The sequence below is a fragment of the Nuphar pumila genome, chromosome 5 (assembly GCF_984573655.1).
Source record: "Nuphar pumila chromosome 5, dmNupPumi1.hap1.1, whole genome shotgun sequence".
NCBI lineage: Eukaryota > Viridiplantae > Streptophyta > Magnoliopsida > Nymphaeales > Nymphaeaceae > Nuphar > Nuphar pumila.
In genome coordinates, this window is record NC_143253.1 from 50,028,514 (window position 1) to 50,100,602 (window position 72,089).

Consider the following 72,089-nt stretch of genomic DNA (forward strand, 5'->3'; position numbering starts at 1 on the left):
AAAGCATACACATCAATGTCTTTCGAGCCCTTACACACCACATGCTTACGAGAATATTAGATATACCTCATGAGTGTTTATAGTTAACTAATATATATATATATATATATGTGTGTGTGTGTGTGTGTTCTTTGATATATAGAATTAGAACCAATTTGAAACCTATATCTTATTTGCCGAATCATTTTTCAAAAAGATTAAAAGTGTCTCAGACCGAGCCAGAATAAGGCATGTGCAGTGCGGAGCTCTATTGAGTGAAGAATGCATTGAATGTAGGAACGTGAGGTATGCATTGGCTTGATGGGTGACGTACGGTGATAACACGGTATGTGATAGGCAATGGTATCATCATTAGTGCATCGATGTGGCGGCACAGACGTGAAGCGTTGTTTGGTTAAGCAGTATTAGTGAATCAAAGGATATTAACTTTGAAGATTTAGTTAATGATCTTTCGACTTAGCAGAGTTTCTCATGCGTAGTGTTTGGATGAACGGGTGTGTGTGTGTTAGGGTTAATTCCCCCAAGAATCACCTTAGGTGATTCCAACCGAGTATGGTAACCTTGGGCTAGGTGAGTGAATGCTTAGGCGTCAGTGAATGAGTCTAGGTGGTGCTCTTCACTATAGTGTTTAATCATAAACTGGTTTTTTGGACTGAGAGCTGCAAGGTTTTGTTCCTTCAGTAGGGAGGTTTTGTTGTAACGTGCGCATAGAGTCGCAATACGCTCCATAGCACACAAGGCTAAGGCAAGTTTGTACCCTTTTCTTTAGTGTTAGCAAGTATGGGATGGATATGCACGAAGTGGCATGAACAAAATAGAATACGCATTTGAAGATGTGCTTAGTCAGCTTTCACCAGGCAGTTGCACACGAGGTAGTGTGCATGGTCAATGAAATGATTCAACACATGAAAAAGTATTGGTGTGTGGCCTTTGGCAATTAGGTTGGCCAGACTGGCGCATCGCAGGTTTGCAAAAAATTTCATGTCCGTGATAAATTGACATCAGAACAAAAAGATTTACGGAGACCTTGTTGTTCGTTGAGTGTGACACTGAAGAAGACAGTGATGATTTATCCTTGTTACGCAAATTTGCTCAGCTAAAGTATTATTGACCGAGCACAAAAGCAAGATGTTGGCAGGGTGGTATGGGTCATCTTGTCGATGGTAATCAAAAGTGTAAGGTTGTTGTTTAGTTGGTTAAGATAACATGGTTAAGCCAAAGATTTCTACCAGTTATGTGTTAGGCTCGCAGGTGGAGCGTGGTGTTTGTTTTGTGTATGCAGATAATGCACATTGGATTCAGCTGAATGAATTTGCACCGTTAGGTATGGAAGACTCAATTGAATTTCTATATTTTATCCCAAAATTGTGGGTTAGCTGAGTGCCTATCTTAAGCAGAATGCTTGTTATTTTGGTCCCTTGAGTTGGCAGTTCTTATATAGATTGTGTGTGCAGAAAAAATTATTATTTTTGGCTCATCGATTTGGTTCCTACAGGAATGTTTTGCTAGCTCCGAATGAGAGTTACACTGTGCTGACTTCGGATGAGAGTTGCAGCATTGGATTGTATTGCCCCTTATGTGAACGAGTACCTAGGAAAATGCTTTAAAAAACCACTTTGAGGTGATACACAAGTAGGCATCCCATACTTGAGGACTAATTTGGACTGTTGCAAAATTGTATGTTGGTGCCTTAAGGGAGTTGATATCACTGTGGCATGTGTTGTTTGTCATCCTTCTCTGCAAAGACCACAAAAGGCTTGAAATTGCCCTTACTAAAGTCAGAAGACACCCCAGCCATGAGCATGAAGATGACATGTTTATCGTGTGAGTGAGAATGATCCACTTGTGTATGAGACTGTATTAGGATCCCATGAGTGAATAATGCTCGATGTTAAAGAAGTGAAAGATCGTTGTCTAAGTGATTAGAGTTGCATTAAGGAATGGGACCTAGTGTGTTAAATGTTGCGACGATGGAAGATGAAAACCATAACAAGTTAAGTAGGGTGAATAAAAGTAGACCAAAGATAAGTTTCAAGAGAAACTAGCATATCAGTTAAGGTTGTGTTCTTACCTGCATTGGCATTGTCGAGGACGACAATGGTTTAGGTGGGGGAGAATGTCTTAAATCGAGCTTTTGAAATGGGGCATGTGCAGTGCAGAGCTCTACTGAGTGAAGAATGCATTGAGTATAGGAACGTGCAGTATGCATTGGCATGATCGATGATGTACGGCGATAGCACAACACATGATAGGCAATTGTATCGTCGTTAGTGTATCATTGTGTTTAGGCACAGACGTGGAGTGTTGTTTGGTTAAGCAATGTCAGCACATCAGAGGATGTTGCCTTTGGAGATTTAGTTAATAACCTCTCGACTTGGAGGAGTTTTTCACGTATAGCGTTTGGATGCACGGGGGTGCGTGTGAGTTAGGGCTAATACCCTCAAAGATCGCTTTAGATGATTACAACTGAGTATGGTGACTCGGGGCTATACGAGTGAATGCCTAGGCACCAGTAAATGAGTCTATGTGGTGCTCTTCATTATGGTGTTCAATCATCAACTCGTTTTCAGACTGGAGGCCACAAGGTTTTGTTCTTTTAGTGGAGAGGTTTTGTTGTAGCGTTCTCATAGAGTCGCAATACGCTTCATGGCACACAAGGCTAAGGCAAGTTTGTACCATTTTCAAAAGTGTTAGATAGTATAGGATGGCTATGTATGAAGTAACATGAACCAGATAGAATACGCATTTGGAGATAAGCTTGATCAGTTTTATCTTGGCAATTATGCATGAGGTAGTGTGTAGAGCCAATGAAATGATTCAACACATGAAAAAGTGTTGGTGTGCGGCCTTTGGCTATTAGGCTGGCCAGACTGGGCAGTCTAGCACATCGTGGGTTTGCAAAAAATTCTATGCCCGTGACACAAAGAATGGACCAATTAATACTCATGTTGAATTAGGCTAAATAAGTTCATTTAAATTTCAAAAGCCATAATAAATAAAGAAATAAATAAAATACAAAGGTTAAAAAAGAGTGTTGATTCAACCACAATTTAGCTTGAGATCCTGAAGCGAATTGTTTTGGAGCTGATTTTTGGCCGATTAGATTCGATTGCGAAAGACAATGGACTAATGGATGATCGGGTTTACGTTAGCTTTGGGTGGTCTTTAGGCACATTTGGCTGGACGACACATCAAGTTTCAATTGATTTTTTTTATAGTCCAAGAGAAAAAAAAACCCTATCACCAACCGCACATTGCCTAGCCTCCGGTTGATAAAAGCCTTGAGGTCCAACACCACCACCACACACACACACACACACTCACCTACGAGTACATCCAGCTTCAGCCTTGCGGCAAAGGATGCCACCCATGGATTTCGAACTTGTGACATCCCGTCAACTTGGTGACATTCACAAGTAGCCCTTACCAATTGAGCAGAGCCCTTGTGGTTTTTTTGACTGACCTTGCTCTTGCCTGCAAAGACAAGGTTCCTTTAATTTTGTCAAAGAATAATGAGTCCCTTCAACAACATGCCAGACCCATGGATAGGACACATCAGAAGGTGAATTAATAGGGGCTTTATGTAGCACCTATGTGACAAATATAGAATATTTTCTGAAACTATCAGGAGAAAATATGATATTTTGGCAGAGATTTTAGATGTTTAATAGATCACAATATATCGAAAACTGAGTAGATCATGAAAAAACATGATATTTCTAAAAGACTTTAGTTTCATTCTAAAATTTGTTCTTTCAGATGTCAATCTTATTTTCAAATTTATTTAATTTCCTGTGCATGGGAAAGTAAAAAAGTCTCAAAATCACCTCATAAAGAGGCGTATAACTCTCTCATATCCCCAAAATTTCAAGATCCATCATATCAACTCTTGAGACTTATTCACCAAGGAAAGATTCGCTCACCCGCATGGACCAGAATAGGGATGTTAACATTGTGGGTCAGGATTTGACATTCAAGCAACCTGAATCCACTTAGTTTGCATTGGTATGCCCACAACATAGCTAGTTAGATTGATCAATGGATCTGGTTAATGGGTCACCAAATCCAAATCCCTAAGAAAAATGAGAACATCCAACTATCACAATAATACACACTTTGTTCCATCAACTTTAACATAAAAGCTTTACCTGTTAAGCATATGGAACTGATATGTTCCGGATCATACCTGGAATGAAGTCCAAAAAAAATAACAAATATCAATGATACTTTGAACGATTTAATCCCTATATTTCTAAGGGCGATACATTTTTGAAATCAATGATGCTATTTTCAAAAGTTGGCCTACTTTGAAGATTTTGTGATTTTATCATAATGTTCATTACAATTTACATATTCTGATATTTTCTAATTCAATTTTTTAATTTTTAGTGCTACATTTTCCCTCTGGGACAACATCCATCTATCAAAATTTCTGAGATTGGTCTGAACCCCATGATCAATAAACACTATACGTAGCTAGTCCAAATTCAGGTATACCATGTCAGAGCTGGATCCAGACCCATATTATGATTCGAGTGGCTTAGAACATGGTCCATGTGCTCAACTCATCCGGTCCCCAATCTGTTCACCCACCGACTCGACTGATCAACCACTCGTGAGCTCATCCACCATCGCTGCACTCATACACACGTACGACACGTGCGACGACTCGTGCCTTAGGATTAACTTTTTTGATTTTTGTTTTTTTATAGAGAAAGATTCTTAACTTTTTTGTTGGTATATAAACGAGGAAAAAAATAGAAAATCCCAGAGAGAGAGAGAGTAGGTACCTCCCATGTGGGAGTTTGGGCCACCCCACCTCGCCGGACGGTGGTTTCTCGTCGCCGGAAAACGGCACCCCAAGGATGGCCGATGCATGCATACGCTTTCATTAGGATTGTCTCCCTAATATATTGGAGGCAAGCATCTCCTCACCCCGTTTACATAAATTAGGAGGCATCAATTTTCCTACCATCCGTGGCCCATCTTTTTATTTTCTTGCTCCTCGTAACACGAGAGAGAGAGAGAGAGAGATGATCATGACAGGCTCGCTGCTGAGCACCAACATGAGGTAAAAGCGGTTTTCTGACGAGCGAATTCTGCTTGGGAGGTATTCCGTCGGAGCAATTTGGCGTTTGGGGTCTTTCATGGATGGTCGATGCAGCAACCGATTCATGTAATACCACTGGGTGCTGCTGCTTCCCTGTAGTAAGGTGGTTTTCCGGCAAAGGGAGTTGACCATAGCTGGTATTTCGTTGCTGGGGTTTTGCATGGTTGGTGGACTCAACAACTGGGTCGATCGTGGGGACCATAGTCAGGACTGCTCTCTTTTTGCTTAAAGCGGTTTTCCGGTGCCGGAATTCAAAAGCATTTAAGGCAAGTGGTGTGGTTACAGGGTAGCAGGCGTTTGTGTTTTTGCCACAACTGGAAGATTCTTGAAAGGTACGCCCTTCTTCTTTTACCGTTTTATTTTCTGCTTATTTTAATATTTTGTTTCTCTATACTCCTTGCTTGATTCTTGGTAGTCAGTACTTGTAAGATTTATTTTATTTTTTTCAAATTTCCCTTTCTCTTACAAATCTCGCAGTCTTATTGTGTGTTGGGGTACCATGGCATGGACATCTCAAAGGAACTGGCATTCATGATGCACATTTCCTTGTTGGATATAATATGGATTTGGACATGGATATGGCAATATGCCATCATATGCATAGCCACTTATATCATCGACATTTTGAAAAATCGTGAATTTAACATGATATTTTCAACAACGACTAGTTTTTTGTTAAAAGATAATTTAAAAAGGCAACCTATTTTGAAAATGATTGTGTTGTTACTGTAATGTGCAACCACCAGCAGAATCATACTGGCCATCCATCGTGGCCTTGATAGACGGCCAGCACCAAAAATGCAAAAAATGCTGAAAAACAGTATTTTTTTGCTTTTTAAAAATCGGTAAAACACTAAAAAAGACACAGATGTTCTTTTTAAAAAGCCTTTTAACGACCTTTAGCGGCGCTATGAAAGCCTAAAGCTTAAAATTTGGAAAAACACACTTTTTAGCAAGTTTTTTTCGTATTTTTTATGTTTGCACCATGATTGTGCTGGTAGTTGTGCACCTTTTATATATATATATATATATATATATATATATGAAAACTGTTGGTGATACACTATAGTATTAAAGGGCATTCATAAGACTAAACATTTTATGGGCTGTGATAAGACGGAATATGGGTAGAGGGCATCACACCTTTTTAAGATGTTATTCACTTCACCAATAAGATTTTTCATCCCGGAGATTTTCCCTTGAGGCTTTGAATTAGATTTGTTAAATATGCATTTAAGATTGGACTCTGCTGATAAATATGACAATGCCAATCCTCAAAAGTCTAAGAGTCAAAAAGGTCCCATCTTTAATGAGGATTTGGATATATATGAAAAGTAGGGCTAATTTAACTTTTTAGGAAAAAGATATCTTTTGTTCTAAATACTGCTAGATATTGGTCTTCCCATTAGCTAGGGCATTCATATCTACGGATATCAAATGTTTGGCCGATGGGTGTTTTCATCCACTCACTTATCCTCCAAGAGTGATATTATAATTTGAAATTTGGTGTATTGTGCTTCACCATACAATATGCCAGATCATCTTACCATCCAAGAAACCAAGATAAGTTGGAAAGCCGATAGTGGTGTTAAAAAAAAATCCAAGCCCAGGGTTCATCTAGCTAAATATAAGAGGCTTTGGAGTTTGGAGAAGTGACTAGGGATGGCAGTGGACCGGGGGACAACAGAGCCCCGCCCGAACTCGCCCCGTTTGGACCGGGGATGAAGGGCGTGAAATGGGATGGAGGTGGGGATGAAGGTTAAAATTTATACTGGTGCGGGGATGGAGGTAGGGATGGACTTACGCTTTCTCCCGCCCCGCCCCACTTCACCCTGTTCTCAACCCTTCAATGAATGACTATAGACTAAGGAAAAATGGGGCCCCACACCGCCTCGCCTCCGTTTGGATTGGGGATGGAGGTTCAGATTTTGAAACGGGGCAGGGGTGGAAACCTTGTCCCCCACCCCCGCCCGGATCCACTGCCATCCCTAGAAGTGATCACGAATATTGAAGCTTGGCGACTCCTTGGGGTCGAGGGGTAAACCCTTGGAGTTTTATGCCCACATGGACAGAGACCGTACGGCTGGCTGAGTCAGCACGGCTAGGTCTCTGTGCTTGGGGCGGTTTCTCAATAAAAAAATAAAAAAATTGAAAACAATTTGTTTAAAGATGGCCCTTTACTCAGTGCAAAATATAAAAGGCGCAAGGTGTGCACTTTTGTGAATTTTATCATCATAAGTAGTATACGGTTTGTCTTTGAAAAAAAGTACATTAATGTCTAGATTTGTTTAAGATATGCACGTGTGCATAAGATTTAATGACAACTCTTTTCTTTGAAAAAAAAAATAATAAATGCTGAGATTGGATCAGGTCAGGACACCCTGACGATACCCGCGGTGCATTAGATGTTGTTCATTCATGTGATGAATGGCAGTCGAAAGCATCATCTTTTCTGCTTTGATTTCAGCCATTCATTCGCTGCCATTCATCTAAAATATAAGTGACACTAAAAAAAATTGTGGGACCCATCCATGAAGCAAGCTATCAAGTCAATGACGCGCGCTAATATCATTGTACATACAATCTAGCAGAGCACATTATATGTTGCACTTTTTTTCTCATTTTTTTATCTAACATTACAAATATGACCTTTAGGATCATGTGTTTGCAACATATAAGTATAGGTGTTTTAAGATATTCAAAACTCAATGATCTATGCACAATATTTCAATATTTGATGATGCCAAGATGCAATCTTTAGTAAACAAACCATGTTGAACCCATCAATAACGTCAGATTCAGTGAATGCAACTTTCCAACTAGATTGTACTTAGCAATATATATATATATATATATATATATATATATATATATATATATATATATATATATATATATATATATTAATTAGTTAGTGTTAGCTGCCTGGGCAACTACGGACGGTTCGCCCTAGGGGTGGCAAAACCTGACCCGACCCGTCAACCGGCCTCTTAGGCCGGTTGCTTAAACTAACCTGTTTAATAAATGGGTCGAACCGCCTAACCCGTTTATTAAACGGGTCGGGTTCGTGTTAGGGGTATGCCAACCCGGCTGACCCGTTTAATAAACGGGTTAGGCGGACGGGTCAACCCTCCAACCCGACCCACCAACCCATTTACCCGGCCCAACCTTTTTATTAAACGGGTTGGCGGGTCGTGTTGGGTTACCCGTTTAATAAACGAGTCGGGTTCATGTTTGCCACAGCCGACCCGTTTAATAAACGGGTCAGGTTTGGGTTGAGGTATACTGACCCGCCAACTCGCTGGGTCGACCCGCCAACCCGATTGCCACCCTTAGTTCGGCCACAGTCGAAAAAATGTGCACGTGCAAACCTGGACGCACCTAAGTTTCGACTAGACCCATTTAGTTCCAGTTGGGGCGCAAGAACCTGTCTTCCTTGGGTTAGCGGTTGGCCCAGCTGTCTGATTCTTTCAATGTCTTGTGAATGACCATGGAAAGACTAGGACTACTGGACTCACAAATTGGGTTTCTGCAGTAGTTGGACTGACTCCAAACAGAAATCTAAGTTTGTGGACGTCATTGTTGTGGTCTCTTAGCTTAGCTGGACTTGGCTTGGAACCAGTACATAATAGACTCGGGCCAGTTGCAATATATTCACTCGAAGGTTGTGTAGAGCCACTTAATGGATCGGTGTTCTTGATTCATGACCGATCCGTTAAGTGGCCTATCAAGATGGTGTGTTCGTTGAGGGCGTTTGATACCATGGATACGTTTTTCCACAGGGAGAAATTTATCCAGGAAAAAAGTCCCACTTGACTTTTTCCCTCTGCTTTTTGAGGATGTTCACCCCCAAAAAGGGCGAAAGGAAGGAGCCCCGGGGACAGGGTCCTAGCCTCAGAGTTTTACGCTGCCGGCACTACGGCCGTAGGTATGGAAGGATGAGCCAGCACGACCAAGTCTTTGTGCCCTGAATGAATTTGGATGGATGCATTGGACAAGGCTGATCTCAGGGAGGCTAGGTGGGTCGGGACCGACACTGACACAAACTGGAGACAATATTTCCAATTTTGTCTTTTCTTATTGCATAAAAAAAGAACACGACAATATTTGCAAATATTTTTAAGTAGGCCACTAGGTCTTGGATTTTAAGTAATTTAATTGATTAAAATTATTTTTGGTAGTATTTTAATATATACAAATATATTTTTGATTGAAAATATTATTCAAAATATTAAATATTATTAAAAATAGCAAAATGTTCTCACTGCATGTCATAATACGTCACGTGGCGCTTTAACATGTCCCTATGACATACTAATTGTGAAAGACCGAATCCATGGGACTTTTTTCCAAGCCTTTCCTAAATCCATAGTTACAAAAGTCTAAAAAATGAGAAATAACGACCGCAAAAATCTCGTGAGGACTTGTTAATTTTTTATGTTCTCAAGGTTTTTATCAGTGACATATGAACCAACATAAATGAATAAACAAGTTATAAATAAAAATATGCTGAAAGAACAAAAACCAAAACAATACATAAAATAAAACAATATGTTTTTTCTCACAAAACAAAACGATCATTAAAAATGTAAATATCATGATAAAATGTGTGATATTTTCTTTAAAATGATATGGTCATGGTATTTTGAACGTTTAAATTGGTGACCGAAATAGCGTTTTTTTAGCGATATTTTTCAGCATATTGCTGATAACTGTCACTGTGCATGTTTTTTTTTGGAGTCCTGATCCAACACAAGAGTGTAATCTCTCTCTCTCTCTCTGAGTGGAAACTGTTGTATAGATATGTCCTTCCTTCCGGATAAGGAATCCATACTTTGGTCCAGGATGGATCTACTCACCTCCTTTAGATTGTACTTTGATTATTTTCTTAGCAAGTCGAATGCTGTCATGTTTGACATTGCTCTTAATTCCTTTGTTCCTTTCCCCATATTGTTTTTGTATATAGTTTATTCTGGTTAACTGATGCAGATGAATCGTTACTTGTTGCTGGTTTTACAGTAAACGATTAATTTTGTGTCAGGATACATATTTAGGAATTGATGAAGTGGATATACAACTGAACATAAGTCTCACGGTTATGATCCTCCAACTCTAGTAGTTCAATCATTTACAACCTGAACAAAGGCAATATGTTTGGTCTGCATGCAGAGGCAGAATCCATGGATATGATTTCAGCATGATCCAGCCTAAGAAACCTAATATTTCGATTTGAAGTGCTCTGCAGACATTGACAAGAAGGCAGCAATGAAGTTTATGAAAATTGGAACAAGGCCAGATGCCTTCTTCACTAAAGATGCTACCAGGTATGTTTTGGCATATGTTTTTGTGGAAATTGTGTCTATAGTCACTAGAGTATGACAACTACTGTATGAACTGAGCTTTCCTACACTTTTTTTTGCAAATCCAACCATGAAGATGTGTTTGGCATAGTGAATTTACTAGGAATCAACTGTTGGATCGTGTTTATATATATATATATATATATATATATATATATATATATATAGAGAGAGAGAGAGAGAGAGGGGGGGGGGATGCATGGTCCACCCCTTATCCTGGCCTTCAAATCTGTCTGCTATAGTTGAAAACATATGATCAGACTCTTGCATCAAAGTTCTTTTTATATAAAAATTTCATAAATTTCAGAATAGTTGATTTTTTTATCCTTGTAAAATCATATCTACACATTAAAAAAGTCTAAGGGCCTATTCATACCTTTTCAACATCCATATGGTTGGATTTACCAAAAAACATTTCTAACATACTGATTTTGAAGAGGAGGACAAGGGGTGAACCATTTAGTGGGTGGATCATCCGCCTTCTCATATATATATATATATATATATATATATATATATATATATATATATATATATATATGTTAGATTTGGTTCATCTAACTGTACTTTACTCCCTAGTATCAATCTGGCTAGACCAATGTGTTCAACATGGTTGTTATTTGGAATAACACATTGGATCAAGTGTTTTGGACATAAAATATAATTTTTAATCATGAAATTCTGCTGCATTTTGGACTTTGAATTTTTATAGCTCTCAAAAATCTCACTTACACAACACAATCGGATGATCCAAAACATGTTTTTGACTACGTAATCCATGCAGATCCTATCCAGAGGGCTTGATCCACACAAAAAAAAAAAATGTTTCAAAACTGGTGGCAAGTATTAATAGGGGTGTCAACTGGTCAGGTTTGGTTCGGACCCAGGTGGAACCAGACTTGGACCCATTTTCGGGTATGGTATCGGGTCTGGACCCAAGTCTAATTGGATCCACTATAAGAAAAACCATACCCAGTAAAACCATATTTTTACCATTTTTATATTGAAAAATTGTGGGTCTTAATCGGAACTTGGGTCGGGTTGGGGTCTGGTATAAAATTTCACAAACTATACCTGGGTCCATGTATTAATTGGACCTTCGGGTCCAGACATGGGTCTTCTTATTTATCAACATACCTGGACCCTATAGGGTTTGGTTTGGGTTGGGTCCGGATAAACTAGACCAGTTGACACCCCTAAGTATTAACCTCCATGTGTGTGTGTGTGTGTGTGTGTGTGTTGCATCTAATGGTTTAAATGAATTATGGACCCACACAAATCCAAATTCAAGCATTCATAACCAACCACGTTTGTGCTATTCACAATACTAAATTACAAGTCATTAGCTCATTAAAGACTTGATGATTTCTTATTTAATGATTTGAACTCACACTACAAAAAAGGCTACCTTTACTGGTGCGAAAATCATGCCAGGACATGGAAAGATCCAATAAAGATCTTTATTGGGACTGGTGTTACATCAGTAAGTGTGTCATAGTTGGTCTTGTCGATATAGCCTTTACTGGCACAAAATGTTTGCGCGAGTAAACATTGTCTTTATTGGCACAAAATTTATGCCAATAAAAATCTCTTTACTAGTACTAATTTGGCACTAGTAAAGAGATTTTTTCATAATTTTAAATTAAAAATATCATCTTTACTAGCACAAAAATGTTTCACTCAAGTAAAGATATTTTCTTATATTTTTAATTAAAAAAATATAATTTTTATTGGCATAAAAATTTTTCATGCCAGTAAAGATATTTTTCTATATTTTTAATTACAAAATATCATCTTTATTGACATATTTTTTTTGTGATAATAAATAGATTTATTCATATTTTAATTAAAAAATAATCTTTACTGACACAAATTTTCTTTTGCGCCAGTAAAGATCTTTTTTTTATGCATTTTCGTGCCAGTAAAGATTTTTTTATTTTCTTGTTAGCAATTTGTTCATACATTAATTCATAATATGCTCATACATACATTCAATAATATATACATATTCATTCATAAACTTACTTATACATTCAATACTATATACATGTTCCTTCGTTCATTCATGAACCTGCTTACACATTCAATATATAACATATCAATGTTCATTCATTCATAAACATGCTTATACATTCAATATATAATATATACATGTTCATTCATTCATGAACATGTTTATACATTCAATAATATATACTAGTTCACTCATGAACTTGCTTATACATTCATTAAATACAAAAACTCATCGAATACAAAAACTGCTTATACATTCATTTATTTATGAACCAGTTCATTTATTGATTATAAAACCTGCTTATAGATTCATTCATTTATACACACACTAATATAACTCTTCATTCAGCCCTCCATAACTACATCATCTATAACTCTAACATTCATAATTGAAACTCTACAATAAACACAACATGCACATTCATACAAACAATACTATATTTCTTTCTTTAACCCTCCATAAGTCTGATATTCATAATTAAAACCTTGCAAGAAACATAATATGCAAAGCATTCATTCACACACTACTATATTTATTTCTTCAATCCTTGATAACTCCAACATTCATAATTGAAACCCTCCAAGAAACACAACATGCAAAGCATTCATATACATACTATTATATTTCTTCCTTCAACTCTCCATAACTCCAACATTTACAATTAAAACCCTGCAAGAAATACAATATGCAAAATATTCATACACACTGCTATATTTCTTTCTTCAACCCTCCATAACTCTAATATTAACAATTGAAACCCTGAAAAAAATACAATATGCAAAGCTTTCATACACACACTATTATATTTCTTCATTCATCCCTCCATAACTACATTCGCCATAACTTCAACATTCATAGCTATAACATTCACATAACATTTAAATCATGTTGAATGAGGAGGCAATCTTAATGGATAAATCAGTATGAAAAAAATATACATATAAACAATATCAAATACCTGACAAACAAAACAAACAAGTTTTGTCTCAAATATATACAAAAACTTTCAAAGTTCATAAATTGCATGGAGGAGAGACAATCTAAGAACTTGAGGTGCACCACACTTATATACGAGGCCTACAAATAAATATAGATAAAAGAATTATGAACACACACACACACACACATATATATATATAGTTTGAATAATTTTATAGTTCACGAATTAAGAAATGCTGATATCATATAACTTGAAGTTTTATGCATTAAAATAATATGTTAATGTCCACCACTGATAAGAAGGGATGTAAGGTAGACATGTTGTCATGTGCTCTTCAAATGTATTATACTACTTGAAGATCTTCTTATGTTGGTACATGATGTTTCTCTAAGTTGTTGTGTATTGCTTTAAAACCCAAGCTTTTAAATTCTTAGGAACTTCAAACTTTTTTTGTAATAACAATATATGTATTTTACTTATAGTTCAATGAATAAATGCTAAAATTTAAAGAAATTTATACTATATATAAGGAATATACATATCATCACTAAAGTTCAAGTATGCTCCTTATAAAGATTTGGTAATGCATGTTAGGAAGTAAAATATAAAGATGTGCAATCAGGATCTCATGTCAACGTTCCTATGAAGCAACTTATGAGTAATGCCAACGTTATGCTTTTGTCTTTGGCGAAGGCCTATAGTAGGTAAATCATTGATAAGACATGCATTAATAATTTATTAGTTATCATCAACAACATTGCATTGTCAATATAAGAACAAATACCTAATAAGTCTGCGGGCATATATGATTCCTGCCTAGATGCTTGTGATGATACCCATTTAGGAAGAATCTGTTGAAATTTTAACAATGAGTTAACAATATTTATGACAAAATTAATATTCAAAATATGTATGCATTAACTAAATATATTACAAGATTAAGAATTACAATGAAAACACATATATTATGAGTATAAATATCACAACAAAACATAAACATATCACCAAACAAATGAAAACCTATCACTATCATGTAAACATTCTGTTATAGGTATGTCGATTGGGCTTTCAATGTTTGTTTAAGGGATATCTATCATGGCCCAATCTATATCAACATTGCCATTTATACTTTAGACAACTTCAATATCATGTGGTTCACTAGCCCAATATGGTTCTGACTCATCGTCATTTATGTAATGCAATTCACCTACCAGTTTGTTGTGCATATTAAATAAATCTCAAGGTTTTGTTCTAATGACAACCTATCAATTTATAGCAGTAGGATCTTGCACATAAAAGACTTTCTCTACTTGATATGCAAATACATATGATTCATCCTCCATACAATACAAGTTCATGTTGACGTGTGAAACCAAATTCATCTTTCTTTATCCCCTTTCTACATGAATTGAGGACATCTTACCACTCACACTTGAATATAAAAAATCTCATGTCTTCACAATATTCAATTTCAATGATGTCAGAAATATATCCATAATAGATAACATCACCAACTGTCGGGTTTCTATCTCTTGCACTTGAATAACTTGAAGTTTGGGCACTAACAACAACAACACTATTTTGAACTTCTTTCTTTCTTTGGTAGTTTCATATGAAACTAGAACCCATTTATAACAAAATCTATTTATCTCCTTGCAACCTTCCGAGGATACTACATAAGCCATACTAACTCTTGCTGAAATTCATCGCTAGTACCTCCTTCATGTAGTTGATGAATCTATTACAAAAGTGATTAAACATGTTATGACATGAATATAATAACAAATAACACACTAGAGGACACGGCACTGAAACCATGTTTAAAAGTTGGCCTTATGAAGGAGCTCCAGTTCACGTTGACCCTAGGAGCGTTGACTCCGAAATGATATTAAGTGTTGCCTATATGTCGAAAATGTTGTACAAATGTTAAGAACTTGTTTAAAGAAATTACAAAAAACAATTGAATATAAAAACAATCATAATCTTACTGAAGATGCGACAATATAGAGTCATGATTAAATAGAATGTATGGATTTTTTGTCATGTTAAGGGAGAGAGATCAAACAATTCACTTGTGCCCAATGTATGGCCCTTTCACAACATTGTATTACTGTCAGTTGCAACATCTTCATCATAATTTCTTTCTAGTCTATTGAATTGTGCCTCCATAGCCTGTAAATACCTGGGAAAAAGGTTAAATTTTCTTCAGCCAGGTATCCCTCGGTGATAGAACCTTCAGGTTGACTTCTGTTGTACACATATGCTTTCAACTTACATAAGTACCTGAAATATATATATATATATATATATATATATATATATATATATATATATATATATATATATCGATTGTAATCAATGATAATGTACATTTAATTAATGAATTATTGTAATGTTGCATTTATAAAATATTGTTTTTTATACCATTCGATGGGATACATCCATCGATATTGAACTGACCCACCTAACCTAACCTCTTGCACTAGATGCACTGGCAAATGCACCATGATATCAAAAAATGAAGGGAGGAATCTTCTCTAGATTACACAGTATCAAAACAATACGCTCCTCCAATTGTGATAGCTCAGCCTTGTTCACAACCTTTTAGCACAGTTACTTGAAAAATGCACAGTACTCAATAAGCATTGCACTGACCTTCTTTATTAATGTTCTTTTTAGTGTCAAAGTAAGAAATTGATATGTTAACACATGACAATCATGACTCTTTAGGCTTGAAATCTTGTGCTCTTTCATGTGTACGCATCGAGAGATATTTGTTGAATAGTCATTTGAAACTTTTATATTCTTTAGCACTTTGCATAATATAATTTTGTCGTTCTTGCTCATAGAAAAGCATGCATTAGGTATGAAAACTCTAGTAGAATTAGCATGCCTTTGTGGATGAATTGAGTGCATGTCTTATATTTATTGTCAGCAAATCGAGTCTAGTATTGAGACAATCTTTTGAATTCTTATCCATATTTAATAATGTTCTAATGATGTTATCGCATACGTTCTTCACATTGTGCATAACATCCAAGTTATGATGAAACAAATTATGCAATCAATAAGGCAACTAAAAAAATGTTTTTCTTCCAGTTCTAAGGGAGAGTAAGTTTTGTAGCAGCAAAGATATGTGCATCTGCCAGTTCCTGCATCACGTCTATGCCTAAAAGAGGAGTTGTAGTTGTGTTTATTTTAATTATGCCATCAAATGCATGTTTATCCTCCCGATATTTATGATCCATGGGCAAGAACCTATGATGCCCCATATAGCATATTTTTTTGTTTTTTTAGCCGCATACAACATATGTTCTTATGGCATACTAGGCATGCTAACTTTTCTTGTGTACTCAATCCTGATAGATCCGCATATGCAAGAAAATCATTGATGGTCCACATCAATGATTCATGCATATGAAAGTACTCATTATTTAAAGCATTATAAGTGCAAACACCATCAGCCCACAATGTCTTAACTCCTCAATAAGTGGTTGCAAAAACAAATCAATGTAATTCATAGGAAAATTTGGCCTAGGAATAAGCAAAGACAATATCATGTAAGATTGCTTCATACACATCCATAGCGGCAAGTTGTATGCAATGACAACGACTGGCTATATGCTTTGAGTGGTACTCAAAGTTCTGTAGGGATTGAAATCATCACTTGTCAATCCCAATGTAACATTATGATTATCAATTGCAAACAATGGATGAGCAAGATAAAAAAAACTCATATATATGAGTCTGATGGATGCCTTAAATTGTCATCTTTAACGTGGCCTTTATCATGCCACCTCATTTTAGAAGCAATCTTCATTGACATAAACAACCTCTACAACCTTGGAATCAAAAGAAAATGCTGCGAAGCCTTCGCATGCACATTGGTAACTTTCTTGCAACGTGTCTCATCACCTTCACTCTCTTTCTATCTCAAAGTTCCATAATGTATATGTTTATCCTTTTATTTGTTCTCTTTCCAATATAACATGCAATATTTGAAACATGCATCTATTTTTTTAACTCAATCCCAGTTTTTTAATTTTTTTTTTGTCTCGTAATAATTCTTAGGTAATTGCACACCAGTAGGAAAAACTTCATATTATAGCTCCAGCAATATATCAAAAGACCTATTACTTTATCCATTTATGCATTTCAGATAGAACAAATACATAATCAAGGATAGTTTTGTAAACTTTGAACATCTAGGTTATAATTCTTGTGTATTATTATCTAGCAACCTAAAATATACATCGCCCTCTGAACTTTCATCATCAATTACATCATCTACATGATCACCGACTATCAGATTTGGATGTACTCTAAATGCATCCGCTATAAACTCGTCCATATTATCTGGTGTTTCAGCTGTCGAATCACTTGCTTGTGGTCTTATACGTTCACCATGAAAATGTCAGTTCACATAGATTTCTAAAAATCAATTGCACATTATATTATCGAACACATCTTGCATTGGTTGCTACATGTTTGACATGAGCACTTGATATTTCCTTCCCATACTATATTATTTTGTCGGGCAACTTCTAAGAAATTCTTAACTCCTTTCAAATCGTGATTAAGGTCACTCCTATGAAATAAAGGTTTTCAAGGACATGTCATCATCAATCATTGCATCCAAATTCAATCTTAACTTGCATATAAGGCAACTCAAAAAAATACTTAAAATTACCTTCCAATTTATATCCAACTTTGTCATCAATAATGTCTGCACACGTCTTCAAATATGCTCAAGTTCAAAGATTATTTTCTAACTGAATATTGTGTATGAAATATTAAACTACTATATACATGTATTCACTAAATTAGAATTCAACTCCTATCCTCCATTTATGAGAAAAAAACACATTTATCATTTAGCATGCATTCAATAAAACTCCTAAAATCTAAATTATATATAAAAAAAACATTTAGCATGCATTCAATAAATAAAGCAATCATAAAACTTCTAAAATCTAAATCATATACGAAAAAAATATATTTAATATGCATTCAATAAATAAATTATAAAATAAATAATTAAAATATAAAACTCCTAAAATTTAAATTACATATAAAAAATATATTTAGCATGCATTAAATAAATAAATCATAAAATAGACAATCAAAATGTAAAACCCCTAAAATCTAAATCATATATGCAAAAAAAAAAACATATTTAGCATGATTCAATAAATAAATCATAAAATAGATATTCAAATTATAAAACTCCTAAAATCCAAATCATATATGAAAAAAAATACATTTAGCATGCATTCAATAAATAAATCATAAAATAAGCAATTAAAATATAAAACCCATAAAATCTAAATCATATATGAAAAAAATACATTTATCATGTATTCAATAAATAAATCACAAAATAGACAATCAAAATGTAAAACCCCTAAAATCTAAATTATATATGAAAAAAACATATTTAGCGTGCATTTAAATAAATCATAAGATAGGCAATCAAAATATAAAACTCCTAGAAATCATATATTAAAAAAGCACACATTTAGCATACATTCAATAAATAAATTATAAAATAAGCAATCAAAATGTAAGACTCATAAAATTTAAATCATATATAAAAAAAAAAGTGTATTTAGCATGCATTCAATAAATAAATTACAAAATAGAAAATCAAAATGTAAAACCCTTAAAATCTAAATCATATATAAAAAAATATATTTAGCATGCATTAAATAAATAAATCACAAAATATGCAAGTTCGCATACTTTGTCGATAAACACAACATGAGGAAGACATAGGGGCAAGATAGTGGGCAAGAGAGGGTGTGGGGGTGAGAGAGTGGGGGCGACAGAGAGAGGTTGGGGGCAAAAATGATGGAGAGGGGCGAGGTGAGAGAGGGTGGGGGCAAGAGAGAGGGAGAGGGGCGGAGGCAAGAGAGGGAGAGGGGGCACACGGGCAAGAGAGAGAGAGAGAGGAGTTTTTATTTTTCTTTTAACTTTGACCTTTATTGGTATGAGTTTTTTTCATGCCATTTAAGGCATATTTCGTGTAAGTAAAAATCTTTACTTTACTGGCATGAAATAAAATTGTGTCAGTAAAGATGTTATATTGACGTGATGTATGTTGTGTCAGTATAACATACTTCTTTGCTAGCGTAAGCATATTTCATGCCAGTAAAGATGCTTCATTATTGGTGTGTATAAGAGGTATGTCAATCATAAGGTAATTTCTTGTAGTGTCCAGAAAAAAATTAAATATGCTCAAAAGTGATTCTGAACTTGATTTCCTTGATCTATTAAGGTCCTTTTTTCTCCTACAAAACCATCAAAGAGTGGTTTGTAACTACATCTTTAGGGATGAGTGTTGCATCAGTTGAAAGATGACCAAGTTCATGAGTACTAATGCTTCTAATAGAAACATTATAGTTTCTTGCACTTGGTAGGAACGATGAGGGAGTCCATGAGGTTTGCACAGCTTTTCATCCCATCCCAAGGTGTATCCAAAACTAAAAGCTAACATGTAGCTTCTGCTATGGGAACACCAATGGTCCATGATCTAGCACCAATTGCATATCTGGCACACACACGCCCACAACCATCTCCTCTCCCCACTTGACCTTCTGCCGACATCGAAAACCCACATGGCATTTTCTCATTGGATAATTTCCCTTTAGTAGTAGTAGTAGTGTATATATATGATTGCATTATATACTGGAGTATTTTTTTATGCTTTAGCCAATGCAGGATCATTACATTGGACGTTCCTAGCGACCTCACTATACAAGTGAACAACACTAAGTATCTTTTGCATAAGGTATTGGAGATCATCCTCTCATATTTTTGTAGTGTTAAATTGAAGTAGCAAGCATTGAACATGAATACATTAACTCATGTTGGGCAACTCTGTTTCAGTGAGCATTGATATCAGCTATGCTTCCATGATCATAAATTTGATATCATTAGGTGCTGTTCGAATGCACCCACTTATCCAGAAAAGGCAGGATAAGCTAGGAAATTGCATTCAGAAATTTAATGCATGTTCCCAACTGTATAATGCAAATATGAAAGTTTGTATAGTCAAGAGTTGAACTTTGGGCTGGGTGTACTCCCCGGTGGGAAGGGAAGACCTCAAGGGTTTTACAAACCGGAGGCCAGCCAATGTACGGTCAGTGATGGGACATTTGCCTTGGATTATCCAAACAAAAAAAAAACAAAAGAAAAAAGCTTATCAGACTGGGACCATCTTCGGTAACTCGGGCCAAAAAAAATCACTTTCATGTATTTCTTGGTCAAAAAGATAGGACTTCACTGATTCAGTTGGAGCCCTTCATGACCAGTTGATTGCGACATAGGGTCCTTTCAGATCCAGACCATGTGCCCATCAGGGGACCCTGCAGTTGGATCTGTGACCCCAACTTTTATAGCCTCTTTATAGCTCCAACTTTTACAGCCCGAGTCTAGAATGTATTAGGAATGATAACAATATTAATAAATAATAATAATGCTGATGTGAGCTGCTGTCTGTGATGCAGTTTCCATTGCTCCCCAAATGTGGACTCTTACAACAACTATGCTACTCAACTAACTCGGAAGATCAAATCATTGATCTTCATGAGATTCCTGCTGGGGAGGAAGGGTTTGAGCTATGTGTCAAATTCTGCTATGGTATCTCAATCAACCTTAGTGCACACAGCATAGTGAAGGCACTATGTGCCTCACATTTTCTTCAAATGAGTGAAGCAGTGGATAAGGGGAACTTCATTATCAAGCTGGAGCTCTTCCTTGGTTCATTCATCCTCCAAGCTTGGAAAGACCCAATTGTCACACTCCAGTCCACCATGACATTACCAACTTGGTCTGAAAACCTCAACATAACCCGCCGGTGCATCGACGCCATTGTGAGAAAAATCATGGCTGATCTGTCCAATGTGACATGGTCTTACACTTACACTAGGCCTGGGTTTGCTGAGAAAGCCCACAAACGGGCACCTAGGGACTGGTGGACAGAGGATGTCGCGGATCTGGATGTCCAACTATTTCAACGGGTCCTATCGGCAGTTCGGTCTTCGATCCCGCCGCCGCTTGTAGGTGAAGCATTGCATGTGTATTCACGCCACAACTTGCCAGATGAAGCATCCTCTGAAGGCTCAGAGAGTGTTGTGAAGCACAGGGAGGTATTGGAGTTTATAGTGGGTCAGATCCCAAATCCAAAGGGCTCCGTATCCACTGGCTTCTTGTTACGGCTTTTGAGACAGGCCAATCAACTCGGTGTATCAGACTGGGTCATATCGGAGATCATGAGACGGGCAGGGAGGCAGCTGGAGGAAGCCAAAGTTGTTGACCTTCTTAAGCTCAGAGGATCTTCTTCAAGTTCTAGTGCTTTTCAAGAAATAAACATGGTTAAGACAATGGTAGAACACTTCTTAGTGGATTACCGACGGCCTTCATTGCCGGAATCCGATATGCGGCAACCAGAAAATGAGATATCACATCAATCTGTGGTGAAAGTAGGGAAATTAGTAGATTTTTATCTAGTTGAAGTTGCAAAGGATGCAAATCTTCCAGTGTCCAAGCTCATTGACTTAGCAGAGGCATTGCCAGATAATGCCAGGCCCGATCAGGACGATCTCTACAGGGTCATAGACGCTTATCTTAAGGTAATTCATAGCCAATTGGCTGATAATGTGCAAACACACTTGAATGAGCTTTATATGAGGGGCCTAGTCCACAATTAAGGTGAACTGTGCATAACCTCTAGGTTCACACTCATATTGAGCTAAGCTGACCTGTGTCTTGGATATATATGAATGGTAGAGCAGATGAAGTAAAGTGTTCAGTGTAAGAAAAACTAGGTATACTCAGGGTGCATTTGGAGTCGGTGTTGGCTAGGTAAATGTGAGTTTAATGTGCCAGTTTCTAGGTTGATTTTCCCTGTATTTAAATGATTACCACTGACAGTGCTTTTGTTTTTTCTTTTCTTTTTGTAATATTACATAGAGAAACCACAACCCAGATCAGAAACCTGGCCGCACTGATCTTAACCTGCCATATCTTGATGGCTAATGTTTTTCTATGGAAATTGCTAATTTCCACAGATGATCGTTGCGAATAACATATACTAGAAGATGATATGTCAGTTTGAAGACTGGCATTGTCCGCATTTAACAGTATAGGGCATACAAGATGTGTTGAAGACTATGAGTCTAGGCATCCATGCCATTCATGAAATACTTGTAGGCCTGCTTGGTGTTGGCCAACCTCTATAAACTTAGTTGCCTAATGTTCAACATGTTTTCCTTTGAGTTGCAGAAACACCCTGATCTCTCCAAGTCACAAAAGAAGCGACTGTGTCGAATGTTGGATTGTAGAAAGCTGTCAATGGATGCATGTATGCATGCAGTACAGAACGAGCGGCTTCCTTTGAGGACAATGGTGCAAGTTCTCTTCCTAGAGCATGTGAGGGCTGCCATGTCCATTAGCCAAAATCCAGTGCAATTATGCCACGATGTAAAGGCGATGTTTCCGGTAGAGAGGGAAGATATGCCTAGGGCAATGCCACTGATTGCCAAAGGTAAGGACCTCATGAGTGAAAGAGTGATGACCAGAGAGGGTGAAGGACAGAAACCAGCAGAGGTGAAAATTGGCAGAGATGATCACAGAAGAGATAAGAGGTTGCCCCATGTCTCAGAGAAGTTGGCAACGAAAGAAGTCATGCAGGTTAGCAAGACCAGTGAGATCACAGAGGAAGATGACCCTAAGAGCAAGATGAGATCTAAGGGAGTATTACCCCACATTTCAAGAAGGCCTGTGACAAGTGAAATCATAGAGGAAACTGACCCTAAGAGCAAGATGAGGCCCAAGGAAATGCCTGGCATCTCCCAGAGGACTACAAAGATGGTTAGCAAAATGCCTATTTATAGAGGAAGCTAGTTCCATTTGCTAGCCTCAAATTGTGTTCCAAATCAATGTTTCAAATTAATAGGGGTAGAATATATCATATACCCTAGCGAGTATAAGGTCAATTTCTATTGATCCTACAAAGTCTTATTTACAACATTTTCACAAATTATCTCCTACATGGGATAATTGTATATCAATTCAATAAAGCATTCTATTTTTGTTCAATTAAATGTTTGATGGCAAACGCACATTCATGGTGTTCGCACAGATTATGCATGTGTTCCATTGAGTCTTTAAAAACACTTGATAATCTATTTGAGCTAGAATGCAACTCAAACGAGCTCAATTTCAATTCAACCTGGTTTATGGCCACTCGTTCGTTAATGATTCTTATGTACCTTGAATAAACATTTGATTTTGGACCTTGATTGATCTATGTTTCTACAAAAATTCTGTTCAAAATCACGCCTTCCCATAGCTCTCCATAACTCTAAAATAATAGTCATTTAAAATACTTTTGCCTACAATTTAAATGGTTTGCATACTAGAGTGAGGACAACTGCAGTAACAAACGTGCAAAAAAATTTGATCTATCATAATGTAAATTCATAAAAAGAAAGTTTATGATATAGTTATGATACAATTAGCTTGTCTTTTAGTTTTTGTCCCCTTGGATGCTCAAACTGGGATTAGGCTGAACCCTTCCCATACAAGAAGCAATACACAAGATAGATTACATCACATAATTTCCGTATTTGGAGCCCTCATCACCTACAACTCATTTGGAGCCCTCATCTATAAGCCACATGCTTCTTTTTTTTACACTTCTTCAGCCCTAAGATCACTTAATATTTGGCCATACAAGCCAAATCAATTCTTTCCATATGTACTTTGTATAGGTAAGCTTAGACCATGAATTGGGGTTCTTTCTAGCAGTCCAACCCAGTAGGCTAAAGTTCATATCTAGAAGGCACCATATACCAAAACACCCTTTTCTCTAAGTCAACACATGTCTTTCCATCTAAGAGAATGGCAGCCATGTATCTCTTGTGAATGTCATCACGAAAAGCTCCAAACGATTGATTCAAAAGATGGAATGACACCCAAAACACTTCCCTCAACAAAAAAAAAGACACCCAAAACACATCATCCAATAGAGAAGAGATAGGCTAAGAACAGAAGTGGGTGCCGTAATTCGTCCTAAAATAGGTAAAAGCTTCTGATTCCATGAATTGAGCTTGGCCTGAATTTTTTGAATTAGTGGGCCACATAAGTTGGACTTTTAATTTTGATAAGGTTTAATTTTTGCATTTACTTGATACTTTTTTTTTAATAGGCAAATTAAGGGATAGCTTCCTGTGGCATACAAGCCTGAGATCTCTTGGTTATGATAGTACAACCCTCAGTTACCAAGAAAGTAAATGGAGCAGAAACAGGGATGCAAGTGTTAAAAAGTATTACGAAGTTAAAAGAAATGCAATAGGAAGCAATATACAGTAGAAATGAAAGAGATAAAAAAATGACATGAAAATGAGTAGAATCGGTATAGAATCAACAAGCAAGCTTGTTATAGAAAAAAATTTATTTTTTAATATTAAAAAAACATCAGAAGTGAGGGGGAGCAAGTGGGAAGCAATCGAGAAATGCTAAGAAAGTGAGAAAGTATCAATTTGGGAAGCAAGGAGGGAAGTGGGCATCCCACTAAAACGAAGCCGTTTTCCGTAGCTTCTATTCGTTTCAGGGAAGTAAGGAGTTTTTCACTTGTAAAGCGAGCTTCTTCATGTAAAAACAAGTTTCTAACAACTATGGTACAACCTTAACATTCAGCTACCACATTTGAACCTTAGACTTACTTGATAATTTCCAAAATTACTTAATCCTGATATTTTCCAAAAATATTTAAACAATATCTTAAGAAAATATTGAGAATGAAATGTATGGCATCATCACAACCTAATTAGGGTTAAGTCATATTCAACTTGAACCTACCAGCGCCATAGTTACAAATCTTGGTAACAAGATTCTTTGAGCACGCAAAAATCTAGCAACAAAATATATAATTTAATTAAAAAAAACTTTGTGCACACAAACTTGGAACTAGGAAAAACTATATCAAATACACAAAAGAATAAATACAAAATATTCACTAAAGTTGTAAAAAGAAAGCAATAAAAAAAACAAACAATAACATGAGTCTAGCATAATTTTTTCCATCCTAAAAACGAATCTAGCACAATTTTGTCAAGGTTTTATCATGTTGTGGACTTATCATGATAACATCCTTAAATTCAAAGTATGGGTGATTCGTGCAGAGATTGTCAACAGGTTAGTTTTGAGTTATGCTTAGTGCTCACTTTTGTAAACGAAAATGATTGTATTGTTCGACAAAAATGACGTGTTTTCCTAAAAACCTCATAATTTTTCCAAAATTTGCCCGATGACCAAAACCATAAGTAATCAACTTCGTTAGAACATTTTTACCCTTCACATGTATGAAACTCACAAAGTTTGTGCGATATATCACTCCGCTTGTTGAGTATCACAAACTCCCACTTAAAAGGAGGTCCACAATTTTTTTTTTTGCGGACATCACGAAATTCACATAATAATAGTTGTGAACATCCTTTTAAGCCCAAACCTCAAAACTTTGCAAATACCTAACTAAGTTCACATATATATCCTCCTAATATGCAAAGTTCCTCTCAAATATACAAATTTCTTCCCAAATATGTGAATTTTCTCCCAAGAGATCCTCAAATACATATCGATTTGTGCAAATTTTTAGCATGTCAACCTATAACTTTGCATGCTTTGTTGAATCATATATAAAGTCATTTTTATTCATTTTGTTTCTTTTTTTTTTTTTTTGGAAAGAATAGTAACCCTTTTCCTTCTAGAACCCTAAGCATTTTCTCTCTCCCCTTACGGCGAGTCTCATTGTTGTTGCATTCCAACGAGGTTGCGGTATCATCCTTCTCATCAACTTCCCAGGTTAGGTCAAAGGTTGAGTTTCATATGAACAATATATATATATATATATATATATATATATATATATATATATATATATATATATATTGCTATATTTCATTCTAAACTTTTTCCTTTTTTTGTAGATATGAGCATTTAATAGTCCCATGAAATTTTTTGTTGTTGTGGATATTTTTTGTATATTTTTTTGTATTTTATTTAATATTTGCCACCATATTTACCATTTAGGATTTTCATAGATATATATTTATTTATGTAGTAGTTGATTTATGTTTGTTTGTATTTTAGTTAATATTCAATGTTTTTATGTTTGTGTAATAGTGCTAGAGTTTACTTTGCACAATTATTGAATAAAGGTTAGAGGGTTATTATGGGTAGTTAGTTTTCAGAGTGGTTGTTGTAGGTAGTTATTTAATTAAATGTATGAAGTATATATAGATCATCTTTTCTCACATGCTATTTTCATTAAATGAATGTATTGTGTTCTAGGTGGGCGTAGGTTAGGGGGTTAGGTGGGCTCAATTAGGTTTAGGTTTAGTCAAAGTCAAAATTGGGTAAGCAAGGTAAGTTGATTCTGGTTTTGGCAGAAAAATTGGTATGCCTAAACAGTGTCGATGAAAAATCTCAAATTTAGAGAAAATATTTCAAACACTTAGAGAAGCTACAAACCAATTTTTAGGGTCAGGCGACACAAGTACAAGTCAATATGATTTCTTGAATGGGACAAACATACATGACAGGATAGGGTTAGACTGGGTTTGGAGACAAACACACCATGTTTGTAAAATCGATATCTCAAAACTAATATATGATAAAATAATGATTTTTGGTGGTTCAAACTAGATATCCTAAGGTAGCTTGGGTCCAAATTTCAGACTCCGGGGATTCATAGTTTGGGTTGGGCAATTTTTAGAAGTTAGATTAATTTTAGGGTTTATCAGGTTTCAGGTCTAGGTAGGATTGAGTCATGCGAGTTCTGGTAAGGATTACAGTCTAGATTTGAAAGAACTTGGTTTAGGAGGTTCTTGGCTTACCTAAGGACGTGTGTTAAGGTTTGATGTAGGTTTTATACCTCAGTAATATCATGTTGGATAATGAAAGAGGTTGGTGAGGTGGAATGAGCTGAACTATGCATTTTTTTGAATCAGTAGGATATAATTTTAGTATTTTAGGTTCTGGATGGCTTAGGAGGCTTTAGAGAAGGTCAAGGATTGGTCCTAAGGTATGATAGAGGTTCAAGGAGTAGTATAAATATGTAAGACATGTTTATAACAAAGACTGATCAGTAGAACCACAACTGACAAGGCTTCTACATCGAATTCCAAGGTAGGAATCACTCCACACTGAAAATACAAGTACGAGAAGGGTTTGGGTTCTTCGAATGGTTGAAGGATTAGCCTAGGAAAGCTTGTCTTCATGTGGATCATAGGGAGAAGAGAGAGAAACATGAGGAAAGAGATAGAGAAGAGAGAGAAGAAGAAGAAGGGAGGAGATAGAGAAATTAATTCATTAATCAATCTAGAATCCAAATGTGTTGTTGAGACCTTTATTTATAGCATGAAGGTCTAAAGTAAAGTCCTAAACCAACAACTAATCTATAAGACATAAAAGAGTTCAACTATAAAAAAAGAACTACACTAGAAAGGGGATTCTAAAGTCATATCTCTGACATGACTTTACACAAGCCTAAAGTCATAAAATCATAAAAGACTATTAAGTAAACCTAATTGAACTTCAGACATGTAGTGAAAGTAGGAAAAGTTTTAGAGAGCCCCACCCCCTCTTGTGGGATCCACTGGCTTGCTTTCCTTTGTTATGGTATCAACACATGTCACATGCTAGAGATGTCATCTCAACTCCGGTAAGCTCGTAGAATGTTGGCACTTGTCTCATATAGGCCCCACTCCTGATCCACCTAAGCTGCCATATCAGCATGTGTGGCTCCCACACTGACTAGGTTGTTCACCTGAACACTAGATCTGAATCTCTTCTTGGGTTTAGAGCTTTAGTTGGATTTGAGTTAGAAACAACTATTGGACCTTGACCAATACAAACCTAACCCACTTTTTTAAAATTAAATGGATCAAATACTAACATCCAAACCTAATGACCTGCTACACCCTCTCCATTAGAGCAAAAAATTAAAACATTAAATTTAACTAAAATCCAAAAAAAATATCAAAGTAAATCGAGGTCAATTCTGGATCATAACAGAATGATATGATGTGTGGTTGGTGTAGGCAGTTAATGATGAACTATGAAATGGTTAGATTATACTACCGTAGCACTGACCACCCTACTTGGAGATCTATAATTGTCTCCAAAAACATTAGTTATAAGGAATTTATGACTTTAATATCTCGTATAACCAAATATGAGAAAGAGTCAATGATCCTTTAATCAAATTTTCTCTAAACCTAAATAGCCAACATATATGGATAGATGTGTTGGACGATGATGATGTAAAATCGATGTTATTTTGTGGTGACATTTACTTAGTTACTAAGCTAAAGAAGTGAAGAATGTGCATCTATCTGAGGCACCATCTATCGAACTTAATCCTTTGGAGATCATCCAACTATCCCAAATAGTGAATGATATTAATGTTCCAAACATTCAGCTCAGGCACACCGAAGGCATGTAGTTGCCCAAACTGATTAGAGCTATAGATGTTCAATATGCAGGCAATAAAGAATGAACACTTGATGTTGTATATGATCAAAGGATCACTGTAGAGGATGTGAAACCACATGGGCAAACAAATGTCAGTGATCTTCATCGCAGTAATTTGAATGACATTCAGTCGTCTTGAGCATATGACAAACCTACGTACAAGTTGTTGTACTTTGTTATTTATGCAGTAAATTGAATAGACTTCGTAAAACTTTGATTATATGCCAGTGAAGTTTTTACTATTATTCTTAAATATTGAAAATGCAGAAATGTTGTATGCATGAAAGCAAAGAAAGTGATAGATACAATAAATTTTAATTTAGTTTGTGTAACCAAATAGTCAATTAGTGGAAACAATTATCACGTTGACATTAGAGAATCAGATGATATTAATGATGATGACTATAACAAAGTTGATGAGAGAAGAGGAAGACAATGATGAAATGAGACAAATGACATTTGAGATGTCGAACCCTTGGTATGTTGTATAAGCTATATGAACATTTATTGGGAAATATAATTGTTTTATGTTATTATACTAATAAGACATGTTTAAATAGGTTTTTGTTCGATGGATTCTCCTACAATAAAGATCAATTGAAAATCATTAAAGCAGAAACATCTTATTTGTATGACGACTTGCATAACAAACAACTTAATGATTGTGAATAATTTCAATGGCTAACAACATGCTCAAATGATCGAGAAATTGCTTTTGAAAAAATGTTTAATGACCTTTATTATTGTTGCGAGTTTTTAAAAGATCATGTGATCAAGAATAACTATAAAGCAAAATTCTTAAATAGATGCATTAACAGAGTCACTATCGTATGCATGAGAAAGAACCCATAAATAATGGTTGATTGCACATGAAAGATCCATTGCACAATGGTGCGCAGTGTATGGTTCTTTCAAGTGAAGAAGTATCAAAGTGATTATACATGTGGTAGTTGGATAACCTTGTAGTGAAAAAAAATTCAAGTGAATTTTAGGTGTTATTCATAAACTCATGCACGATAAACTAAAGATAACTCTAAAAAAAATCATGAATAACATTGGTCGGGAGAAAGGTGTGAAGGTTACTTACAAACAAACATGGCATGGATGAGAACAAATTAAGAAGTTATTATATGGTTCATTCGAAGAGTCCTTCAGGATGCTTCTCGCCTATTTGGATCATTTGATAAAGGTTAACTAAAGATTGTTAAGGTATATTGAGACTGATCAGAAAGATTAATTTTAATATATGTTCTTATCCTTTGGTCCAAGCATCGATGGGTTTTTGAAAGGATGCCCTCTAGTTCTTATGATAGATGACATGTTCTTGAAAGAAAGATACACAAGTATATTATTGTCGGCCCATAGTATTGATCCTTATGGTAAGATATTTTTTGTAGCTTTTGCAGTTGTTGATAAGGAGTCAAAAAATTCATGGGCATGATTTTTGAAGCATCTAAAGGAAGAACTCATATGCTTCAACGAATATAATATGAAAGTACATCTTACAGTTATATCAGATAGGCGTGAAGGTCTAAAGTATATTGTTCCACACACATGGCCTACATGTCATTTTGAATATTGCATGAAGCATTTGACCAAAAATTTTTATAAGAAATTTGATTCACCACTCAATGCACTTTGGTGGAGTGTAGCTTGAGTAGCCATGAGATGACAATGCAATTATTTTCTTCAAAAAATTTATGAGCAAGATAAAGCTGCATACAATTATGGTGTCACTAACGTGAAACCAAAACATTAGGCTAACAATAATTATTCAACAGAAAGATATGAGTGATTAACCTCTAATATAGCATAGAGCTTCAATTTCTAAATTCTCGCTATACATGACAAGCTCTTAATTCTTCTTATTGAAAGGCTTTGTCTCATACTAATAAAACTTTATGAGAAAAAAAATATCAGACAATATATGTCAGGCGTTATGGTGTCGAAGGTAAAATAAAAGCTAGAGAAACTGAAGAGAAAGGCACAACAACTACGTATGTATGTAGCCCACGATCGGTATCACAGTTATAATGTTGATCTTGACAAGTAAAAATACTCTTGTAAAGAGTGACAAGTTAGTGAAATTCCATGTGAACATGTGATTACATGCATTTTGTATGAAGACAACTTACTAGAGGATTACTATGACAAGTTCTTCACGGTTAGACTTTATTAAGCTGCATGTAATACATATTTATTCATTTTGATGACAGATAATGTCTCACGCATCGCTCCATCGACTCTTATACTTGTCAATCTATAAAAAGTGGTTCGTAAAGATAGGCAACTTAAGGTGAATAGAGGGAGAATAGAACACAAGGATGTTGTATCATACAAGTGCAGTATATATAGTGAGGTTAGCCACAACAGGAAAAAGAATGAATAACAATATGTTAGCGTATGTATGCTTTGCAAAATATAAGATTTGTTAAGAGTTGTTTAATGAATTGCTTCTTTGTATTTATCTAGTATTTTTAATGAATTTCTCTAATGACTCTTATGTCTTTTATGTATATGTTAGGTATGTCTTGACTTGGTATATAAATGTTACAGGTATAATTATGGTATATTTGTCTTATTGTACATGCAGTAGTTGGGTAGAAACTAAGAATTGAACTTCATGCAGGTATGTATTTATATGTTATGTTATGTTATGTTCCATATGCACAACAACCTTAAACTCGATTTATGTTGCAACTCTTAATTCTTGTCAGGCATCTAAGAAGTCAGAGTTTGATCATATGGTATGGGTGAGATAGGAAAGCATTGATGGTCAATAATTATAGTTGATTAGTTAGTAGTTGCAGTTGCTCACAAGAAAGGCCAGAGATGTAGATCCTGATCTATGAATTCACACAAGTCATCTAGGAAGTCAGAGTTCGATCATATGGTATGGGTGAGATAAAAAAGCAATTGATGGTCAACAGGTTCATATGGATGAGCAGGTTCATTTTTTGAATGAATGAAATGAATGCAATGTACGAGCATATTCAATTTTAAATGAATGAATGTGGTGTATGAGCATGCTCATTTTTTTGAATGAATATAATGAATGTAATAAATGAGCAGGTTTAGTTTTTAATGAATGAATGCAATGTATGAGCAAGTTCATTTTTTAAATGAATAAAATGAATGCAATGTATGGGAATATTCAATTTTGAATGAATGCATGCAATGTATGAGCACATTTATTTTTTTGAATTAATAAAATAAATGCAATGTATGAGCAAATTCAATTTTGAATGAATGAATGCAATGTACAAGTAAATTCAGATTTGAATGAATACAAAGCATGAGCAAGTTTATTTTTTGAATAAATGGATAAATGCAATGTATGGGCATGTTTAGTTTTGAATAGAATGATTGTAAGAGCATGTTCATTTTTTAAATAAAAAGAATTAATGTAATATATGAGCAAATTCAATTTTGAATGAATGAATGCAATATATGAGTAGATTCATTTTTTTAATAAATAGAATGAATGCAATGTATGACCAAATTCAATTTTGAATGAATGAATGCAATATATGAGCATATTTTGTTTTGAATGAATGAATGCAATGTATGATCATATTCATTTTTTGAATGAATGAAATGTGTGAGCATGTTCAATTTTGAATTAATAGATGCAATGTATGAGTATGTCATTTGAATGAAATGAATGCAATGTATGAGCATATTCAATTTTGAATGAATGTATGCAATATATGATCAAGTTTATGTTTTTTGAATGAATGCAATGTATGAGTACGTTCAATTTTAAATGAATGAATGCAATGGATTAACAGGTTTATATTTTGAATGAATGAAATGCAATGTATGATCATATTCATTTTTTGAATGAATGAAATGTGTGAGCATGTTCAATTTTGAATGAATAGATGCAATGTATGAGTATGTCATTTGAATGAAATGAATGCAATGTATGAGCAGATTCAATTTTGAATAAATGTATGCAATATATGATCAAGTTTATGTTTTTTGAATGAATGCAATGTATGAGTACGCTCAGTTTTAAATGAATGAATGCAATTGTCGCGAGCCGAGGTTGGAATGGGGCATGAGCAGTGCGGAGCTCTACTGAGTGGAAAATGCATCGAGCGTAAGAACGCGCGGTATGCGTCAGCTTGATCGGTGACGTGCGGTGGTAGCACGGCATGCGATAGGCAACGATATCGTCGTTAGTGCATCGTTGTATGGCGGCACAGACGTGGAGCATTGTTTGGCTAAGCAGTGCCAGTGGACCAAAGGGTGTTGCCTTTGGAGAGTGCTAAAGAACCTCTCAACTTGTAGAGTTCCCACGCGAGGCGATTGGACGCACGGGGGTGCGTGTGGGTTAGGAGTAATTCCCCCAGGAGTCACACTAGGTGATTCCAACCGAGTAAAGATACTCGAGGCTAGGCAAGAGAGAGCCTATGCGCCAGCGAATGAGTTTGGGTGGTGCTCTTCGCTATGGCATGAAATCATCAACTGGTCTTCGGACTGAGGGTCGAAAGACTTGGATCCTTCAGTGGCGAGGTTTCAACTGGCTTGCGCATGGAGCTGCGATGTGCACCATGGCATGCCAAGCTAAGGCAGGTTGGTGCCCTTCTCGGAAGTGCTTAGTTGGTATGGGACGACTATGCACAAAGTGGCATTGATTGTTGAGAAACTCTGTTTTGATGTCACATAATATGATACACTGTCTCATTTGATTTTATATGATATGATAATATGTCCTCTTGAAAAATGTTATATTATGACTGAATATGTTTTGCCATGAATCTAACGAGTATTTGATGTAAGGATATCTCACCCAATAAGGATGGAGACTTCCTGTTCAAGTACAAATATGGTACAATCATACTCCTTGAAGAAAAAGCTTGATGAGCCATGCATTCCTAAAGTTCAAATGAAGAGATCGGCTACCTCAAGTTGAAGACTTCTTTCTTCTTTAGAGTCATATGTAACAGAACCTTCAGGAACTTGCATATTGCATATTACATACTCATTCATAAACACTATATCATCAAAGTATACGATAGTTTCAAAAAGCTTCTTTTTGAAAACCAATAATTGTACCTTCTTACAACCTTTTATGAAAAAGATATTTTGTCATATAATAATTGTACATTCTTACAACCTTTTATGAAAAAGATATTTTGTCATGTAATAATTGTACCTTCTTACAACCTTTTATGAAAAAGATATTTTGTCATGTAATAATTGTACCTTATACTATATACAAGACAACATGAAAAAAAGGAATGTAGGAAAAAGACAAAAACATAAAATCGGCTACATGGAGAAAACAAGTATAATATGTTTTTTAAAAGACTTTAGTTACCTTCTTTAAAGAAATGTTTTTTAATATAAGAAGAAGACAAAAACATAAATCGGCTACACAAAAGAAAAACAAATAAAATATGTTTTGAAAGGACTCTAGTTACCTTTTTACAAAACCATAGAATGTCGACTTACTTAAAGTCATCATTCTCTTTACAAAGCATTAAATACCTCCTGTAACAAATCCTTGTTAATATCCTTCTCAAAGAATGTCGACCTTCTTTTGGTCCTCATTCTCTCTAGAGACTTTGAAAAACACAACATAAAGAAAACACTTGACATGACTATGTACAAATAAATATCTCAAAGCACTCATAGTACTTACACTCATTTAAAGCAAAGAAGTACTAATGTACCTCAAATCATTAATTAGAATAAAGACAAAACTACAACCCAACGTTTAATGTACTATTGTAAGAAATAGACTTTTTACATAAAATATATATTACCTAAAATATTACAACGACTAGTGTACCCTCTATTTCACTTTTATGGAAAAAGGCATTCTCGAACTTCTCTAAAAGATATTTTTGAAATGACATAACATTTCACATTTCAAAAAGTTACAATTCCAAAATGTAACGACTACTTTTTAAAAGCTATATAAACACACTCAAATAAACTATTCAAAGAATGAAATGGAATAGACGTGTGAGCTTACAACGAGAAAAATTCCTATTCGATATTTGAAAAGAGAGCCTTGATAAAGAAAGAGAAAAAGAAAAGAAAGAAAAGAGAAAAAGTCAAGTCCAGCTCTTTGACAAAGAGTATCCTCTGAGTGACAAACAGAACATTCTGAGAATCCTTCATTCGTGCATTCATATCATTCTGAAGGTTCTATAGGAAGTATTGTAACTCTGTTATTCACTGTATTCCTTCTTTGTTGAAAGAAGTAGACCTCTGTGAAAGAGGGTGTTGCCCTTCTCTGTTGAGAGAAGAAGACCTCTGTGAAAGAGGGTGTTGTCCTTCTCTGGTGTGAGAAGAAGACCTCTGTGGAGGAGGGTGTGCCCCTTCTCTGTTGAGAGAAGAAGACCTCTGAGGAAGAGGGTGTTGTACTATTTATCCGGTGACTCGGATGTTATAGTGGAAAGCTCAAGTGGTTTGCTTGGGGACTAGATGTAGGTCTGAATACTGACCGAACCAATATAAATTATGTGTTTTATGTGTTGTGCCTTATTGCTTAATTATTTTATTTTATCGATCTTTATCATATTTCACTATTCACCCCCCCTCTAGTGGAATTTCATTTGGTATCAGAGCAGGTTTGCTGGTTTCGACGTAACAAGTCTTCCAGCACAAATGGCATCTACCTCCTATGCTCGTGATATTGAAGGTCAACACGCATCTCGTCCACCTTTCTTCAATGGCTCCAACTATGGATACTGGAAGTGCAGAATGGCTATATTTCTCAAATCCATAGATTTTGCTGTATGGAAAATTGTTGAGCATCCATACACATCTCCATCCGCAGACTATAGCTTATGGTCTGATGAAGAAAAGAAAATGGCAAACCTAAATGCAAAGGCTATGAATGCCTTATATTGTGTCATTGATCAAAACGAATTCAATAGAATATCTATATGTGAATCTGCATATGATATTTGGCATTCTTTGAAAGTGATTTATGAAGGAACCAACAAAGTGAAAGAAGCCAAAATTTCATCTCTTGTTAGAAAATATGAGTTGTTCAAAATGAACAAAGATGAACCCATCACAGAGATGTTTACCAGATTCACCAACATCACCAACGATCTGAAATCTCTGGGTGTAACATATTCCCAGACTGAAAAGGTGAAGAAAATCTTGAGATCTCTCACAACTGATTGGGAGAAAAAGACTACTGCTATTGAAGAAGCTCAAGATTTATCTAAGCTTACTTTGGACGACTTAATAGGCAATCTTATGGTCTATGAAGTCCACATGAAAGAAAGAAGGGAAGAAGAGCAACCAGTAAAGAAAACTCTAGCTTTCCCAGCCCTATCTGAGAATAAAGACTCAGATAAAGAATCAGAAATTGCGCTACTTACCAGAAAATTTCAGCGCTTCATGAGAAGGAACCGGCTTCCAAACAGGCACAAGGAAAGAAAAGATCCTAAAGAAGATCCCATGTGCTTTCAGTGTAATAAGCCAGGCCACTTAAGACGTGACTGTCCCCTTCTCAAAAGAAAGTCCAAGACTGAGGAACCAAAGAAGAGGTTCTTCAAGAAAAAGGCTCTGCATGCTCAATGGGATGATTCAGAACCATCCACTAGTGAAGAGTCAAGTGATGATGAAGCTGAAACTGCAAATATGTGCTTCATGACAAACGAAAGTTCGGCTCCAAAGAAGAAGAACAGATGGATACTAGATAGTGGATGTTCAAAGCACATGACAGGACATCCTGACCTTTTTGCTGTTCTTCATCATAAAGAAGAAGGAACCGTCACCTTTGGAGATAACAACAAAGGTTTGATAATTGGTAACATAGATAAACCTCTTATCAAAGACGTTCTCCTTGTTAAAGGCTTAAAACATAACCTACTAAGTATCAGTCAAATGTGTGACACAGGTTATAATGTTAGCTTTAATCATGATGCATGCCTCATAGCAGACACCAATGAAAACATCATCTTAAAAGGTATAAGAAAGAATAATATATATGAACTATACCTAGAAAACATCACAGAACATTGTCTTATAGCTAATAATGACTCTCAACATTTATGGCACCTAAGAATGGGTCATGTAAATTCTAAATACATGTCTAAATTAGCTAAAAATAAGTTAGTACGTGGGTTACCCAGAATTTCTTTTAAAAAGGATTACTTTTGTGATGCATGTCAATTAGGAAAATTATCAAAATCTTCTTTCAAATCAAAAAACATCATTTCAAGTAAAAGACCTTTAGAGCTTCTCCACCTGGATCTTTTTGGTCCTTCTAGAGTAGCTAGTCATAATCACAATAAATATGTTTTTGTTATTGTAGATGACTACTCAAGATTTACTTGGGTAATATTTTTAAAAAACAAAAGTGACACGTTTTGTCAATTTGAAATCTTATGTAAAAAATTACAAAACGAAAAATCTTGTTCTATTGTTAAAATTCGTAGTGACCATGGAGGAGAATTTGAAAATGAATTTTTTGAAAATTTTTGTAACTTGCATGGTATTTCTCATAACTTTGCCTTTCCTAGAGCTGCACCTCAAAATGGTGTAGTAGAAAGAAAGAACAGAACCCTTCAGGAATCTGCCAGGACTATGCTCCAACACAATAATCTTGCAAAATCTTTTTGGGCAGAAGCTGTTAATACTGCATGCTACATAACAAATAGAATTCTCATTAGACCCTTATTAAATAAAACTCCCTATGAACTATTCTATGACAGAACTCCAAGAATAGACTATTTCAAAGTCTTTGGATGTAAATGCTTTATCCTAAACACAAAAGATAGCCTGGATAAATTTGATGCAAAATCCGTTGAAGGCATATTCTTAGGATATTCAAGTCATAGTAAAGCATACAGAGTTTTCAATAAGAGTCATAATACTATTGAAGAATCTATGCATGTTAGTTTTTGTGAATCTATTGATTAATCTGTTCATATACAAACTAATGATGATGATGTTGAAAGTACAGATTTATTTTTAGATAACACAGCTAAGTCTAATGAAGATGATCATCAAAGAACCTTTGTCGATATCAAAGATCATCCTCAAAAGCAGATTTTGGGAGAACTAACAAAGGGGGTTCAAACTAGAGCTCAGCTAGAACGGATTGCAAACATGGCATTCATTTCTCAACTTGAACCAAAGAAGATTGATGAAGCCATCATTGATGAGTTCTGGATGCTAGCCATGACTGAAGAACTGAATCAATTCCAAAGAAATGATGTTTGGGATCTTGTACCTAGACCAAAGGATCATCCAATCATTGGGACAAGATGGATCTTCAGAAACAAGCTAGACAAAACAGGTAATGTTATAAGAAACAAGGTCAGACTAGTAGCTCAAGGATACAACCAGGAGGAAGGTATTGATTTTGATGAAACATTTGCTCCTGTTGCTAGACTTGAATCTATTAGAATGCTCTTAGCATATGCAAGCTATATGGATTTCAAATTATATCAAATGGATGTTAAAAGTGCTTTCTTAAATGGTTTTATAAATGAAGAAGTTTATGTAAAACAACCTCCAGGATTTGAAAATGAACAATACCCAGATCATGTTTTTAAACTCAAACATGCTTTATATGGTTTAAAATAAGCACCTCGTGCTTGGTATGATAGGCTTAAAACCTTTTTATTAAAAACTGGTTTTTTCTGTTGGCAAAGCAGATTCTACATTATTTGTTAAAGTAGTGAATAATCATACCCTAATTGTTCAAATATATGTCGACGACATCATCTTTGGATCTTCTAACAGCACTCTTTGTGAAGATTTTTCTAAGTCCATGCAGAAGGAATTCGAAATGAGTATGATGGGAGAACTCACCTACTTTCTTGGACTGCATATTAAGCAAACCAAGGATGGAGTTTTCATCAATCAATCTAAGTATGCTCGTGAACTTCTGAAGCGGTTCAACATGAACTCAACTGCTTCAAAATCTACTCCTATGAGCACTACTACTGTGTTGGACAAAGATGAAGATGGTAAGTCTGTTGATACAAAGGTATACCGAGGTATGATAGGATCACTTCTTTATTTAACTGCTAGCCGTCCAGATATTATGTTTAGTGTTTGCTTGTGTGCTAGATTTCAGTCAAATCCAAAAGAATCACATCTTAAAGCTGTAAAAAGAATAATGAGATATTTAAAAGACACAGTTGATTTTGGATTATTCTATTCAAAATCCTCTACATTTGATCTAATCTCATACAGCGATGCTGACTTTGCTGGAAGTAAATCTGGCAGAAAAAGCACAAGTGGAACATGTCACATGCTAGGGCACTCACTAGTATCATGGTTCAGTAAGAAACAAAACTGTGTATCCTTATCAACTACTGAAGCCGAATACATTGCTGCTAGCCTAGCCTGTACACAAGTCATATGGATGAAACAAACTTTGAAAGATTTTGGTTTAAAATTCGAAAATACAACTATTTTATGTGATAACACAAGTGCTATAAACCTTTCCAAAAATCATGTTTTACATTCTCGAACTAAACACATTCAAATTAGACATCACTTTCTAAGAGAACAAGTCTTAAATAATATAATTAAACTAGAATTTATACCCACAGATAAACAACTAGCATACATCTTTACTAAACCTTTAAAAAATGAAGATTTTATAAGAATAAGAAGAGAACTAGGTATATGTAAATTGAATGATATATAAAACTAAAATATTGAGTTCACTCGAATTCTTAATATTTACTAAATTCATCTTAATAAGGATAATAAAAGAACTTTAAAAAATTTCGTGTCTTCATTTTTCAATTTTTTATTTTTACAAAAGAATCATTTCTAAGTGTCTCGAATACCACACATTGCCTTAAAAGTTGAAACTTCATGTCAAAGTACATTCTACCTCTTGTCACAACATCTTTCACATCACTTTCATAATTATTGTTTCTCATAACTTGACTTTCTCTTTACTATATAGTTACTTTAGTTACTTTTCTCTCTCTCACACATACGATTTGAATCTCCATTCATAACTTTGACTTCTTTACTATTTTCCTAAAGAAACTATGAACCCCTTCAATCGAATTCCTCCAAAAACCTTGTTCCTCAAACCAAAACTTCTATGAATAACAACACATTCTTTATGTCTTTCTTTTTGTCACCTTTCAAGTACACATTAATAATCACACTTTGTCCTATCCTCCTCCACGCATACCCATGAGTACTACCTTCTTTAAATATAAGTAATTATGACACTCTTTCATATCACTCATCTCATAACATCCTTTCATCACCTTTTGTCCTCTTGTGAAAACCCCTCATACGAATAACAATCTTCTACACTTCAACCCATGCATTATAACACCCACTTGTTTCTTGTTTTAGTAGGCCATCATTTCTCACTTTTTCTCTCTCTCTTTCTCTCTCTCTTCACGAGTTTCTCTTTGTTTCTCTCAAAACAACTTTATGTCTAATCGAAATATCTTCTTTTTTTCATCATCATCACTCCTCTCTCTCACGATAGGCTAGCCGATCTTCAACAAAATAGTATATTCCTCATATTCAAATGATATATCTCTTTCTTTGACCTATCAATATACTTCTCTAAAACTTGGGTCAAAAATTTGATTATTTATCCATCTATCTATCAATATACTTCTCTAAACCTATCAAAAATTTGCTACATTTCACGTAAATTTTTACTATATCATCTACTATATCATAGCCTATGTACAATCAATTATCGTCTTTAGCAATCATGACCTTTTTCATATTGTATATCTTTCTCTCCAATCAAGATTCAGTAAAAACTTGTCCTCAAGAAAAACTTCATCTTATGTCACTCACACATCTCTATTTGTCTTATTCCAAACACATTCTTCACGAATACTCTCCATAAAGTAGAAACATCTTATAAAAGGATATTTGTTTTTATTAGGCCATTATTTCCCCTCATCTCTCAAAAATCTTTAAAAACCACAGAAAAATTCACTCTTTTGACTCTATCTCACATCAAGTCACTCCATACATGACACAAACTCACAATTAGATAAAACTCTCACATGATAATTCTTTCTTATATAAAAGAATAATTCAAAACCATGTCCTCCTTGACTTCTTCTCAAATATAATACACTATCCTCCAAACTTGATTTGATTTGTCATTCACAAGCCTCTTAACTTACTTCTCACGGATTTTCTTATTTGACTATATTCTAAAAATCACTCACTTCCAATGTCATTCAAAACATATCTAAATTATTGTCATTCTTCTATTTAATGGATTGGTTCATACCATACCAATTCCACTCGTATCTATCAATTCTCCTACACACTATTACCCACTTCACTCGCTCTCCTTAGTTCCTTTTTCTTACAAACTCTTGCAATGGCCTCTTCCTCCTCCAACAATGTGATTACAGCAGCAGATCTAAGGTATCCAGACTTGTTTCACACTTACAACTTACTATGCTCTCGCCCCATTCATCAAGGTAAATTGGTTAACTTTGACGACTTCATGCTCTTTGACTTAGACACCTATCTCCCTGAACTCAAACCTCTAATAGGATCTTCATCTCCAGCTGCCTATTATCCCGAACTAGTCCGACTGTTTTATACCAACTTCTCTACTGATCATGAACAAACCACAATCACCAGCAAAGTTCGAGGAAAGCTGATGATTTTCGATGCTTCCGACCTAGGTAGAATTTTAAACCTACCTTCCACCGGTACCGACCTTAACACCATAGTACCAATCGAATGATCGGTACTTCGAAAAATACTTCTCTGCACCAACTGCTACCAACTTCCATGGCACATGAGGAATCTCCAACCTCATGCTCAACTACTTGCCCAGATTCTTCTCCACAACATCTATCCCAAGCGTCCCCGCCAGGGATTAGTTCCTCGAAAAATCTCTCTTCTTATCTACGCAATCTTTTCTTCTCTTTCGATAAACTGGTCATCCATTCTTTTCGACCTTTTTATTCGTTATCAAAAATTCGAGCCTCTTCTTTTTGGGTGTTTCATAACTCCCATTCTCAAATACTTCCAAGTACCACTTCACAACGAAGTCATCCTCCGTCACTCGCAAGTCCTCGATGGTACCACCTTCAATCTAAGGTCCCTGCACATGCCCGACTCTGATGAAGCAGATCCAACATCCTCCTTCAATTACTTTTCTGCTATGATGGATATCGAGCACTCTCAGGATCGAATCCTTCGTAATCAAGCCCTGTTGCAGCAGACTCGCAAGCGGAATCGTGCCGACCGAACACATTCAACTCCTCCACCTTCGAGATAAACTCATTTTTTTGGTCTGTAATAACCTTTAATTACTTTTGGACTGTAATATTTGGTCTGTAATAACTCTCTTATTCTGATCCCTTCCTTTTTGTCCATGACAAAGGGGGAGAAAACCTGTCTCCATTATTGGAGAAATACTCTCTTTAAAACATTTTTTATCATATTATTATTTCTATGCATAATGTCTTTTTGACAGGGGGAGCATATTTTGTCATCATCAAAAAGGGGGAGAATGTTGAGAAACTCTGTTTTGATGTCACATAATATGATACACTGTCTCATTTGATTTTATATGATATGATAATATGTCCTCTTGAAAAATGTTATATTATGACTGAATATGTTTTGCCATGAATCTAACGAGTATTTCATGTAAGGATATCTCACCCAATAAGGATGGAGACTTCCTGTTCAAGTACAAATATGGTGCAATCATACTCCTTGAAGAAAAAGCTTGATGAGCCATGCATTCCTAAAGTTCAAATGAAGAGATCAGCTACCTCAAGTTGAAGACTTCTTTCTTCTTTAGAGTCATATGTAACAGAACCTTCAGGAACTTGCATATTGCATATTATATACTCATTCATAAACACTATATCATCAAAGTATACGATAGTTTCAAAAAGCTCCTTTTTGAAAACCAATAATTGTACCTTCTTACAACCTTTTATGAAAAAGATATTTTGTCATGTAATAATTGTACCTTCTTACAACCTTTTATGAAAAAGATATTTTGTCATGTAATAATTGTACCTTCTTACAACCTTTTATGAAAAAAATATTTTGTCATGTAATAATTGTACCTTATACTATATACAAGACAACATGAAAAAAAGGAATGTAGGAAAAAGACAAAAACATAAAATCGGCTACATGGAGAAAACAAATATAATATGTTTTTGAAAAGACTTTAGTTACCTTCTTTAAAGAAATGTTTTTTAATATAAGAAGAAGACAAAAATATAAATCGGCTACACAAAAGAAAAACAAATAAAATATGTTTTGAAAGGACTCTAGTTACCTTTTTACAAAACCATAGAATGTCGACTTACTTAAAGTCATCATTCTCTTTACAAAGCATTAAATACCTCCTGTAACAAATCCTTGTTAATATTCTTCTCAAAGAATGTCGACCTTCTTTTTGTCCTCATTCTCTCTAGAGACTTTGAAAAACACAACATAAAGAAAACACTTGACATGACTATGTACAAATAAATATCTCAAAGCACTCATAGTACTTACACTCATTCAAAGCAAAGAAGTACTAATGTACCTCAAATCATTAATTAGAATAAAGACAAAACTACAACCCAACGTTCAATGTACTATTGTAAGAAATAGACTTTTTACATAAAATATGTATTACCTAAAATATTACAACAACTAGTGTACCCTCTATTTCACTTTTATGGAAAAAGGCATTCTCGAACTTCTCTAAAAGATATTTTTGAAATGACATAACATTTCATATTTCAAAAAGTTACAATTCCAAAATGTAACGACTACTTTTTAAAAGCTATATAAACACACTCAAATAAACTATTCAAAGAATGAAATGGAATAGACGTGTGAGCTTACAACGAGAAAAATTTCTATTCGATATTTGAAAAGAGAGCCTTGAAAAAGAAAGAGAAAAAGAAAAGAAAGAAAAGAGAAAAAGTCAAGTCCAGCTCTTTGACAAAGAGTATCCTTTGAGTGACAAACAGAATATTCTGAGAATCCTTCATTCGTGCATTCATATCATTCTGAAGGTTCTATAGGAAGTATTGTAACTTTGTTATTCACTGTATTCCTTCTTTGTTGAAAGAAGTAGACCTCTGTGAAAGAGGGTGTTGCCCTTCTCTGTTGAGAGAAGAAGACCTCTGTGAAAGAGGGTGTTGTCCTTCTCTGGTGTGAGAAGAAGACCTCTGTGGAAGAGGGTGTGCCCCTTCTCTGTTGAGAGAAGAAGACCTCTGAGGAAGAGGGTGTTGTACTATTTATCCGGTGACTCGGATGTTATAGTGGAAAACTCAAGTGGTTTGCTTGGGGACTGGATGTAGGTCTGGATACTGACCGAACCAATATAAATTTTGTGTTTTATGTGTTGTGCCTTATTGCTTAATTATTTTATTTTATCGATCTTTATCATATTTCACTATTCACCCCCCCTTTAGTGGAATTTCATTGATAACATGGAACGCATTTGAAGATGCGCTTGAAGAGCTTCCGCTAGGCAGCTGTGCGCGGGGTAGCGCACAGGGCCAATATTCTGATTCAATACATTGAAAGTGTTGGTGGGTGGCTTGTGGCCGTTAGTCTAGCCATATTGGCTAGTCTAGCTTGCTACAGGTTGCGAGCTATTCCATGTCCATGGCAAAAGTGGCTATGAGATAGCGATTAGTAGGCTTGTGACGGCAAGGAAGACCGTTGCGCCGCATGGGCTTATTGAGCGAAAATTAGCCCGTGACAATTGGCATCAGAGCAGATCGATATCTTGAGCAAGATACACTAAAAAAGAAAAGGTTCACGGAGACCTTATTATTCATGTGCGACACTGAAAGGAACAAAGATGGTTTATTCTTGCGATGTAAAATTGCGTAACTGAAGATTGGTGAATCGAATCGTTGAAGCAAAGTAGTGGTTGGATGGTATGGGACATCTTTACCACGATATTCTGAAGCATAAGGTTGTTGTTCAGTTGCTGGCTAAGGGAACGCAAATAAACCAAAAAGATTCTCACCAGTTGTGCGTTAGGCTCACAGGTGGAGCGTAGCGTTTGCCTTGTGCATGCGGAGAATGCACGTTGGATTCAGCTAGAAGGATTTGCACCTTTGGGTCGGGGAGACTTGATAAAACTTGTGCTCTCTCCCAAGTTTGTGGGTTAGCGGAGTGCCCACGTTGAGCAAAGATGCTCGTCGGTTTGATCCCTTAAATTGAAAGTTCTTTGAGAAGTGTGTGTGTGGAAAGAGTTGTTGTTCTTGGATCGTTGATCCCTGCGGAAATTCTCTGCTGACGCTAGAAGAGAGTTGCAGCATGCGGGCTTCGGGAGGGGAGCAACAGCATTGGGCCGAAGGTGCCTATGTGAGGAAGACGCAGCAGCATTGGGCCGAAGGTGCCTATGTGAGGAGGACGAGTGCCACGAAGACACTCTGAAGGATCACATTGGGTTAATGCTCCAGCAAAGCATTTCCCACTTGAGGACTTAGATGGATCATTGAAAAACCGTAAATGTTGTCCTAAAGGGGTAGAGATCTCTGTGGGAAACATTGGTGGTCATCTTTCTTTGAGAGGATCACAAAGGGCTCAAAGTGACCTTGCTGAGGTTGGAAGGCAACCCAGCCATGAGCTTCATGACGACAAGCTTGTCGTGCAGGCAAAAATGCCCTGCTTGAGTTGGAACTACACTGGGGTTCCACGAGCATGGAATGCTCATTGCGAGAAAGTGGAAGACTGTTGTCTAAGCGATCAGAGATGCGCTAAGGTATGGGACTTGGCATATTAAAGATTGTGGAGATGGTGGATGGACACCAGAACAAGTTGAGCTGGAAGAAAAAGAAGTTAGCCAAAAGTTAACACAAAAGGGAACTGGCAGTTCAAGCTAACTGCGTTCTTACCTACACCAACATTATCGAGGACGTATAATGGCTTGGGTGGGGGAGCATGTCCCGGGCCGAGGTTGGAATGGGGCATGAGCAGTGCGGAGCTCTACTGAGTGGAAAATGCATCAAGCGTAAGAACGCATGGTATGCGTCAGCTTGATCAGTGACGTGCGGTGGTAGCACGGCATGCGATAGGCAACGATATCGTCGTTAGTGCATCGTTGTATGGCGGCACAGACGTGGAGCATTATTTGGCTAAGCAGTGCCAGCGGACCAGAGGGTGTTGCCTTTGGAGAGTGCTAAAGAACCTCTCAACTTGCGGAGTTCCCACGCGAGGCAATGGGACGCACGGGGGTGCGTGTGGGTTAGGAGTAATTCCCCAAGGAGTCACACTAGGTGATTCCAACCGAGTAAAGATACTCGTGGCTAGGCAAGAGAGAGCCTATGCGCCAGCGAATGAGTTTGAGTGGTGCTCTTCGCTATGGCATGAAATCATCAACTGGTCTTCGGACTGGGGGTCGAAAGACTTGGATCCTTCAGTGGCGAGGTTTCAACTGGCTTGCGCATGGAGCTGCGATGTGCACCATGGCATGCCAAGCTAAGGCAGATTGGTGCCCTTCTTGGAAGTGCTTAGTTGGTATGGGACGACTATGCACAAAGTGGCATTGATAACATGGAACGCATTTGAAGATGCGCTTGAAGAGCTTCCGCTAGGCAGCTGTGCGCGGGGTAGCGCACAGGGCCAATATTCTGATTCAGTACATTGAAAGTGTTGGTGGGTGGCTTGTGGCCGTTAGTCTAGCCATATTGGCTAGTCTAGCGTGCTACAGGTTGCAAGCTATTCCATGTCTGTGGCAAAAGTGGCTATGAGATAGCGATTAGTAGGCTTGTGACGGCAAGGAAGACCGTTGCGCCGCATGGGCTTATTGAGCGAAAATTAGCCTGTGACAGCAATGGATTAGCAGGTTTATATTTTGAATGAATGAAATAAATGCAATGTATGAGCAGATTCAATTATGGAGAGTATATTTTGAATAGTCAATGCAAAGTATAAGCAGATTCAAGGCGGAACTAAGTTCCCACAAATAGACTATTGCCAAATTAGAAACACAGATGGGACATTTCGCCGATGCACTAAGTAGGTGAAGCGAGGATACATTGCCTAGTCAGTCAGTGGGTAAGGAGCTGATGCATGGCCTGCATAGAATAGATGCCCATCAAGAGCAGACTCAAACGGTTATAACCCTTAGGAGTGGGAAGTAGTACCAATCGAGGGAGGTTGCAGAAGAAAACGAAAGATCTAGTATTGAGTAGCCAGTCCCTACTGTCATACCTCAGGAAAGCAAGAGGGCTCCCCCATCTGAGCCTTCCAAGTCCTATATACCCAAAGCTTCATTTCCTGAGGTGCTAGAAAGATCAAAGTTGTTTGGCAAGCAGGAGGTGAAGATGCATGAGATGCTTGAGATATTCAAGCACGTTCAGACAAACCTCTCCTTCATTGATGTCATCCAGTAAGTCTCTGCATATACAAAGTTTCAGAAAGAGCTTTGTACGCAAAACGGAAGTTGCGGTTCAAGGTACCAAAAAAGATTTATCTGACTGAGCAAGTGAGTGCGGTGTTACAACACCAAACTCTTCCCAAGCTCAAGGACGCAGGGGCTCCTATTATCTCTTGCATCATAGGAGACATTACAGTCGAGCGTGTTTTGCTCGACCTCGAGGCAAGTGTGAATATTCTGTCAGGTTTCTTTTATGATGCATTCAGGTTAAAAGAGATAAAGCCAACATTGATGACCCTGTAGTTGTCAGATCGCTCTGTTAAGGTTCTGCGAGAGATTCTTGAGGATGTTCTGGTCAATATGGAGGACTTTTACTTCCCTGTTGACTTCATTATTTTGGATATAGATGGAGTAGATGATGTGAGGCAGACACCCATTATTTTAGGTCACCCCTTCCTAGCAACTGCCAGCGCGTGCATCAATTGCCGCAATGGTGCAATAGATGTCTTGTTTGGTAATAGGAAAATGAGGTTGAACATATTTGATGCAACAATGGGCCTTGCAGGAGTGGATATATCTTTCGAGGGCGATTTTGTTAAGGACTTGGTGAAAGCAAAGTTGACATGGATGTTGAGTGATCCACCTCAGAAGGAGGAGGAGGATGAATCACTCGAGGGGATAGTTCTGGATTGATTGATATATGGTCAGGTAAACTAACATATATACCAGGCAACGTTGTTAAGGTCCATAGGGATAGAGCTGGAGGAAATGTTGTGGGTATGGTCATAGATGAAATCATTTTTCTCAGACCTCCAGATTTAGTATGAATTCACATCCATTGATCTCATGGATGACGAAGGGTCCCCAGAGATCCGTCTGGCTGAAGATGTAAAATTTAGCGCTCTATAGAAGGCAGCACATATTAGTGTTATGCTATTAGTAGTTTTGTTGTTTTCTGTAGTTTTCTTTGTTCCTGAGTGTGAATGTTAGAGCATATATGCATTGCATTTTATGTATTTTTATGAGTTATAAGTATTGAGAAAGAGCATCATCAGGTAACATTCCACATCATGGATCAGGTGACTTCTACTACTTTCCTCTCATTTATTTTGTTTCTTATATGCATTCACTCAATTTCATGCAAGCATGGGGGAGTGCCACTGAGGACAATGTCATTCAAGCATGACAGAGGGTATAGTTTGCACACCCAAATATTTTCCTGTATTTGTACTTGAACATTGATGAAAACTAATAAAAATTAGGCTTTTAAGGAATGAGTTTGACCTTATATGAATGCTTTACATAATCTAATATTTTTAGAGAATTTTTTAAGCCTCATGAAAATTTTTTTTGGACACTAATCTAAAAAAAATGGTTGTTTATATGGATTTCAAAGAAATGACAATAGATGCATGTTAGAGTTCATTTTGAATCATAAGTATGAATATGCACAATTTATTTTGGAAAAACTAAGCAAATGAACATTGAAAAGAAGAGCTCAAAAAGTAAAAAAAAAAGCATATGTTTAGTTGTTTGATGTCTTCATATTTCCTAGTAGTTGAGCTCAAACACCAGTTGAAGTATTTGATTCCCATGTTGAAAAGGATAACGAAGAATGTTGTTTCTTTGTCTAAGTTAATATATGTGGCCTATTTTGTTCGAGCAAGTAGAGGTTGAGGGGTGTTTACACCTGGTGCTATAAAATCATCTAGCTTGACAGTCACTGGCCCGAAAGCTCGTTACATGAACTTTATAAAGAGCCTAATAGATGTTGATATTGCACATGACAAGAAGCAAGCTATACGTAAACTATAAAAATGAAAGGTCTAGTGACTCGAGCAATTAAGTTTGAGGGATACTTTGTATCTGGTGCCCTAAGGTCATCTGGCCTGGGAGTCACTGACTTAAAGCTCGTTACATGGGTCATGAAAACTAGAAATTTAAAATAGTGCTCAACAAAAAGAAAGAAAAAGTGTGAAAAATTTAAAAATCTAAAAAAATTAAAAAAAGAAAGAGTATAAAAGAAAAAAGTTTACTGCTTAGGAATAAGTATTGAGAAAACCTGTGAAAAAACATATGAGTGAGGATAAGTAAATAATGACATATATTTATTTGATTTCTGAGAATAAAGCATAAATGATTATGATATTTAGAAAAGTAAAAGAAAAGGTTTTATTCTATGGTGGTCTGTAAAAGGATCTAATTATGTTTTGAAAATGTAATGGCATGAAATATTTGTGAAAACAAACTCCTTAATTGTCTAATGCTTTTTGAAGTTGAATTTTTATGCATACATGACAAAGATGTTTGTTAGTAGCATCATTGCAAACCCTCACGAGACTTTACTCATCCACTGAGGTAACCTAGGGGTTTAAAGGGCTTGTTGCATACGCTAAATACAACCGTGATTCCTACGAAAGTGAGTCAGTTTTTGCTTTTTTAGTTGCTTTTTTTGCTTTTTGCTTCAGTTTGCTCAAAGACTAGCAAACGATAAGCATAGAGGAATTTGATTATGCATTTATTTTTATATTGTATTCATACTATTTTATACATGATCCATAGAAAAATCACATTAAAAACCTATTTTTATAGTTGCTTTCAAGAAATTGCTTTAAAATAAAAAATTTAAGAAAATCGCACACTACAGAGCTAGCCCTGCATTTTTTTAGTGTTTTATTTAATTTGGGAGTTTTTAATTTATAGTCTAATTAGATTAGGAGAGTAGTTACTAAGTTTAATTAGTTTAGGAAAAAACTCTTTTGAAAAATACATTTTTGAGGAAGACTTGTTTTGGATTTTTTGAAAAAAAATTGAACTTCCATAGAAAATTGTGTTTTGACCTAATCTTTATTATAAATAGAATTTTTTCAGAAGCAGCTCACATTTTTCCTTCTTGAATTTAACGCCCCCCCTCTCTCTCTCTCTCTCTTCCATCTTCTTTCCCTCTTTTTCCATACCGATTTCTTTCTTCTCTTCTTCCTCTCTTCTTCTTTCTTTTCTTCTTCTTCTTGCCCCTATCTTCGCTGGTCTTTCTTTCTTTTTCATTGGGAGGTGTTTGCAACAAGTGGAAAAGTTGTTTCTTCTTCTCAACCTGTCAGTCAAAGGTGAATTGCTTGGTGAGTCTCTTCTTCCCCAGCTCCATAGTTATTTTTAGATTCATTGCATGCATCATAGTTTATTTATCATCTTCATCATCGCATATAGAATCTTCTGATTATTGTTCGTGTGATTTTTACATATTAGAATAGAATACATGCATCGTATAAATTAGTTTAATTCATTTTTTGGTTATGTTTGATTTTTGCTTGATCGTTTTAGATAGCATATATTAGAAATACAATTTTTTTTAGCAATAATTAATTTATAAATTGTTCTTTTTGTTGTTGCTGTTTAGTTATCATTTTTATTTAGTGTTTGTTGAGTTCATGTACAGCATGAAACACGACTGCAATATCACATGATTGTCAGATTTGTGTGACGCTGAAATTGTGTGAATCCGTGCTCGTTGGCCACAGATCAAAAATGCAGCAGGCAACGCATTGCGTGTCTTCTTTGTTGAAGCACCCAAACTATGCAGCCTGCAGATCTTCGCACTCCCATCATGATCAGAAACATCGTGAAATGTTGTTCTCATTTTTTTTAGAAGTTAACGTCAATCACGCTCCAGCGTGATTGACACTAACCTCTATTCTTCAGTGAAATGCCTTTAATCCAAGTGTTGCAGACCTCGTTCTAGCATGAGTTTATCATTGTTGTAGTATTAAATTACTAGAAATTTTTTGGTTTGCAGTCACAATCAGAACCAGATTCACGTTGTGGTCGTGTATCAACGACAAGCACGTTCCAGCGTGATTGACGCTCATCACTATATATATTTTTATTTTTTATTTTGTCATAGTTTGGTTATTTAGTTAATTAGATTTTCTTGATTAATAGGCTTAGTTAGATTTTTTTATTCAGCAAGTGTTAATTTCAGGTTTCTTTTAGCTAGATAAATTTTTTTTTAGTCGTTAAGTGCAGTTTAGATTTAATTAGTTTTTTTATCATATAGTTTAGAACAGACTTTGTAGTTTCTTAATTGTTTAAAGTAGTTTATGAATTCATGGTTTTGATAATTTAGAATAAGTTATTAGGTAGTCTCTAGTTCATGTTTTTCTTTAATTAAAATTGTTAGCTTGCATTTTAGTTCATGTTATCCGTAGTTGGATTATATTAATTTCATTTAAATTTATGAGTTGCATTGATTACTTAGTTTCTTTTCAATTCACGTTTGTATTGTGTCAATCTAGTGAGTCGATTTTTAGTTGTTTCCAAGTCATTAGTTTAATTTATATAATTCGTTTGATTTGAATTCATTAGTGGCATATTTGTTTCAAGCAGCTTAGTTATTTCAGAATTTGTTACTTAATTAGTTAGTTTGTTTTGGTATTTTGTCATTTAGTGGTTAGTTTGTTTCAGTTAGTGCATAGTTTCATATAGTTAGTTTATTTCATGTTAGTTTAATTCATGCTTTTGTGATTTTTAGTTAAAACTAACATTGAATTTTAGTGAGTTTTTGCATTTTGTTTTGTGTTTCGTCTTTTGATTCTTATAGAGAAACGTTTAAACATGCAGTGAGCCTTCAAAAATATCCTAAAAGAGCCCTCTGAGGTCCTCAAAAAGCCCTTCAGACCCCTCAGAGAGCCCTTAAGTACTGATCATATTAAGATGTGTGATAAACATAAGCAGCGAAGATCAAAGGGACTAGAAGCTCAGAGCACTGAAGACCTTTTATTTTATTTTTACTTTATGATTTAATTTATTTAATTAATTGGGTCTGTAATAAAATCATTTATTTATTTGTTTAAGCCCTTCGTAGAGGGTCGCACTCTCATTTATTTAGTTAATTAATTTTTATTTTCAAGATAATAAAGAGTAGTTTAACTTTTTTGTGGAATACAAAGTATTTTTTTCGTTCCCTGAGATCGACCCGGAATCCACCACTAGTGCGAGCTAGTTTTTATGATATGATGCACGTTTTGCACTAATATTTTTATTGAAAATATATTTTAAAAATACTTTATTGAAAAAGTTGCATCACATACAATATATGTGAACAATGACAAATATTTGCAAGGATCACAATGTTTATATAAAATATAGACGAATAATGACAAATATTTGTGAGGATGAGGAAGTCCTTATAAAATATAGGTGAATAGTGACCAATATTTACAAGGATGAGAAAGTTTGTGAGGTATATATGCGAACTTAGTCTAGTATTTGAACTCTGTTTAGTATTTGCGAAGTTACGTGATTCAGTTTAACTCCACATGTATTTTTACAAAATTCACATATATAAAATGAAGTTTGCACAAATATATCTATGAACTTCATGTCACTGAAATATGTCTGAACTTCAAAAATATTGCACATGAGATTCAAAAATTTACTGAAGACTTAAATGCGAACCTCCTCATATTTTTGTGAAAGTCCCTACAAGCATTAATTATGACACTTTAATTTTTAAAATGATGCTTTGATAGTAAAAATGCGACAACACATTTTAGAGTTTGTTTTTGCCTTTAAAAAACAATGGTAGAGAAGATTTTGGAACAACAAGAGCAGGATGCCATGACTAAGGTGGAGATGTTGAGGTAGTAAATGATGTTGATGGTCTTCATCAAATGAGCATGCCCTAGTTGTAGAGAGTGCGCAAAGGAGGCAGTTTCACCTCAATCATTTACTCAAGAGAAGAGATAGTCGGTAGACAAAAATAATAATCCGATTGGCATTAAAAAGCCAAAAATCAAACCTAAAATGCTATGTGAAGTTATGTCTGAATAGAAATGAGTCGTTGAATGAACAAGTGCATGCACCAAGTTGGATTGTAGGATTTGCATGCTCAAGAGCTAGATTGCAGAGGAGGCCGTTTTGCCTCAATCATTAGCTCGAGAGAAGAGAGGGTTTGCGGACAGAAATAGTAACTTGATTGACATTAAGAAGTCAAAGAACGAACTCCCTCATGTTGAGCCTTTCCATATTTCATCAATTAATGATCTTGTGCGATGTAGTTCACCAATCTCTCTAATGTTGAGTTATGTAATGTGAATGTTTGTAATATGTTCATTTTTTAATGAATGAAATGAATATATGTACGAGCATGTTAATACATGAGAGTTTTTTTTAATCACTAAAATGAATATATATATATATATGAGTTTTTTTTTAATGAATAAAATGAATATATGTGTTGCCACGTTTGGAGGGAATAAATTGAATGAAGTTGTATGAACATGTTATTTTCATGCGGATCCCTCAAGTTTTGAGAGATTTTAATTTCAAGAAGTTTGCTACATATATGTGACTTTAGTCTAGTATTTACGAACTTACATGGTTCAGATTAACTTCACATATATTTTTATGTGAACTTCATAGGTTCATTTTAACAGGAAGTTTACATATTTTTTATGTGAATTTCATATTATAGATGTGAAGTTTCAAGGTTTGGGCTTAAAAAGGATGTTCACAACTATTATTATGTGAACTTCATGATGTCTGCAAAAACACATGCGGACTTCCTTTTAAGTGGGAGTTTGAGATACATGTCGAGTCGAGTAAAATATTGCGCAAACTTTATGAGTTTTATACATGTGATGGGTAAAAAGGTCCTAACAAAGTTGGCTATTTACGGTTTTGGTTATCCAGCGAATTTTGGCAAATTGCATGATTTTTAGAGAAACACGTCATTTTTGCATTTCTGTTATTTAAATTCAATATTGTTATTTTAGAATCACTTAAAAGAAAAAAATTAAGGGAAATAAAAATATCAAAATCGCCTCGAAAATTCCAACGGAATGAAGGGCAACGAAAGTGATTATACCTATAGTAGTGCTACGAATAGGAATTTCGACAGAACCGAAGAGGTGAGTCCTTTTTTTTTCAATTTGTAATGTTAATCAAAGGGAGTTACAATAAAGTTAAATACTGAAATGTCAGCCCTTTTTAACGGGAGCTACTCATTTTTCAAGCATATCAATGGGTTTTCCCGCATTTTTTCAGCGAAACGGAAGCTGGAGCATGCCGTTTCTTGGGGAATTATTGTGAATCAGAGGAAAAATGGAGATACCCATGTTGGGATTCTTCCCGAGAATCGATTTTGCATGGGAAAACAATAAGGTGGGTTCTGTTCTTCTTTCGCTATAGTTTCATTCCATCCCGAAACTGGGTTGGTTTCCTCTTCTCTTTCCGGTGAAACTTCATTTTTGAATGGAAGCAGAGAACTTCACTCTTACTGTCACCTAATGGTAGGTGTTTTGGCTAGAAAAATTGATTGGTTGTCCATTCTTTATATGTTTATTTGTTTTCTGTTTAGACTTAAATGTTTGTTAGCTGACCCCATAATTAACATTTTCGTCTATCTTTTGCTTTGTAACACAACTATGATAAATGATTATTTGTGTTTTGTTTTGTTTTTATACATTAGCTGCATATATGATTTAATATATGGATCGAATGTTTAACTAATTTTGAGTACAAATTTGTTTTTGGATAACAATAAGAAATGATTCTTTGGGATTGGTTAAATTAATTTATGGGGCATTAGCTACATATGTGATTTAATGTCTGCTTTCTCTATGTAACTTTGTAGCATGTTCCTTGATTTGATCAGTTATTTGCCTTTTGGTTTTTGCCTCCTGATGTCTTCTGTTCTTGGTCACTGGAGTGGGCGACTCAATCTATATAGAGCATCAATGTGCAAACATGATAAATGACATTTATCCAACCCAAGATACAGTTATGTTCTCCACTAGTTGAGTGGGTGGCATTTTCAGCCTTATGTCTACTTGTGTATTGTTTTTTCTGTTGCTAGCTGCCTTTTAGGGCACGTTTGAAAGTAAGAAAGACGTAAGAAAAGTGATGCAAAATGAAAATTTCTTAAGGATTTTCTGACTTTTTTCAAATGAGAGACTTTTTTGCATAGAGTTTTTTCTAAAAAGTACACTTTTTGATAGGAAACATTCCTCCCTTGGGGGGGGGGGGGGGGGGTGGAGGAATGTTTTTTACCAAGAGAAAATTTATTTTTACACTCCCCACCACCACCACCACCATCCATCTCACAACCACCCACCACCATCACCATCACCCTCCCCCTCCTCTCTCTCATTTTTTCATATTTTCCCACTTTGTTTTTCTCATGCTATACAAACAAGCGAAAAACTTTCTTTTGAAAAACTTCTCATATCAAAAACTCTCATAGGCAAAACTTTCTTTTCCTATGAGATTTTTTCTCTCTTCCAAATGTGCCCTTAATGTTTGTGTTACAATTTTTCCCACATACTAAAAAAAGGCTATTTTTTTCATTCAATTGTTTTTCTCTTTTACTTATTATATAATTAAGTCCATCCCAAGATAGGTGCTCTCCTATTCCTACTTCCCCAGAGCCTGTGGTAACAAAGTTGAGACAGTGACAAGTTCTCTGTCCTAGCGGATGCAGCAACAAAAGTATTGTGAATCCATGATTAGGTTATGGTAAGAAGACTCATTTACCATCATGATAGGTGTCAAGTGGAGTTGCACACTTTTTGACTAAGTATAAAAATATGTGTTCCCCTGTTAGGAAATGACTTAGAACACTATCGATAGATCGTTCTATGGATAGATCGAAGAAACAAAAATAGGAAGAAGAGAAAATCAACAACATAAAGAACAAGGATTTTACGTGGTTTGACAAGAGTTTCCTAGGTCTACAGTCGCACTGAAATCCACTATTAAGATTGAGATATATACACATTATAAAAGACAAATTACCATCTTTAAATATAAGGAGTCTAGGGTGACCTATTTTTAGTAAAATTACAAAACTACCCTCTAAGAATTTTCAAGGTAGAAATCAGGCTCCACATTCCAACAATCTCCTACTTGAGACTGATTTTCCTTTCAGCAATCACATCTTGGAACTTCTCTCCTCATGTAATCCATAATCTCACGGCAACACCTTCAACTACTATCCTATGTGACCTGGGTACAAGTACGGAGGGTACAACACGACAATTCCAAAAATGTAGGTACGGGGACATGGCTAAATATATATTGAAAAATATATATTATATATCTAAATATGTCAAAAATATATATTATATATTGAAAATATAATATGTAATATAATATAATATAGGACACGATAAATGCCATGTCCAGGTACCAGTACCCGTGTCGACACAGTGTAAACACCCCAAATTTTCCACATCCATTCTCAAACAACCCCCCTCGTGCAGTGCCAACCTTGTTAGGTCAGTGTAGGAGTCAAACCCCGAGTCAGTTTCAGAAAATCACCATTTTACCCTTTTTTACTAGGAAAATTACCATTTTACCCCTAGGTCATCCCGGACCCCAGTCAGTCAGAGTCAACCAAACTTGTTGGTCAGTTCAGAATAGTTAGAATATCAGTCATTTCAAGCTCATCTGAGCTCACAATGAACAGACCATTTTCATTTCTGACCATTCCTGCCAAAATGGGATCATTTCTTTAGAAATGAGCTCATTTCTAACTCAAATCCAAACCAATTGTCTCCGAGTTAGTCATTCCTAGTCAGTCATGTTCCCCAGAGTCTAACTTGAGCTCACCAGAAGTTCAAGCACTCCAGTTTCAGTTCAAAACCATTTCCAAGTGTCTAGGAGCCCATCTTAGTCCATTTTAGCTCTTTCAGCTGAAATTGAGTTGAGTTTAGTCAATTGAGGTAGTGTTTGAGCTTCGATTTTAGTTCATGTCAGTATTATTGACCTTTTTTTTAGCTCAAAGCCAGCTCAAGTTCGTAATTCAATTCGCTCCAGTGATCATTCCGTACCATTTCTCTAAAAATGGCAAGTTTTCTTGAAAATTCAGTCGGAAAGGTCAATTGAGTCAGTATCATTGTCAGCTCATTGGAGTTCTGAAACTCTAAAACCTAGCTCAATCTGGCTCATCTCAGTTCAATCCAGCTCGAACCTCAATTTTCAGTGTCACTCTGACCCAGTAGAGTCCCGAAAACCATTTCTTAAGCTATTTTGAAAATTTTATCAATTTTAATGCTTTTTAAACTGGTACAGCTGCCAATCGGGGTCTAACATCTAAAATTCTCCATTCAGGGTCTGCATTTCGCATGTCATTTCTCATCATTTCATATCATTTCTTAGCATTTCATAACATTTCATCACATTTCATTTCATTTTCGAAGTCCAGAACTCCAGTTTTATAAATTTCAATCCAGATTGAGTTTTAAAAGTTTTCAGAAATCAATTTCAAACCTCGGGTTTCCAAAATTGACATTTTCACCCCGGGAGTCTAAATTTGGAAATATTTTCTCAAGAAAAATAATCTGGATTTCTTTCAAAATCAAATTTTCAAGTTTTACATTGGATTTGCTTCGCAATGGGATATTGAAATTCAAAATCCGAGCTCGTTTCAAAAACTGCCAAAAATAGCTCGTTTTGTTGGAAGCATTTTCTCAAGAAAAACAATTTGGATTTCTTTCAAAATTACATTTTCAAATTCTACATTGGATTTGCTTCGCAACGGGGTATTGAACTTCAAAATCCGAGCTCGTTACAAAAACTGCCAAAAATAGCTCGTTTCGTCTAAAAATTTTCTAAAAAGACTATTTTACCCCTCTAATCGTCAAAATGAATTTCGAAATCAAAATTTGGACCCGCTCTGAGATGGCCCATTCATTTGCATTTCTATTTTATTCAAAAAAAAAATGCTTCTTTTTATTTGTTTATTTTTGTTTTTATTGATTTTTATTTTTTTTTATTTTTATTTTTTTAGAGAGGAGGTGGGACCCACAAGGTGGTCACTCAAGCCTCCAGCCCCACTTTCCATTTTTTTTCATTTTTTTCTTTCCCTTTTCCTTTTTCCCTCCTTTTCTTTCTTTCCTTTCTTTTTTCCTCTTCTTTCCTTCTTTCTTCCTTCCTTCCTCCCTTCTTTTCCCTCTTGCCCAGCCATTCACGTAGAGTCCCTTTCCCTTTCCTTCCCTAATTAAAACTAAAACTTAGGGAAAGATAGGATCTTCCCTAAGTTAAAAAAACCAAAAAAAAAAGAAAACAAGAAAGAGGCTACGGTGACCTCTTCACTCACCTCTTCCTATCTCTCTCTCTCTCTCTCCCTTGAACTCTCTCTTTCTCACCTCTTGGCTGTAGCTTCCAGCCATTGAAACAACACCCTCTCTCCTTCATCACAACCTTCTTTGGTGGCAGCAAGAGCCCAGCCACCTGTAGCTTTTCGTCAGCCACCCACCAACTTGCAGCCACCACAAGGGGAGTACCAGCAGCCTTCTCCAGCTTCAAGCTTCAGCAAGCTCCACCACAACAACCAGCACCTTCAGCCAGCAGCTGCACCACAGCCCACCTTGCTTCATCTTCAACGCATCAAAGGGGCAGCTGCTTCTTCCTCACACAGCTCCAACAATCACAGCAAAGGCCACCCTTTGCTCCAGCCCATCCAGTTTCCCTCTCTTTGGTTGCAGCCATAACCAACTTCTTCCAAGTGGCTGACTAATCCCCAGCCATCCCCTTCCACCAGTACAGTCACCTGCAGCCTCCAACAACACCCAAGCCATCTTCCCCGCCTCTTCCCAAACGATCCAAGGTAGGGCCTTTTTTTTTTTTCCTTTTTTTTTCTTTTTGTGAATGAACCACCATATGTGAATTCAATGCTATGAGATGAAGAGTTTAAAAATTCGAATGTTTTCAGTTTAGTAGGTTAATATTTACTTTTGTTTTGTGTGTTCTTTATTCCAAAAAGATGAAAAAAAAGAAAAAGTATACATACTACATGTGTGGGCTAACTAAACGGTAAGATCCATCCGTTCAATGGATTTGATCTTCCATTTCGCAAGCCAACAACAAAGAATATATTGTATCCCCATTGATGTGCATTTTAATTTTATATTTCGTGATATTTTATTTTAAAAATACATGTAGATTAATTCATTTTCTTTTATTTTCATTCATCTTATATAGGATTCATTGTTACATAGTTTAAAATCTACAGAATCTTAGTTTTAGACAAAGTCCAACTGTTTTTTTTATGTTTATTTGTTCATTGTTAAATCCCAAAAAAAAATTTATGTCAGTTGAGGTTATGTGTCAGTGATATTATGTCAAAAACCCAGTTTCATTCTGGTTTTGGAACCCACCTAAACCGATCAAACCCTACATCGGGTTTTCTGCCTTTTTGAATTTCCAATTTTCGCTTTAGCAGAAAAGAACCTCCGGCACCACCCTCATGGGAAATCCAAATCGACCTCAAAAAATTATAGCGGATTCATAATTGAATCTACTAATGATCTGGAAATTTTGAAGTTTTTCCAAGTAATTTTGACCTCTGTCAAAAATCGGATTTCCCAGCTCCCTGGGAAAATCTCGATTTTCCTTCGTCAGGGTATAGACAGACCCTATTGCATCAAGTCCGCCAAATCTGTAGCTCGTCTGCAAAAAATTTCAACATTAAAGTTGTTCCTAACATGATTTCCTGTCATTTCCCAAAATTTTGGAATTTTTGGATCTGTTTCATTGTTTTTCCCGGATTTTCTCTTTCTGTCTAACAGATTCCAATGTCCAGAAATTCCAGAGATTTAGGTCTCTGATAATAGTGTGGTCTTTTCCAAATCGTAACCCGAATCTCAATAGTGTCAAAATATAAAATCTTCCTATGTTTGTCAGGGACATTTTCCCACAATTTCAGCCATTTTCCCATCTGTCTGCCATTTTTACCACATTTTCTACCGAAACCTGTCTGTTTCCTTCATTTCCTAGAGTCGTCGGATTCCGATCCGACTTGCCGGAGTGGCACAGCTCCGATCATAGGTCAAAAACAGAAAGTGTAAAAGGCAAAAATCCTTGCCTTACTGTCATCTGTCATCCCATAAAATTTGGGAAATTTTTATGGAAGTTTGATATCCTAAATCCCCTTTAGAATCAATATTTTAGGCAAAAATCATGAAATTTAGGGGTTTTATTTAAATTTCCATATTTAAAAATACAAAAAAATTAGATTTTCGAGCTTCATTCTGTTTTTAGGGTTATTTTAGGTGTCCATGCCAAATTTGGTTTAATTCCAAGTTCATTTGCTCCATGTGTTAGTTTATCTTTAAATTCAGAAGCGAAAATCAGGTTAAATTTGATATTTTGGGATATTTTCGTCATTTTAAGGTTTTTACCATGTACATAAGCATGTAGAATCATATTAGGGTTAATTTTAATCTCATTTGCATTTCATATTTTTCCATTTTACAAAAATTTATTTCAGAAAACCCTGGTTTCAAGGCCATAGTCTTGTTATCGGGGGTATTTTGGTCATTCTGACCATAATTTCGAAATTTCAATTTCTAATTTCATAAATTTTCATGCATATCATCATGTTTTATCATATTATGTTTGATTTATTTCATTTGATTTTCAAAATTCTAAAATTTATAAAAATTCTTTCAGAAAACCCTGATTTCAAGGTCATCAGGGGTATTTTGGTCATTTTGACCCCAATTTCGAATTTTCAAGTTTATTTTCAAAATTTATTCATTATTTCTCATGTTTATATCAAAGGGGGTATGATTTTGGGTTTATATCTGAATAATATCCGATAATTTCCCATATTTTCGGATAAATTCAGAAAAACCTACATTTTTGTGCTAACCTTGTTTTCTAGTTTTGCAGGAACATTCAAGAAGAAGACTTAGATTTTATTTTCTTTATTTCAATTCAATGTAATCTCAAATGTAATAATTTGGAATAAGAGTTACATTTCTGCTTAGAATAGGGCTGCATTGCATATAGTTTAATTTATGCAAATTTCAATATGTGATGTATCATTCATGCACATTATTTCAAATTCACTATGGTTTACACGAATGGCACGTGCACAAGCTTTTATGGAGTTTATAAACTCGGTGGGATTCGTATTTATGGCCATAGTCAGAATACGAAGAAAACCAAGATTTATGATCTTCGTATTAGCCACATTCAGCCTACACATTTAGGCTAACTTCAAAATGCACTGCATTTTTCAAAGTTTTAAAAGGATTTTCCAATTCCTCAATGAAATTCCCTTTTCAAATTCATATTCATTCATTCATATCATTCAAATTGCATTATTTTCAAACTCAGTTTCCAATTTCAATTTCAGAAAATTCAATTTTCTCAAGAATTTCCAAGTCTTTCTCAGGATCTGATTTTCTCAAAATCCTAAGTTTTCAAATGACATTTCAAAGCATTTCCCAAGTTCAAATCAAGATTTTCCTATGTTTTCAAATTCTCAAATTTCAAAATCCCAAGTTTTCATAAATCGATTTTCTCATATTTTCCAGTTTTCCTGAGAATTCATTTTCCATTTCAAAAGTCATTTTCCAATAAATTTCTTAGATTTTCTCAAGATTCTCAAATCCATTTTCTCATAAAAGCAATTCCAAGTTTCCAATCTCAAAACCAATTTTCTCAGTTTTTCAAGTTTTCCTGAGAAATCACTTTTCAATGCAAATTTCTGATTTCCAATGAAATTCAATGATTTTCCCAAAAACTCCAATTTCAAGCACTTTTCCAATCATTTTCCAAATGCATTTCAATTTTTCAAAGCAAACATCATAGTTTCTCAAACTTGCATTTTTTTAAAAATTTCATAGCACAAGCCTGATTCTCTGTGCATTCTAGGAAAAATAGAGCATAATTTAGATATTTGAGTCAAGTTAAAGCACGTAATTGATCCTTGGTTCAATTACCCCTGGTAAAGGCGCCAGGAACGGTTGAACCTCGTACCGACAGGCGGATCCCATTCCATGGAATTTTCCCGCAAATTTTCAAAACGGAGGCGAGTAAATTTTCAAAATAATTTTCAAAACTTTGGTCGAGTTTGACTCGCGGAATTCGTTTCTCTCGCAAGGGAGGGGAAAAATTTTTGCGATGATAACAGGTTTGGCGACCGTGATGGGACCTGTCTTCGCCTGATCAAGTATGTGCTTTAACTTAGCTCAATTATCAAAATTAGGCTCTATGGAATGTCAGCTTTTAATTTCTGATATCATGTGAACCTAGGAGCCTAGACTTGAACCCAGCTGACATGGATTGCATATAGACTAGGCATGGTTTGGTAGGACCATATTGAGGAGAATTATGCATGCTCACATAGACTTAGGTCTGAAATACAACACTCCTCAATCTAGGACTTGTATGAAAACAATGTTTGCTTCTTCAAAAGTTTTCAAAATTCTATCTCTTTAGGACTTAGAGCCCTCTGTTTGCCTGCATGTGATCATATTTCAAAAACCACCCCACCTATGTCTACCCGGTCTTCACGTTGCTGGGCTCTCTTCCAGAACCATAGTTCGGGACAGAGCCTCACAACTGGGCCACTTATTTGGGCTAACGCCCCCCTGCCACGTACCAAGGGCCATAGTCCAACGTATATCGGCAGGCGCTCAAGGATGTTGGGAAAACACAAGCCTAGACCCGGAGATGAGTTTTATGCCACGTACATCGAGCCTCGGCTCGAGTATATCGGCATAGCATGATTGGACACAGTTGATCTAAGCCTAGAGTCAGGATTAGGGTCCTAAAGCTCTTTCAAAATCAATGCATTTAGAGTTGGCTTCCTAGGGATTGCTGTATGTGCATAATTGTTTGTAATTGAATATATGATATTCATTTTCGCCTTATTTTCTCATATTTTTCCCAATTTTTCCAAAATACCAAACAATTTTCCAAAATACCTCATTTTTCATCTTTTATGAAATATCTCCTTTTTCTCAAAAACCCTGGGCAATTTTTCCAAATCATCCACCTTTTCTTCAAAACTCCAGGAGATTTTCCATTCTTTCGTTCCTCTGGACTTCGACTTTCCAGCTTTCATTTTATCCTGCCTGCAATTTTCAAATTTCTTATATTTTTCCAAAGTCTAATTCCAGTCTTCTTGTCTTTCAGTCCAATGGCATCCAGTCAGCTCGATTCTGTTTTTCCTGAGGGTCACATCTCCTATGAGGTGCGACAAAGTCTTCCTGAGCATCGATCTCTTAGCACCGGACCCTTCTTCCCCCGGTGGTATTATGTCTGGTTCAAAAATTTCTCTCGTATGTTTCCGGACCACTTGAGCGATTGTGGGTTGGAATTGGCATCTGCAGTGGGAAAGTTGACAGTCAACGGCAATCTGATTCATGCACTGGCGGAGCGGTGGAATCCGCGCACTTGCACGTTCTGGTTCCCGTGGGGCGAGATGACAATACTGATGGATGAATTTTCAGAGATTATGAGACTGCCCGAGCCAGTCGATCAGCCTGGAGATCCATTAGAGCAGCAATTTCTGATCAATGTCAAGGGTCTGGACCCCAAAGATGTCGTAGCTCGTATGACAGGGGGCAAGTCTTTGCCACTGATTGAAGAAAACGAGAATGAGTATGTGAGCCTGATCGAGATCTACCGACAGCATGGAAAATTTGCAGAAGTCAACTCGCTGTCCAGAACAGCTCAAGAGAGAATTCAACATGCGATGGTTCTATGTACTGTGGGACTTGCTTTCTTTCCAGATGGACATAATTAAGTGGATGTCAGAATAGTTCAGCTTTTGAGAAGATGAGGAAGTCGACAGACCAGCCGTCTCTCGATAGCCATGGCCGCGCTTGCTTTTCTATACAGAGGACAGACCCGCTTCACACTTGGAGAGTCCATCTTAGTCGAGGGATGTACTTATGCTCTTCAATCTTGGTTCCTTCAGCATGTACCAACCAGAGCTAGTTCATTCAGATACAACGGTAAGGAGCTCCTTCCAGTTGCGCGGTACCGATTCCTGATCGACTATCTGCAGGAAGAAGAAGTGGTGTGGGACTATTTTGATCGAGAATTATCGCCTCCCAGATACACCTATGCATATGGCAAGAGATTCAAGTTGCTTGGTCCATTCTTCTGTGCTTACTATCATCCGGAGCGGTGTGTTCGACAGTTTTCTCAAAGACAGAAGCACATAGAGATGCGGCTGCTATCTGGAGTCGTGCTAGAGTTCGACCTTACATCAGCACAGTGGTCCGGAGCATACCATTCTGCCATATATGGCTGGGATTCTTTCATCATTCTCACTCTTTTCCTTGGTCCTCGTGTCTCTGTTGATCGTTAAGAGTGGTGACAGACTGTCTATATACTCCCTCTTTCTCAAGTCCACTATTGATGCAATCATATTTTTCCTTCAATAAAAAAAAAAAAATCCTTCAATTTTCATTCTATCATGGTTTGATAACCTCGCCTAGGTGACAAGGCATATTTGTAGTTGTTCGTTCTCCTTGTAAAGAATGACAACATAATTGTCGTGACTCCAGCGGCGACCCAATCCCTAGTAATGGGATGTTCTTTCAATTATCTATCAAATTCTCATCAAATATTTTTACTATATTCATTTCTATCTTGAATCTTCATCATCGAAATTTAATCATCCATTCTACAAAGAGCATCAGTATTCCCAAGTGGTTCAGATCAGATCAAGCAAGAAGACACCACTGTATCAGGGCATCAGTGATTTTAGAAGCAGGCAAGAAGAAATGGATTCTCCAAGATTTGCCAGAAGACAGAGTTTGAATGATAGGGATGACATTGATCCTACTACATATCAGATGTTCAAGAAAATGATGATTAGGATGATGTCTGAGCAAGCTAAGGACTGTTTCAGAAAGGCTCCCATAAAAAAGAAGACATCTGTCTCCTTCTCTTAGAATATCACTGGTAAGAGTAACGAGCGATTTGGCATGTGTCTGCCCGATATTTTATTATTGCCGATGTCCTCTATCATCGTGGATTCAGTTCTAAATATGCCAGATGCCTAGATGAAGATGAAGCCAAAGAAGTCATGCGGGAGGTACACGAAGGCATTTGCGATGGTCACGTCGGCTACCAAACTCTTGTCAAACAAATCATCCGAGCAGGATATTACTGGAGAACTATGCAACAAGATTGTTATCGTTTTGTGAAGAAGTGCGTTCAATGCCAGATGCATGCACCTTCCATTCATGCGCCAGCGACATATTTGCAATCTGTCGTCTCACCATGGCCATTTTCTATGTGGGGTTTTGATGTTGTTGGCCCCATTACTCCTTCTGCTTCAAATGGCCATAAATATTTTCTTGCTGCAACAAAATATTTTACTAAATGGGTAGAAGCAGTCACTCTACGCACAGTAGAAGGTCGACATGTGGTCTCATTCATCCATAGGAATATCCTATGTCGTTTCGGCATACCGCACAATATCGTGTCAGACAATGACAGTTATTTTAAGAATGAGAGAATGAGGACATTCTGCTCAAAAATCAAAATCCATCATAATTTCTTCGCTCTTTATTATCCTCAAGGGAATGGTCAAGCAGAGGCCACCAGTAAGATTCTTATTAGAATCTTGGAGCGAACTTTAAAAACAGTTCGTGACTGGCATGAGAAGATCCATGATGCATTATGAGCATACAGAATCATCATTCGAAATCCAACTAATGCTACTTCGTCAGAACTTGTCTACGGAACTGAAGTAGTGCTGCCTCTACATGTTCAGAAACCTACCTTGAATTTCGCATCACTGCTGGAGTTACCGCTTGATCAGTATAAGCAGCAGCGACTGGTACAACTTGATTTGCTCAATGAAAGAAGACTCAGAGCAGTAGAGCATGCTCAATCATATCGTCAGAGGATAGCCAGGCAATATGCAAAATTTGTCATTCAAAGGAAATTCTGAGTCAATGATCTAGTGATCAGATCAACGACCTATCTCAAGCACCGCCTGGGTGGCAAATGGTCATCGAATTGGGAAGGGACCTATATTGTCGAGGAAGCATTACCTCACAATTCATATCTGCTCATCAATGCCGATGGTGTGGAATTATCAGACTCCATCAATGCTCAACATTTGAAAAATTTCTATACTTAAATCCTCTATTCCATCCTTTGTAATTCCTCAATATACTTTCTTCAACAATGGTCAAATTCTTCTTTCCCAGTTACACTGGGGCATTATTTTGAAAATTGTTTTCAAAACATCTTGTATGCAGGCAGGATCAAACAAATCTCTCATTTTGCATACATGTGCATTCATTTACATCATTTTGCATACATTTGCATTCATTTACATTTACATGCATTCATTTGCATCCATTTATATTCATTTGCATCAAATTCACTTCCCCTTCAGGTTAAGGGATAAACCTGAATTTCCCTTTCAGGTTAAGGGATAAACCTGAACTTCCCCTTCAGGTTAAGGGATAAACCTGAATCATTTTCCATAATTCTTTAATTTCGACCTCCGGGTCATCCAATTTCCAATTTTCAAATTACCAAAATTCTCAATTTCGACCGCCAAGTCATCCAATTTCTATCCCCGTTCAGGATAAGGGGATAATCCTGAAACCGTTCATAGAAGCAATCCAAGTCTATATAATAGTTCTCGTTCTTAATTGAACCAATGACGTTCGTAGGCTGAATTCCTACAGAACCCATGTCGTTCCCAGTGAACCAATGTCGTTCTCAATTGAACCAATGTTGTTTGTAGGCTGAATACCTATCGAACCCATGTTGTTCCTAGTGAACCAATGTCGTTCTTAATTGAACCAATGTCGTTCGTAGGCTGAATACCTATCGAACCCATGTCGTTCCTAGTGAACCAATGTCGTTCTTAATTAAACCAATGTTGTTCGTAGGCTGAATACCTATCGAACCCATGTCGTTCCTAGTGAACCAATGTCGTTCTCAATTGAACCAATGTCGTTCTTAGGCTGAATCCCTATCGAACCCATGTCGTTCCTAGTGAACCAATGTCGTTCTCAATTGAACCAATGTCGTTCTTAGGCTGAATCCCTATTGAACCCAGGTCGAACCCCTGCGAAACCAATGCCGTTCTCAATAGAACCAATGTCGTTCTTAGGAGGAATCCCTATAGAACCCATGTCATTCTCAGTAAACCAATTCACAATTTTGACCTTTTTAGCCAATCAATTTCCAATTTCCAATTTCCAATTTCCAATTTCCAATTTCCAATTTCCAATTTCCAATTTCCAATTTCCAATTTCCAATTTCCAATTTCCAATTTCCAATTTCCAATTTCCAATTTCCAATTTCCAATTTCCAATTTCCAATTTTCAATTTCAAATATCAAATTTCAAAATTCCAATTTCCAAAATTTGACCCTTTTGGTCATCCAATACCAATTCCAATAAATTTCTCTTGCAAGAGACCCTTTTTATAGGGAGAGTTCGAGGGAGCTCGTTCTTTTCGCATGCTATCCAATTCGTTCACTTAGCCCCTTTTCAGGGAGAGTTTGAAGGGACTCGTGTCTTTGTGAACCGTTTGCAAAACAAAATTCCAATTTCATACAAGGAACCCTTAGTTCAGGGAGAGCTTTGACGGAAGTTCGCTTTCCTTGTGACCATAATTTCGTACTAGGCCATTTCATCATGAAGGACCCTCTTTTCAGGGAGAGTGTGATGAACTCGTTCCTTCATGACCAATTTACCAACCTCACCAATTCTGGCCCCCTTTCCATAAGAGAAGCCTAATGTTAGGAAGTTTTGACGAAAGCTTAATTTCTCTTCGAAAGTTCGTTTTGCAAACACCTCCTCTTCAGGGAAGAGAGGAGTAATTCCTATTTCCAATTTCTGAATCTTCTCCTTTGGGGAAAGGAGAAGAAAATTTTTGTCATGGGTGCGTTGCGTTGTACTTCAGATGCTCGCTCTCACCAAGGATTTCAAGAACATTTTACCAATTTGTCATTAAATATTTATTGATTTCAAAATTTTTATTGTACAAAAACATTACTTCAGAATACCTTCAGTATTACTTTCGAAAGGACAAAGCTTTCGCAAAGAAGGATTCAAAATTCAAATTCTTTCTATTGGCCAACCAAAAGGATGAAGAATAAATCCCCGATATGGCCAGCAAAGGAAATTCAATATTGTTGCAAAGCCATAAGTGATCGGTATTGATCGCAGTCAATGGCACATTTTTAAAGATCATTCTTGGAAAATAAACCAGTCGAAATATCCTGGGTGATACAGGAAAATCCATTCAATCCCTATATCTCCTCAATCACCTAAAGCTGCAATTAAATATCTGCAAAAGGGATCTCTCAACTGTCGTCAAGATGAAGGCGAATTAGGCGAGTAGACCCCCGGGGCCAAAGAAGATTTGAATCATCTCCAAGATGACGGAGTTTGTGACGGATCCTTCCAGGGAAAGTTCAGAGCACCGTCAAGATGAAGGCGACTGCGATGAGCCTCCCGACAAACCCTAAAGGATATTTAATTTCCGCTATCATCAAGAGATTTCCAACCAATGAGCCAATAACCGTCGATATAATCCCTGAGAGAAAAAGAAGGATCGGAACATCTCCAAGATGAAGGAGTTTGTGACGTACCCTTCCAAAAAAAAAAAAGAGAGAAAAGTCAAGACATCTCCAAAATGAAGGATGATGTAATCTCCAAAAACCCAAGAGAGCTCTAATTCTGCCAAAAAAAAATATAGTAGGCAGAAAGATCGTCATGAGAAAGAATTCCAGGATATCAGACTGCCAAATCTGCCAAAGAATCCTCTTTAAATTTTGTGAAATTCTATTATCAATATTCTTTCACAAATTGCTTTCACAATATCAAGAATACTCTCTTTTCTGCTCATATCAGGGAAATTGATAGCTTCCTTGAAAGAAAGCCAATTGCAAGCAATTTGAATTCGAATCTTGATTTTACGAAGTTAAGTCCAATCGGAGATAATACTTCAGGTAGAAAAGAGGAATATTTTCAAAGCAATGTGCATCACTTTCAATTATTTCGAATCAACAATAATTTTCAACATTTTGACAATATTTTCTAGCTATCCTGGCGTGAAGCGAGAGCTTGAGGTTCATCTTTGGCGCATCCTGACATCAGTTGTTATCCCTTTTAAGGACTTGATAATGGGAGTTTTCAAGATTCCTTCCCTTCTGTTGGTATAATCTGAGCGCATGGGCTCTCAGATTTGCACACTTCCCTGTGTCCCCACTGTCCCACCATAGACAGTCCAATTTCGGCTTGAGGTTAAGCCACCAATCATTTTCTCGCAAAAGGTCACCAATTTCAAAAGTTATTTAGTCTCAGCAATGAGGCGCCCAAAATCAAACCCCTTTTCAAGCTTTAGGGACCCCAATTTCATCCTTTTGCAAAACCTCTGTCGGGTTCATTGTGCGGAAATCTGAAGGTTCCATCATGGTTTCTTCCTTCGAGGATTCCATTCATTTTTCTGCCCAATCAGGATAAGGGAACAAACCTGAGCCTCCTTTGATGAGGTATTTCATTTTCTACCCAATCAGGATAAGGGTACAAACCTGAGCCTCCTTTGATGAGGTATTTCATTTTCTGCCCAATCAGGATAAGGGTACAAACCTGAGCCTCCTTTGATGAGGTATTTTATTTTCTGCCCAATCAGGATAAGGGTACAAACCTGAGCCTCCTTTGATGAGGTATTTCATTTTTTGCCCAATCAGGATAAGGGTACAAACCTGAGCCTCCTTTGATGAGGTATTTCATTTTCTGCCCAATCAGGATAAGGGTACAAACCTGAGCCTCCTTTCATGAGGTATTTCATTTTCTGCCCAATCAGGATAAGGGTACAAACCTGAGCCTCCTTTGATGAGGTATTTCATTTTCCGCCCAATCAGGATAAGGGTACAAACCTGAGCCTCCTTTGATGAGGTATTTCATTTTCCGCCCAATCAGGATAAGGGTACAAACCTGAGCCTCCTTTCATGAGGTATTTCATTTTCCGCCCAATCAGGATAAGGGTACAAACCTGAGACTCCTTTGATGAGGTATTTCATTTTCCGCCCAATCAGGATAAGGGTACAAACCTGAGACTCCTTTGATGAGGTATTTCATTTTTCCTGCCCAATCAGGATAAGGGTACAAACCTGAGCCTCCTTTGATGAGGTATTTCATTTTCTGCCCAATCAGGATAAGGGTACAAACCTGAGCCTCCTTTGATGAGGTATTTCATTTTTTCTCCCAATCAGGATAAGGGTACAAACCTGAGCCTCCTTTGATGAGGTATTTCATTCCCCGATCAGGTTGAGGGTTAAACCTGAGCTTCATTTCTACACGAGGTATTTTCTGTCCCATCCAGGTTAAGGGCAAAACATAAATCTCACTTCTTTTGAAGTAAAATTTTCTTCTTTATTCTTCATTTCATATCTACCATTTTCATCAGGGCTAATATTTTCATATCCAGTCAGATCCTTCTAACTAGGGCATTTTTATAGCCCAAATTTGGTGTGTTTTTCTTTGCCACTAAGCTCGTCTTCAAGCCGGCTTAGTAGCAAAGAGGGGCATCTGTAAACACCCCAAATTTTCCACATCCATTCTCAAACAACCCCCCTCGTGCAGTGCCAACCTTGTTAGGTCAGTGTAGGAGTCAAACCCCGAGTCAGTTTCAGAAAATCACCATTTTACCCTTTTTCACTAGGAAAATTACCATTTTACCCCTAGGTCATCCCGGACCCCAGTCAGTCAGAGTCAACCAAACTTGTTGGTCAGTTCAGAATAGTTAGAATATCAGTCATTTCAAGCTCATCTGAGCTCACAATGAACAGACCATTTTCATTTCTGACCATTCCTGCCAAAATGGGATCATTTCTTTAGAAATGAGCTCATTTCTAACTCAAATCCAAACCAATTGTCTCCGAGTTAGTCATTCCTAGTCAGTCATGTTCCCCAGAGTCTAACTTGAGCTCACCAGAAGTTCAAGCACTCCAGTTTCAGTTCAAAACCATTTCCAAGTGTCTAGGAGCCCATCTTAGTCCATTTTAGCTCTTTCAGCTGAAATTGAGTTGAGTTTAGTCAATTGAGGTAGTGTTTGAGCTTCGATTTTAGTTCATGTCAGTATTATTGACCTTTTTTTTAGCTCAAAGCCAGCTCAAGTTCGTAATTCAATTCGCTCCAGTGATCATTCCGTACCATTTCTCTAAAAATGGCAAGTTTTCTTGAAAATTCAGTCGGAAAGGTCAATTGAGTCAGTATCATTGTCAGCTCATTGGAGTTCTGAAACTCTAAAACCTAGCTCAATCTGGCTCATCTCAGTTCAATCCAGCTCGAACCTCAATTTTCAGTGTCACTCTGACCCAGTAGAGTCCCGAAAACCATTTCTTGAGCTATTTTGAAAATTTTATCAATTTTAATGCTTTTTAAACTGGTACAGCTGCCAATCGGGGTCTAACATCTAAAATTCTCCATTCAGGGTCTGCATTTCGCATGTCATTTCTCATCATTTCATATCATTTCTTAGCATTTCATCACATTTCATCACATTTCATTTCATTTTCGAAGTCCAGAACTCCAGTTTTATAAATTTCAATCCAGATTGAGTTTTAAAAGTTTTCAGAAATCAATTTCAAACCTCGGGTTTCCAAAATTGACATTTTCACCCCGGGAGTCTAAATTTGGAAATATTTTCTCAAGAAAAATAATCTGGATTTCTTTCAAAATCAAATTTTCAAGTTTTACATTGGATTTGCTTCGCAATGGGATATTGAAATTCAAAATCCGAGCTCGTTTCAAAAACTGCCAAAAATAGCTCGTTTTGTTGGAAGCATTTTCTCGAGAAAAACAATTTGGATTTCTTTCAAAATTACATTTTCAAATTCTACATTGGATTTGCTTCGCAACGGGGTATTGAACTTCAAAATCCGAGCTCGTTTCAAAAACTGCCAAAAATAGCTCGTTTCGTCTAAAAATTTTCTAAAAAGACTATTTTACCCCTCTAATCGTCAAAATGAATTTCAAAATCAAAATTTGGACCCGCTCTGAGATGGCCCATTCATTTGC

At 36.3% G+C, this 72,089-nt stretch overlaps 1 protein-coding gene across 5 annotated transcripts; it reads left to right on the forward strand.

Annotated features, from left to right (window-relative positions):
* The first annotated feature begins 4,768 nt into the window (after nucleotides 1–4,768).
* LOC149837560 (BTB/POZ domain-containing protein At5g47800-like) lies at nucleotides 4,769–23,528 on the forward strand. Of its 5 annotated transcripts, none has more exons than XM_090006123.1 (5): nucleotides 4,769–5,442; nucleotides 10,165–10,434; nucleotides 20,136–20,214; nucleotides 20,933–22,057; nucleotides 22,710–23,528. In XM_090006123.1, the coding sequence occupies exons 2-5, from the start codon at nucleotides 10,376–10,378 to the stop codon at nucleotides 23,328–23,330; spliced, it is 1,884 nt and encodes a 627-aa protein (XP_089862249.1). In that variant the 5' UTR covers nucleotides 4,769–5,442; nucleotides 10,165–10,375; the 3' UTR covers nucleotides 23,331–23,528. The 5 variants fall into 5 exon arrangements, with proteins under 5 accessions (XP_089862249.1, XP_089862252.1, XP_089862250.1 ...); XM_090006126.1 differs by having other exon boundaries at nucleotides 4,770–5,442; nucleotides 20,145–20,214; XM_090006124.1 differs by having other exon boundaries at nucleotides 4,770–5,442; nucleotides 10,280–10,434.
* Nucleotides 23,529–72,089: the final 48,561 nt, after the last annotated feature.

Coding starts and splice junctions, on each gene's coding strand:
- LOC149837560 (XM_090006123.1), top strand. CDS start 10,376: ATGAAGTTTATGAAAATTGGAACAAGGCCAGATGCCTTCTTCACTAAA. Junction 20,215..20,932: donor CTAAGTATCTTTTGCATAAG/GTATTGGAGATC, acceptor TCTGTGATGCAG/TTTCCATTGCTCCCCAAATG. Junction 22,058..22,709: donor TCATAGACGCTTATCTTAAG/GTAATTCATAGC, acceptor TTTGAGTTGCAG/AAACACCCTGATCTCTCCAA.